We start from the raw sequence: 62556 nt of genomic DNA, 5'->3' as shown, positions 1-62556 counted from the left end.
TTCTTGTAAGCCTCCAGAATGTAAATTACACTAATTCTAAAACACTCTAAGCAAGAACGTAGCCAGGAAAAAATTTGGGGGGTTCCAGACAACTGATATTTTCCCATAGTGGACAGAGAGTAAGGCATCATTTTGTACCTCAAAAAATTCTTGACCTTCTTTCTTTGTTGAGAATTATCTTTCAGCAGTATATGTCAGTAATACTGAATTATTTAAATAATAATAATCGTTTACTAAAAACCCCTTGCTGGCTACGTCCTTGACTCCAAGCCTACAGCAGCTCCTGGACCCGGAGACCTCGACCTCTAGGTGACATAACTAGGACGGCTTTGGGGGAATGAATCTGATTGAATAGCACACCAAACTGTGAGTATGGAATAAATCTACATTTAAATAAATTATATAAGCCTAATTAAATGTAAAGCATTTACTTGCTGTATTTCAAACAAGTTGGTTTGCTGTTATTTTCAAAACATTACGTATATTTAATATTTTTTGGCCTTTTGGAAGGAAATCTATTCCCTCATTTCCCCCCCCCTTAGTTATGCCACTGGATCTACCAGTAAGTGGAAGCTTCTGGAACCTGTCAACTCGCTGCTTTTGGGAGCTCCGCACCCTGGAGGACTCTTACTCTAGGACGCATAATTGAAGGGTTGAGTGGAAGAAAGAGGTAAGTCACATTTTGCCACTTTTGAGAAAAATGGACCTAAAGTTTTTAAGTTATAAATTTTGTATTTTTTTATTTAATTCAGCTCTGAAAACGGCATTGGGAGGGAAAGATACATACATTTTTTGTGGCAACACCTGGTAAAAATTCAAATACTCCTTCCTACTAAATTTTCAACTTTTCTATCACTTACCCCCTTTTTCCACTTAAAAAGGGGGTACTTGGGAATGGAAGAAGGGGTTAGGTACTGTAAAATAATACTAAGATATATTATGTAAAAGACAGAACTTTATTTGAAATGTTACCTTATGGAATACCTTTAGATAAGATTGTTGCACAACAACAAACTCTTAACAGTGTAAATACTCTTATGAAAAGGTAACTTATCAGTCTTCTCGTGTTGGTAATAAAAACTGTAACTAAAATCTAGTTTTAAAATACAAAAAGGCTCAATATCATTACTATTTAAAAGCTTAAATGAACTTAAATGGAGAACACCCTTATCTCAATGATAAACTTTAAACTGTAACTAATAGGCTACTCTTATCAAAAGCTAATATCTAAGTCTTTCCTTTGGTATAAAACGGTAACTAAAATAATTAAAACCTAGTCTCATTCAAAAAGGCACAATACTATTATTGTTTAATGCTTGAAAGAAGTTAAAAAGAGAACAGTGTATTTTAAGTCGTCTTTCCTCAGCGATAAATATTACACAGTAAAAAATACTGTTGTTAAATACAACATCTAAGTATTTATGCCTTCTCTTGTAAGCTATTTTAAAAACAATAACTAAAGTCTACTTATAAAAAATTACAATCTTATTATTATTTTAAAGGCTTGAAATAGGTTAAGAGATATTACTCTATTTTATTAATTAATCAGTTTTTCTCATTGGTTCAATGTAAAACTCTTTGTCACTTTTCTTTACTCTGTTTCTTTCACTGGCCACTCTTTGTTTATCTGCCCCTCCTCATTTTCTTCTGATTCTTACTCCCGGTACCTGTTTTCTTGTTCTTCGATTACTCTCTGATAAAACCACTTATATTCTCCTTTAACATATTTAAGTTGTGTTTTCAAATTGTTGAGTTTCTCTTTGGTTACAGTCCCATACCGTTTTTCCTTACTTTCAATGTAAACAATCTTAAAAACATTTTCAGACAATGTTCGATGATCATTCCCCTTCTTATTATTAGCTTTTGTGCCTTTTCTTTCCTGCTTTATCAGGGACACCTTTTTAAATGGTGTGTTTTCATCATAGGTCTCTTTGTATAAGTAACAACCGAATTCGTCAACCCTTATCCACTTTATTCCGTCACGGAATCTGACACTCTCTTCCAGAAGATCCTTTTTACTTTGTTTTAGGCCCAGTTTGTCAGAAAATCCTTCAAAATCTCTAAAATGAGATGACATGTCTACAACAAAGTTTTTCTTGGCTGATTTAGATATGATTTCTCGGTACTGATTTGGCACATATACATTTTTGTGTTTTCTGAGTTCTTTTTCGATGCGACCAAAATCACGGTCTGAATCCAGATAGCTATGGCCAACTTCCGTAAATTTATGATCGATTATTTTGAAAATTTTTTTGGCCACCATGTACTGATAAAGTAGGATCAGTAAGAAGTTTTTATTTTGTCCTGTGCAAGAATCCGACCATATAATTAAGTGGTCACAATATATATAGTTGTATCTAGTTGTATATAAGGTTGTATCTAGTTCGAATAAGGTGAGCAAGGAGCTTGCCACTTCATTACTGCCCCGATTAGCAACATTTTCTGTCCAAGTGCAAAAGTGTCAGTTTTTTCTGTCTCTTTAGTAATAATATTTACTCCTGACATTTCAGCGTGACATTTCAGCTGAAATACTTCACTGCTTTACAAAAATTGGTGTTTACATTCTCATCTAACCTCAACCACAGATGATGACAAACCAACAATAATCATCTGTTCTTAGTGGATAAAGGAGGCAAGTACATATAGAGTACTGGATAAAAGGGGTAAGTGCGCATAGAGTAATGGAAAAAAGGGGCAAGTGTGCAAAGAGTAAGTGGATGAAGGGGGTAAGTGCAATTTTAAGTGGAAAAAGGGGGCATGTGAAGCACTTACCTCCTTCATCCACAAACTTTGAGTTAAGTTTCTGCACTTACCCCCTAAATTCAAAATAATATCTCAGCTGTTACTGCAGTTAGGACAATGGGACCCAGTGTACCAAATACAGGATCACTTACTCCCTTCATCCATACATCTAACTCAATTTCGAAAAAAATGTTACTTACCCCCTTCTTCCACTCAACCCTTCAATTATGAGCTACAACTATGTAATTATTCTTGTACTTACCTTGTTTTAAAGAAGGTCTCATTTTTCAAAACTGATACATGCTTGGGCCGCAGGGTTGTTTGGATTGTTTTAGAACTCTACTGGACAAGTGTTATAGGTGAGTGACAGGGTGAGTGAGATGTACAGGCGGGTTGGTAATTTTTATTTTTATACTATTAACTTTTTATTTGGTACCATATAGTGAGTGTATGATATTGAAGAGAGTATGAACAGTCAGGATGATGTACTTAAATGGATACATGCTAAGTAAAAGGTTAACAAGTATTGAACTAGCTACATTGCTGAGCGTAAGCATAGCCTATAACTCGTGGGCCGGAAAAATTTCATTTCTGTCTGTCTGAATTTTTTGTAAGATTTTATATAAATATTAGCAATGTTGAATTTGACGATGGTGCATGTCACTCCATGGGATTTAAATTAGTTGAAAAATATTAAATATTTTTACATTGGTCTTATAGGTAACCATTATGGCAATGAAGAATAAATTTGTAAACAAGCTGAGCAAAATCACATGAGATTTTAACATGTGAAATATTAACAAATAACATAGATTAATACAGTAAACAGTAAATAAAACCACTAGAGTGAAAGTCGGTGACATTTGATTTCAGCGTACTCTTGCATTGTAGAACACTTTCTACCTTACAGAACTTTTATTATGTGAACACCGCTATGAAACCTAACTTGATGTACAAAAATGTGAATGTTCATGTTGCAAGATATCTCGAGAAAGATTTTATCTGTGATCTTTGTGTTTTGCTTGAAACTTCATTTCTACCTAGACAAAAATGGGTTCTATGACGTCTCATGTCGAACCACTGGAATCTGCCAGAGGATGTAATTATTTTTCCGCTTGATGTCTGTCCGTCTATGTGACCACAGAAACATTTTGAAAATGAAATGAGCTAAAGATTGAAATTTTGCATACACCCTTTAGCGCAGCCTGTTATTAGGTAAACTAACGCATGTGTGGTGTACTACCTTGTGTAAGAAAAGAAATAATAGCATATTTTAATTTCTTATCATAATCATTTATTGCAAGGCTTGGATTCAATTTTATTATGTAGTGTTACTATAGGCTTGAAAGTTATTTTTATAATGAAGTTTTATTGGTGCTCATCGTTAACTTTGCTTGTGCACAGAAGTTTTATCCAATGCTTGTAAATAATTTCCATGCTTGTGTGTTTAATTATTCATCCTTTAACATAGGGAATCTCAACCTTTCATGCTCCAAGCCTCCCTTAGTACGCTGACATTTGGTCTCGCCTCCCCTTTTACCATCACCTCATGAGGTCAATAGGAGTAGTAAATTTAAATTTTTAGATTTATAGATTAGACTTCCACATTTTAAATTTAAATATTTGGTAGATTTTTTACAAAATGTCCAATATTACCTTAATTACATTTTTGAACATATACTTTTTCCTACACTTATCAATGAAATCACAGAACTAAAAAAATTAAAAAGTTATTTAATGACACTATTATTATCAGTCACTATGTAACTTAGTGAGAAGATTGGCACCGGTTTTTTTTTAACAATTATTTAAATATCTGGTTATAACTATGACCGAGCACATTACAGGACATTTTTAACATTAGCAAGTCCAGTCTTGCTCGATAATTTGGCTTTAGATAAGCCAATGTTGACAATCCAGAGGTACAAAGGCATGTGGATGGAAAACTGCATCAACAACTTTGTAGCTACACAAGCAACTTTCAGGTAAACAGAAAGATAACTGGACCCAAAGTCTTCAACAGTGTTTTGAAATTCAACCAATGCTTGAGAATCACATTTTATGTCGATTGCCTCCTTTTTCTGAATTTGGTCAGGCAGTAAATCCACATTGATCTCTTGTTAACTTGTATCTGGAAAGTATTATCCAATTTAAATTTTAAGTTATACCAAAAGCGTGATACAAGGTCTTTACATTTTTTTTATTAGTTGTAGTGGCAGATGTATCTTTTCAACACCTTTCTTGTTTTTCCTTTCAAAACTTTCAGTAGAGTAGGGTTTCAAACGTCAATGCCACATAGCATTATTACTCTAAACAACAATGCAAATAATACACTGAGGTAAATAACAACTGTTTTTTTTTTTCAATAAAAATGAATCCATATTTAGTGTAATCATAAATTAACAGTCTTATTTTGCAGTGATGTGGCCATTTTTAGTACTACTACAACATACAACTAATCTGTTCCTCTTTTTATGTTGACTGATCCAACAAACTGCAGTGCACTACTAACAAACCATGCAAGCGTCAAGAATCACACAATAAACAAACTGACACGTATGCATTGTGATAATTGTTTTGCAAGCAGCGTTTCCCAACACTTCCCTATTATTCTAATACATTACGCCTTCCCAAGGTGGTGCCCCCTAGGTTGAGAATGCATGCTTTAGCAGATAAACACAAATTGATTTAATGATTTATTTTCAATATTAAAAAAATAAATACAATGAAAATGTTATAAAAATTATGTGTCCTGGTCATTTATTCCTTTTTATCTTTCACCTTGTCCACCTCAATGCCATTAGCCAAAGTACAGTCTATTACCTGAGTGTAGATCCTGTGGCAGCACCATACCTATGTCTCTGGTCCAAATATAAGACTTTCTATATATATAGTTATATTATACGTTAAGCAACACAACAGTTTAAGTAATTAGACTACTATAAGAGAAAATCAAGGTTATTTAACGAGCAATAGAGATAATATTTCATTATCAGCTCATAGACTCATTTTTTTTAAGCTACTTATAAAAGAGTTACATTTACAAATAAATTACCAATGCTATAAAACAAAAGCAAAACTTTAATAGGTTTAAATGTAAATTGAAACAGTAGTTTAAAACCAATGCCTTTGTACTCAACTAAGAATATTTACAACTAGTTTAGTAACTTTATAGTATGGTTATTCCCTTCATTATTATGGTTATTCTATTATTGTTATTGTTGTATAGGCAATTGTTTTATACTAAAATGATGCTTTTCAATATACCAATTGTACAATAAAGTAAACTTGGATTGATTGATTTAAATATTTCTTTGTTAACTGTTGATTATTAGCTAATCATTAAATGCATTTGAAATTAATATTCTTTTACACACTCAAACTTGGATTAAAACTTGATACTTTTACACTATCGCTAAATATGGAAGAAAATATACGACTTTTGGTACGTTCTTTCTAAATTTAATTGATTATAGTAATTTCAGTACAAAATTATTTTATTTTGTTTGCACTAAAAAAAATCTTAATTTTTTATTAATCTTAAATTTTTTTAACACAGAATCAATTTACCTAAAATGATTCATTACAACAGAGATGGAGCTCACAGGTTCTGAAAATTTGCCAGGAGTATTTACAAAAAAGGTGAACAGTCTGGCATCTAAAATTAGCTGATTAGTCGGCAGCTGGTATGTGAATTATTTTCCAACAGTGCAGTCAAGCCTTGGATAACCAATCTTGTCTACTGAATCTATGTTGATATTTCTTTAACAAAACAATTGATAAAAAACATTACTGATATCTAAGAGTAACCCTCTGGGTTTTAACATTATGCAGTTTCACCAACAAAATTGTGAACAGAATTATTTTCAGTCAGCTGATAGTTAAATAGACTGTTAACTTTTACACAGTTTCATGTGTGACTTAAGACAAACACAAATTTTGGTGTATACACACACCACAATACTACAACTAATTATTACTAAAACCTTGAAAAAATAATGTGAAGATAGAAAAAAAACATTTAACTTTTATAGACTACCTTTCTATATTTTGTCAGTTTAAAAACTACTAGTGTTTTACAAAGTTTAGCTAAGTTGAAATGTCAGTTAAAATTATATGAGTTATTTAAACAAGTGTGGTTGGTTCATGTTGGTGAAACCTAAATATTTAGTGAAGCCTAATGATTAATTGGGTTTAACAGTTTTCAGTTGTCAGAACAAATTATTCTTACATGATAGATATTTCCAAAATTAGACCATCTGTATGTCCTTTATTACTGCTGAGTTTTTGTTATACACAATATTGTAAATAGATCTCTAGTAACAGTTGAAACCATTACATTTTAAGATTTGCCATTTTATTAAGAAACAATTATCTATAGCTAGTAAACAGCTTGTCAAAACCATTAAAGCGAATTTTTAAAAATCAATTAATAGTTTGATTCTTTCATTCAGAAAAACTTACAGAGAGACAAAAGCTGCTCTTCATTGACATAACAAAATAAATATTTCTGCTCAAACCTAATGTCCGTACTATCACAACGATCTGTCTGTTCTGTTTGTTACAAAAAGTTAATAAGGTCTTTGGCCTTTAAACGATGTTTCACTTGTTAAACGATAACCTGAAAACTGTGTAAGTCTTGTTTTAGTGACAACATCTAGTTCTAGTATGTATTGTAGATTATATATAAAGTGGTTTATAACTCCTTCATTATTCACTTATCTGAACTAAAGTTAACTCAGTATTCAATAAATGTAAAGTGTTTCACATACATTTTATCCAACTAAACAATCTTTATAATATTTAGTTTAAACTTTCTGACCTTGTTTACATGATTAGTGTCAGTCCTATTCCTGGAATGTACAAGAAAACTCTAAATCTTAGATGTGGCTTAGTAAACCATACATGGATAATCTTTCATCATGATTAAGAAATGAAAATAATTTAAGTTTAAAAAAATACTTGGTGAGTTAGTTCCAAAATCAAGTAAACAAAAGGACATGTGCTTTGGCTTTTCTGTTGTCAGTTCAAATAAATTCAAAGTTCATCAATCATTGCCCTCATTGATATAACTTAACTAATAGTCTATATTTACCCTTCAATGTACTTCTATTTCGCTATTTCAATATACCAGTTCTTGGGAAAGATTTGTTAACATAGTTTTCCATCAATTTGGAAAAACTAGTTTCATTAATTAATCAAACATTTTGGTACCTTCTTCAATCCTGTTAGCAGAATTTAGAAACACTTTAAAATTTCAAATGCTATGGGGGGGGGGGGGGTGGGGGGGGGGGGGGGTGGGGGGGGGGGGGGGTGGGGGGGGGGGGGGGTGGGGGGGGGGGGGGGTGGGGGGGGGGGGGGGTGGGGATTAGAAGAATAAGATAATTTATTTCCTTAAAACCTAAACTTAGTTTGTAAAAGATTGTTACTAATTTAATATTTTCAACAAATCAGACAAATTTGAGTCACGGCCTTACTTTAACGAACAAGCATCATAAATTATTATTACATCACCATCCTTGGAAGTTAAATGGCTAGCATCTCATATCCTAACAACCCAGCAAAATGGATACCACCTCGCTGGTGTGCTTTTCACTCTCAGACGTTGTATAACCTGTAAGTTGATATCATATGGAACTGCTTGTAGTCTGCAGCGGCGCACGTAATCGATTGTTGTTGGAATGTCAACTTGTGTCGTCTGCAATTGTGGTTTCCATAACATACAATTTAAAATTTAGTGGATATGGCATCTTAATAAGTTTGTGGGTGTGATTGCAAAATTAAATGAGTAAGAGACAATTAGTTCTAAATGTTATTTACCACTTATAATTTATTAAATAAAAAAGATTACCCTAATTATGTACTGATAATAGTTATTGCTGTCATATAATTTTATTGCTAATAAAATGATTTTAATAGTTAACAGACACATTAACAGACACAGGGTTTCACATTATTGTCTTGAAAACAATTAATATCACTTTGACATCGCTATAGTTTTACGTCTTTTCCGAGACCTACTAAGACCTAATGTAATACGGTATATACTGGTTGTGTGGTGCAAAAGAAAGTGTTAAATTTTATGATTGTTTGAAAAATTGTATTTTGGTTGATCCTTTGAGTGTATTTCTATTTCCTATTCAAACCAATATACTTTTGTATTATGCAGATATATTCATTAATGGCTGAATAAAAATTTACCATTGCCACATTATTTTTATTTTGAACCAATTTTAAAATTATAAGTTTTATGATTTAAATGGTTTTTAATTTATTTATAACTCCTGCAATGCATGAGAATAATCTGGGAATTGGGAGTGACCAATCTAAAAAATTCTTCAATCAGCTCATGGAGACAGTGTATAGATCTATTTGCTATTACACTTAGGAACGTAACACAGTGAAAATGTATTGAATTGTTATTCTGCAATGGTTAAACTGCAACAAAAATTATATTGATTTATTGAAATATCCATATTTATTCTTTTTTGCACATTGATTCTTGGCTGACTTGGGAAAATTACATTAAATAGTCATGAATAAGTGTTACATCAGGTTTTTTACTCTAACTAGAAAAATTAAATGGCTACAGTATGTAAATTTTGTGCTTTTTAGAATGGGCAGGGAATTGGTAACAGTAACTTTTGGTACCCTAATCCAATGTGATCTGGCACTGGAAAAGTACAGATCAGGCACAACCCTGGCCATCAGTGCGGGCTTTGGTGATCGTAAAGTGCGGTATCATAAAGGTTAACTTCAACTCTTTCTATTTATAATACTATGTATTTAACTACATATATCACTGATAATATGTAGTAGACAGGGAGAGAGTGGCTTTCATATAATACCAATGTACCTAATTTCAATTGTCTTTACATCACGTTGATTCTTCATTACCAACTTAAGTTTTAATGAGGAGTGGGGATATTCTCCAGTACGGTATGAGACTGACAAGAACAGAACTGTAGATTACGAAATGTTACAATTTTAAATTGTTGTCAGACTGACTAATAAATTATTTGAAGGTATTAAGCAACTGGATAATGAAATTGAATTGAAAAGTCTCTTACATCTTTTCTATTTAATATTTTAAACTTAAGATCAAATTTGCTGACAAAACTGCGGTGGAAAGTCCCTGCATAAAACCATATTATAGTTGTGCACTGTGTAAATCAGATAGGCCTGAACTGTAATAACTGTTATCCTCATTTCTGCTAGGATGAACATGCTGGACCACAGAAAGCTCTGATAGTAACACTGTACTTAGCTCAGTTACACAGACATGGAAGCACCATGTACAGCATGGACAGTTATGTTGATTGTGGTCGCGTCAGCATCTATATCAGGTATGGGTCAACCAAATATTCTATGAACTGAGTAGTTGGAAGTCTGTTACATCTATCTTAGCAGCATGCTGATAACTACTGTATAGCTTTTAACTGTACCAGACAAACGCAGATATGTTCTATGTATTTTCCTACAATAGTACTGTAGGTGGGTACAATTGGCACTAGTTATAGCACTTGTAATTGTGTAGTTGGACCAGTGGCCCATGAGGATGGGCAAAATAAGGTGTAAAAGGGGATTGGCCTCTTTTTCTTAAAAAAATAACAGAAAAAACTGACACACAACAACCACTAAAATTAAAATTTAACTATTCTGTAATGTTGCCTAAAAATATCTTTATTTACTATACAGATAACAATTGATTAATATCTGAGGGTAATACAGGACTGTGATGAAAACCAAAATTTATTTCTTCAGTTATTAAATACAATAACATAAAACTGGTTTCCCAAAAAAATAATTATATCCTATTGTCTGCAAGGACAATACAGCATGAATATAAATGTCTTCCCCTACTTTTTTAGCTACATATGAATCGGTATTTGTTAAAAGGGCATCAGTCATGAAAAGTAAACTTTCGGAAAACTTGATAAAACCGATTAAATATTATATGCAAATGTAAAATTCCTAAATAAATATGCCATTGCATTTTCTGCCTTATTTTTAACATCCCAATATAAAGATTTCAAATTTTTATCAAAATTTCAAATTTTTTATGAATTTTTAAAAATGTGTGACTTATGCCCTTTTAAAACAAATTTTCAATATGTCACATGAAAAAAAATAGTGTTAACACTCATAATTTATAAAAAAACATTTATTTTTAAAGATACAATGAGTACAGAATTATTGGTATAGGCCTCTGGTATAGGCCTAAGCCTAGGTATAGGCCTAAGCTTAAATTATGTTTACTTAAACAATTTTTTTTTAACTCTTATCATAGAAAAGAAAACTAAATTTGTGCCCTAATGTAGGTTTTTGTTGATACTTATCACTCATCTTCTTCTTGCATATTATTTTCCATTACAGGCCATTCTAAAATATCATTTATAAAAATTGTCTGTTCTCATGAGGTACATACTGAATGACTTTTCTTAAATCTTGGAGTTTTGATTTTTTTATAGGCACTTTACCCTCTGGGTAAGCAAGTTCGCTGGGGACCAGTAATCCCATGTGTTTGTTAAAGACATGAAAAAGGGTGTGGCATGGAGACCATTAATGGTGGTGTATGCCTTTATGTAGCCTTTTAAAGTAGATTCAAATACAAAATGAAACAGCTTACTGATCCCAAATTTGACTTTTTCTTTGCTTGGTTTCTTTTTTGTTTCCTCTGAAACTGGAGTATTTTTGTAATACTTTATCCACAAAGATTTGAAGTTAGAAATCTCTGAAGCTCTCACCTCCTTCACAATAAACTTTCCAGGTTTGGCACTTTTTATTATTACCTCAATGATTTCATACATTACTGAATATTCTGTCATGCTTATTAAGCATCCTTTTGATTAAGCCGAACTCTCTGTCACAAGGAAGTAAACTGTGACCTCTGACAGGATAAAAGTGCTGAATTTTTAAGAACCTTTTACTGTCAGTTAAAAATAAGAAAAACCTAGTCAATGTCTGGTTCTTATTTTGACCAGCGCAATTGTCCGAAAAAATACGGAGCTCTGTCACACTTTCCGGAACATGTTTAAGGTAGTCAACCAAAAAGGAGCAAACTTCGTTAGGCCCCTTGTGACCTTCTCCTTCATGATAGAGGTAGATGTTGCTGTTTCTACTTTTTAAGTCTGTTATACAAAAACACATTCACTGTAAGTTGGCGCAAATAAAAACAGTTCCTGCACAGGCACCTTTGGGAGGGAAATGTTTTGCATGTAATCAAATGCAATTGAAAGAATATTGTTTTCTTCCTTAGCATCTTCTGAGGCCTCATACTTTAGCGCAGAATAAAACTTTTGGCTTCGTCGCTTATGTACAAGAAGATCGGCCACCAGCACTCCGTTTTGCAGCTTCATTCAAGTGCAGAGATTTAATTTTTAGCTTAAGCTCTTCACGTGTGCAAACATGTGTCGACTTGAGGCCGACCAAATCTGAGATTAAAAATTATCTTTAAAAAACGTTGTAGTAAAAAACTATAACTCACCTTCTTTTCAGGGTAACTTCTCACAAAACAAGTTATACATTATTTTTAAATTTAATTCCGCATTCAGGTAAAATTTGGTTCCTCCCAAATAGTGGGATTCCTTCACAGGAAATGAACTAATATGTTCTCTAACCAAGCTTTTTATTTTCATCGGACACGGGAAAAAGGACACTCTGCCTTTCCTCTTTTATCTTCGGGAGTTTTGCAGGCCTTCTTGAGTTCTCTGATTCGCCGGACTCTTTTAGTTGTAACACCAAAAGCATTGACAAAAGCATTCAAACATACTATATGTCTTGAAGTTCCAATCAAAAGGTGATATTTGAAACTAGCACTGTTTATTCTTGGATTTTCATTTCTTGGTCTACGTATTGCCACTTCCTCCACATCAATAAGTCCATAATAGTAACATGTCTTGTTCATTTTTCGTACCGAGGTCATGAAACCTAGCAAAAATCTCAGTCACGTTGTCCTCTGGAAACTCTCCCAAGCAATTTCTCTTGCATCTGTAACAAAATGAGAGTTTTAGGCTAATGTAACCAATTATTTCAGTAATAGCCTACTTAGGGCTCAGACTTGTAACTTAATGTAGCTCTGAGGATTTTATTATATAAGTTATTTAAAAAGACACACACCAATTATATTGGTAAACAAAGTTTATAAGTTTATGTTGATAACCTCATTTAAATTATTACTTACCCAAAAGTAAATGAAGGCTTCTTAGCTGGAGTTTCATTTGCCTTTATGGTTCACATATTTCTCCCCTTTGATAATGGCTTTCCTTATTTGATTCCTTTTGTACTCACTAGGATCTGTAAACTTCCTTTTACAAGAAAAATCATGATTAACACTTTCCATATTTTCTATCATATTTTTCTACTCGTTTACTCTGTTGAATTAACCAAAGAATCTGAAAACTATAACCTTAAAAACCTGCTCACAATATTCAAGCTGCTAGACAGCTGTTTCCATGTTAACAGCTGTAGCTAAACAAAAGTACAGCCATACATTTTTTAGTTAAAAGGGCATGAGTCATAGACTGATGCCTTTTTAACAAATTACACAATATTCAACCTTGTGCTGTGGGCTTATTACTTGACTGACTGATGCCCTATTAACACAGAATGTAGATCTAGAAATAAAGAATCCAAAATCCACCAAAAAGTGGAATTGTGAAAAAAAGTGACTGATGCCCTTTTAACAAATACCGATTTCATATATAGAAATACACCACCAATCATTGTAGGATAGTAAATACTTCATTGTGCACAATTATATTCTACCATTATATTAATAATGAGATAATAGTCCATATGCATTTATAAATGACAAGTATTATACATTGTACACTCATTTTAAAAGTATAAAATGCAGTTAATGTAAAATAGGTCTCAAATACAGATGATAATGTTTTTTAAGAATGTTTTAATTATCTAAAATTAATAATAATATAGCAAAGTTGATTTGTAGTTCATAAAAAAAAAAAAAAACAAAATTGGGTGTTTTAAGTTCCTCTGAATTTTATATTTACTATTTAATTCCATAATATCCAATTACTTTTATTTGTTGCATATTTATTTATTCAGTGTGACTAATAATAATGTACTTTTTATACTAGCACTTAAATTTAATAATATTTATATCGATGAATACTACTTGTATGATTAACACAGTTTATAATAGTAGACAATATCACCTGTTACTATAGCACTGCTATAATATGTAACGTTTTGTGAAAAAAAACGATTTGAATTGAATCAGTGACCAGCACCACCAAACAGATGGAGCCAAGGCGAAGAAGCTTGACCTCTGGTGTTACAAGTGTGATACAATGGATGATGGTGATTGGTGCAGCAACATCTGGTATTGAACGTAATATTGCTATGATGTAGGAGAGTTCATCAGTGACCAGCACCACCAAACAGATGGAGCCAAGGTGAAGAAGCTTTACATCTGGTGTTATAAGTGTGATACAATGGATGATGGTGATTGGTGCAGCAACATCTGGTATTGAACGTAATATTGCTATGTTGTAGGAGAGTTCATCAGTGACCAGCACCACCATTGAACAGATGGAGTCAAGGTGAAGAAGCTTTTCATCTGGTGTTATAAGTGTGATACAATGGATGATGCAGCAAACATCTGGTATTGAACTTAATATTGCTATGTTGTAGGAGAGTTCATCAGTGACCAGCACCACCAAACAGATGGAGCCAAGGTGAAGAAGCTTTTCATCTGGTGTTATAAGTGTGATACAATGGATGATGGTGATTGGTGCAGCAACATCTGGTATTGAACGTAATATTGCTATGTTGTAGGAGAGTTCATCAGTGATTAGCATCCACCAAACAGATGGAGCCAAGGATGAAGAAGCTTTTCATCTGGTGTTATAAGTGTGATACAATGGATGATGGTGATTGGTGCAGCAACATCTGGTATTGAACGTAATATTGCTATGTTGTAGGAGAGTTCATCAGTGACCAGCACCACCAAACAGATGGAGCCAAGGGATGAAGAAGCTTTTCATCTGGTGTTATAAGTGTGATACAATGGATGATGGTGATCGGTGCAGCAACATCTGGTATTGAACGTAATATTGCTATGTTGTAGGAGAGTTCATCAGTGACCAGCACCACCAAACAGATGGAGCCAAGGTGAAGAAGCTTTTCATCTGGTGTTATAAGTGTGATACAATGGATGATGGTGATCGGTGCAGCAACATCTGGTATTGAACGTAATATTGCTATGTTGTAGGAGAGTTCATCAGTGACCAGCACCACCAAACAGATGGAGCCAAGGAGAAGAAGCTTTACATCTGGTGTTATAAGTGTGATACAATGGATGATGGTGATCGGTTGGAGTAACATCTGGTATTGAACGTTTAATATTGCTATGATGATGTAGGAGAGTTCATCAGTGACCAGCACCACCAAACAGATGGAGCCAAGGTGAAGAAGCTTTACATCTGGTGTTATAAGTGTGATACAATGGATGATGGTGATTGGTGCAGCAACATCTGGTATTGAACGTAATATTGCTATGTTGTAGGAGAGTTCATCAGTGACCAGCACCACCAAACAGATGGAGTCAAGGTGAAGAAGCTTTTCATCTGGTGTTATAAGTGTGATACAATGGATGATGGTGATTGGTGCAGCAACATCTGGTATTGAACTTAATATTGCTATGTTGTAGGAGAGTTCATCAGTGATTAGCATCACCAAACAGATGGAGCCAAGGAGAAGAAGCTTTACATCTGGTGTTATAAGTGTGATACAATGGATGATGGTGATCGTTGGAGTAACATCTGGTATTGAACGTAATATTGCTATGATGTAGGAGAGTTCATCAGTGACCAGCACCACCAAACAGATGGAGCCAAGATGAAGAAGCTTTTCATCTGGTGTTATAAGTGTGATACAATGGATGATGGTGATTGGTGCAGCAACATCTGGTATTGAACGTAATATTGATATGTTGTAGGAGAGTTCATCAGTGACCAGCACCACCAAACAGATGGAGTCAAGGTGAAGAAGCTTTTCATCTGGTGTTATAAGTGTGATACAATGGATGATGGTGATCGGTGCAGCAACATCTGGTATTGAACGTAATATTGCTATGTTGTAGGAGAGTTCATCAGTGACCAGCACCACCAAACAGATGGAGCCAAGGAGAAGAAGCTTTACATCTGGTGTTATAAGTGTGATACAATGGATGATGGTGATCGGTGGAGTAACATCTGGTATTGATTTAATATTGCTATGATGTAGGAGAGTTCATCAGTGACCAGCACCACCAAACAGATGGAGCCAAGGTGAAGAAGCTTTACATCTGGTGTTATAAGTGTGATACAATGGATGATGGTGATTGGTGCAGCAACATCTGGTATTGAACGTAATATTGCTATGATCTAGGAGAGTTCATCAGTGACCAGCACCACCAAACAGATGGAGCCAAGGTGAAGAAGCTTTACATCTGGTGTTATAAGTGTGATACAATGGATGAGGGTGATTGGTGCAGCAACATCTGGTATTGAACGTAATATTGCTATGTTGTAGGAGAGTTCATCAGTGACCAGCACCACCAAACAGATGGAGCCAAGGTGAAGAAGCTTGACCTCTGGTGTTACAAGTGTGATACAATGGATGATGGTGATCGGTGCAGTAACCTCTCGTCAGGTGATGAGTCCAAACTGGTCTACAAATGTCCTGAACATCGCACTATTTGTATGGTACATAATTTGCATTCTATTGTTACTTTTCATTGATTGAGATTGCAAAGAATTATTTGTAGTACTTGCAACATTGCTGTCAAATGTTATTTATGTATATGTTTAGTGATTCCAGTTTAATACTCAAGTATAATAGCTCTAGAAATTGTCTTTCTTAGCAGTTACATTTAGGATGGATATCATTTTGTCCTGTGAATCTGCTTAATTCAAATACAGATTCAAGAGAACTGCCTTATATCAGAACTAATTTGCTCTTATTCCTCATACATGATAACAGAATAGTAAATTAAGTAATTACTAAGGTTGCTTTCAGGAAGAGATAATGTAATTTATACCAGAATCAAAAAGATCCAGTTTTTCATTAAACATCAAAGCCTTAAGAGGATTCCTCAACCATACAAACAACTTTCTGCCTCAAGGTAGCATTGAATATGTTACAGGCTTCTGCAGAAATCTTATTAAATTAAAATCATGACAGCATTAGGGAGTCACACTTAAGGAATAAAATTTGTAACAGTAACAATATTGTGTGATTAGGTACGCATTTGAAAGTTTTGTTAAAAGAAGAGGAGTGGCTCAAATTAGAGATCTTTAAATTTACTCCATTCAACATAGTATCTCACTGAAGTTAGAAGATTTACCTTTTTTCAAACAGTACCATTGTTGGACAGAATAGTCAAACATTGGATTTCTTGACATCTTACCAAAACCGTCTTTAATTTGAGTTATGAGTTATCCTAATTACACTTGGCTAATTATCTTTTCAGTATGGGGCAGTTCAAGCATGGCAAATATACAGAGACCACTTGTTCTTCAGAAAAAGTGTATCCGAGTTCTGGCTGGCTTACAGCCCAGAGATACTTGTCGAAGAGCCTTTTTTGAGCTCAATATTATCACTGTAGTGTCTCTCTATATACTACAAGTGATAATGTATGTACATTGTACAACGTGGCGAGAGGCAGAGACCTGCATACATATGACACACGCTGGGCTGTCAACTTCTATTTACCAACACACAGAATGGCACTGTACTCGGAAAAGCCATCTTATATGGGAGCTAAGTTGTTCAACATCCTGCCTGAAGAAATTAAACTACAGGTAATTTCGCTTTCAAGAGGGAGCTGAAGAAGTGGTTGGTGAAGCACCCGTTTTACACCATTGATAAATTCACAAACTGGAGAACTTAATGGGATTTGGAGGCTTGACATCTTGCTGAATTTGATCTGTATTTTTTTTACTCAAACCCATAACATTTTGACGCCATTGTAATTCTCAAAGAATGTACAAAATAAAGATATATTGTCTATTGTCTTGTTGAGATGACCTTACCTCCAATTTGGGGGAAGGGGGGGTAATTTTAAAGTCTATAATAAAACATCCTAAGAGTATGTTATCACGGTACATATTTCCAAATCAGATTTTAAAGTTCTTGGAAAAGTTATGGTAGGGGGTGGAACTTTTGGGACACTCAGTATACTGGAGTAAATAAACTTGTACTATGCATAGGTACCTAATGTATTATTTATTAACAAAGTTTTTGTTGATACAGGTAAAAAGGTATTCGTACACAACAAGTACAGAGAACTCAACATCCGTGCAGCGTATGTGGTCACTGGAGCGCAACTGTACACATCGTTGTGAGCCGGGCTGCATCGTGATCGGAGAACGTACCAAACTCTACGCGTGCACTGCCTGCTGTGAGCGTTCCTTGTGCAATACAGGACGAGGCAGTGCCACGGCTCTCAGTCTCGACCATCTTGTGTCGGTCCTAACAGTGATAAGTGTGCTTCCCAAATGTTTGTAGCAATATTTGTTTGTCTCCCAATACTTTTAAACTCTACTATCTACATTTTAAACTCAAACTAGGTTTAAAAATCTTTGTTCTTAGACTTACGCAGCATGTCTCATAAATAACATCAAAACCTTGTGTTTGAACCGCATCAAAACACTGCTTACTCAATAACTTCTTGAATGCCTAAGCAATGTTTTGACATGATGAGAAACGGAAGACTTTGATGTTAGTTAGACTTAAAAATGTAAACTTGCCAAATAGATGCTAGATTAGCAAGTTTAAACATAACAAGTTAGCAGTAGATTTTACAAATCTTTTTTTAAATAATTTAAAACTAATCCTGGCAAAAATGTTTATTTAAAAATAAATTTTAATCAATATTAATAGAAATAGGCTCCAAATAAGTATAATTAACAATGTAAATGTTGAATTTAGCTCCAGTTCACCTTCCCCGTGCGTGTAAATGTAATTCAGTCTGTATTCAATGTTACATGTATAAATTATTACACCTAGTATTTTTGCCTATAACAGGTGATTAAAAACACATTTCCTATATACTGATTAATCCAAGTCCGTAAATACAGTGGATAATGAAGGGTTAAGGGAATTGTCAAGACCAGTGGGGTGTAGCCCAGAGGGATTTTTGTAATAGGAAGAGGCCTATGTGTTAACCAGGGACCCTAAGAATGTCTGTGTAAAATTTCAGTACAATCAGTCCGGTAGTTTTTACGTGATTGAGTAACACACAATACAAACACAAAGACAGACACCATTCGATTTTTATATAATAGTATAAATACAATATGTTTATCATATTAATTTAAATTAATATATGGTACATGGCAAATACTCGGTACGACTACCATGTATTGTAATGTGACTCTAGGCCTTGATTATGAATCTTTCTTCATAATCAAAGCTCTAAGTAAATAAAAACAAAAGTGCATCAGAAGTATAGATATGCTATATCACACTAAGAGCCAGCAATTGATAAGAATATGATAAGAAGTGATAGATGCAATCTAATCATTAAATTATCTAATTTAAATTTCCATAGATTACACTGCAGACTAATGTAACTTTAGTTTATTTCAAGGTATGCCTAACAGACACTATATTTTTTATTGGAAATGTCAGAGAAAAGAGATAAACTCGGTTGTATGTCTAATGGAATGTGTTAAGAAACATTAGAAGTAATACTGACTGTTATTGTAAGACTAGTAGATAAACTAAAACCCTCAATCTTAATTAATCAACATTAAAAAATGTTCTTGGAAATTATTATTAGTATTTAATGGAAATAACTAGATAAATAACTTACACATTAAATCAATATTTTAAACATGAATAGTTTCCAAAAGCTATCAAAAATGAATAAGTGTTAAAAGTAGTTCAACAAAAGCTGATAGACCTCTGGTGTGTTTCTGAGAGAAGATTGTACAGAAGCTGTTCATTATTTGGAATCAGGATGTTACGTTTGTATATTTATCAAATGAATAAGTGTTAAAAGTAGTTCAACAAAAGCTGATAGACCTCTGGTGTGTTTCTGAGAGAAGATTGTACAGAAGCTGTTCATTATTTGGAATCAGGATGTTACGTTTGTATATTTATCAAATGAATAAGTGTTAAAAGTAGTTCAACAAAAGCTGATACACTAAACCTGGTGTGTTTCTGAGAGAAGATTGTACAGAAGCTGTTCATTATTTAGAATCAGGATGTTATGTTTGTATATTTATCAAATTTCCGGATACATGATTCTTAAAAACTATACTGAAAGTAAAGTCAGTAGTATAATAAGTAATGCTAAATTTACGGAACCATTGAGGAAATGATGACTAAAGAAAGATTTATCAGTGAAAACCCCTACTTGTATTATTTATGATTGGACAGTTAAAAATACGTTATTTTAATTAAAATTAATTAAAAAATGTTATGGTTATGTTAATTAAAAATAGTTTAATACAAGCTAAAAAATTGGGAAAGTAACATTTTACAATGGTTTTGATGAAGAAGATGATTTAGAACTAATATTAAATCTGTAAAGAGGTAAATCTGTAGAAAAAGCTTAAGTAAATTTAAAACTTAAACTTATTTATATAATAGTTTGAACACGATAGTAACTTTGATAATGTGTGCATTAACTATAACAGTAAAGTTAGTATTTGTATTGAGAACATATGTATGTAATTTAAAATGTCCCATAATCAACAAAAGTAACTGATATTCTATGTTTTCTGAATTTTGATTTCAAAGAAATTATTTTCTTTTAAATAATTATGTGTAAAGTAAAAATAAAATTATAACTGAAGCGTTTTTAAAATAAGTATTATAGAAAGAGAGAAGATTAATTTTATTTGCTAACTACTGAGAATTTTGTTGATTACCTTTTAAGAATAATATATCTATAACTAATTTTGCCTTAAAAAGAATTACATAATAAAGAATAAAAATTATAATACAAAATCATTCGAAAATTAAATATTTTAGTTCCACTCTTAAAACTATTTTTGTACATTTGTTATTCATTTTCAGTTTGTAAGAAAATATAATCACAAGAAAGACACAACATGAGCTGTGAGGTGAATGAGGAAACTAAAGATATCTATCATAGAAGAAGTAGCAAGCGAATGAAGGTTTTTACCCTTATGACTCCCCCAGAGGAATCCCCTTCATTTTTAACTTTTACCCTTGCATTTCAATAATAGTCAACAAATTATTAATGCTATTCTGACAATATTTGTAGCTGCTATGCTACATCCTGCAGTTGGAGCAAATTTTTGTCACTGGCTAATGAAGATTGAACTTACGTAATAAAAAATTATGTTACATGATATTACAAAATTATATAATCTCTGTGGTGCATCCATTACTTCTTAAATTGCACATCTCTTTATCAGTTTTTTCACTATGGTCATAGCCAGAAGTTGTATTTTTGTATATATACCCGTAAAAGGAAAAGTTAATTTAAAAAAAGTATGTATAAATTGTACCTTAATAGATTATGAAAAGTTAAGATATATAGATATCATACTAAAACATAGATTATTAATAAACTAAGACATTTTGATACTGTTATAATATTGTATTTAAAATAATCTTTAACTTAAATTACATTAATAAACATATTTTTATATAAGTAAAAATATAAAATTTGTAATTTCAAAACCTTCTTGTTTCCCATTACTACTACATTGCTATATTTTGCTCATTAACATTCTTGCATATGTACGTTTACACTGGTACACATGTATGAGAACTTGTATGTTATTCTTGTCTGGATACAAATTTAAAGTTTGGGTAATGAAATCCCAATACATGTTGACTGACATCTGAGCATTTACTTCAAGTGAACTTCGCATGTAGATTCTACAAAATGAGGTGGTGTTTTTAACATTGGTTGTTATCATAGTTTTTATATCATTGTTAATTATGGATTGTGATGCAGTGGAGTTTTTTACTTGTTCACTTGTACACTGCTGTTAGTATAATAAAAAAAGAAAACAACGATGTTGGCAGATATTGTCTAAATCAGAAAAGCTTCAATTATCAACTCATACAAGTCAATTTTTAAACAAAATGTAGTTCACTCCAAAATGTATTTCTCAAGAGTTTTTGAGTGACCAAATGTTTCTGGATTTGTTAATTCAACAAGTATCTCACACAAGTACTCATACAACATGTGTACCAGTGTAAACACACCTTCGTAGATAGATGGTTGATTAGTTACAACAAACATGAAAAGTAGATAATCTTTTTTCAGGATAAGCCTGTTTATTTTCAAAATACAAGTACAGTAATCTTTTTAGGAGTATAAACCTTGCTCAATGCTGCTCTTTATTTTGATGCCTTCTTTAAAGTCAATAAAATTGAAATTAGTTTTCATAAATCTCCTCCTTATTTGAAAAAATCATTACATCCTTTCATATTAAATTTGTGGTAAGGGAGCTCATCTGAGTAAGAGGAGGGTAAGATATGGATTTTAGCTGGAAGCCAAAATTAGAGAAAAATGAATTGTTTTGCTTTTGTGATGGAAGGAGGCTTTTTGTGAGTTAACTGTAGACCTTTGTCTTGCAAATATCTCCCAGGAATAATATTTCTCTTGTCAAATAACTTTTTTGTAACTCACAGTAAAAGTTTACATAAACTTTATGTCTGAAGAAACGTTTAACTTTCATTTGCTTTTCTTGACTCACCCTCTTCTAGTGAACTCATTTGTTTCTATTGTGGCTTTATTTTAGACAAATAATAATGAACCCAATTTCCGTACACAAAAATGATAAAAGTCCTCTGAATTCCACTGAAACAGCTCAGAAACCTTTCTTAAAATATTCATGTTTTAGAACCAATTAAATATTTATAACATAATTTTAGTGGTATCAGTTTGTAATCGGTTTCGGTAAAATTTGAATAATGAATTTTTGTATCTTTTATATCTGTTTGTAATAACAAACTAGAAAATAACTGTCAAGGATTTGTTGGTAATTTAATATAATCTGTAAAGTAACTACTGAGATAATTGGCTATTCATAATTATTGGATATATCCAAGATTTAATTGTGTAAAGGAATTATCCATAATTATCATTAGACTAGCCACCAAGAGTCTGAAGTACTTCCTCATAAAATTGAATTCCCATAGACACAAATTTTAGGCAGTATTAAAATGTTAGAGAGAAATACAGTAATATCTCTGCATAGAAAAACTTGGTAGCCTCACATGCTGTATACTTAAAATTAAATCCCTTAGTATCTCAAACCAAACAGAGTATCAAGGAAGTTACTCTAGATCAAAAGCTGACACCTAGACAATACGATCAGAGTAGCAAAGTGCCTTATACAGCTTGCAGATACCAGATTGCATACAGTGCTCCTTTCTGGTGGCCAAAATTACATCAAATACTCACTAGAGTACAAAAAAACTTGCAACTGCTGGATCAAGTACCATGAAGGTCTTCATAGCACTCCCTCTGTGGCACTGGAACTGTTACTCAACTTGTCATCCTTCAATATATTTCTTACAACAGAAACAAAGCTGACAACATGCAGGTTGATTGTCATAAACTATTGGACTCACTTGTTAACCAGTATAGGACATTCTCTTATTGATGAAGAAAAATGTTGTACTGTGCTTGGGATATCAGAGAATTTGTTTAATTAACAAACTGACTCCAGAGATAGATGTGTCAAGAATAATGAGATGTCATCACATAACCATCAGTGTCCTGTACTTATAGCTCAATAAAGCATATTAAATCAAGATATATCACATTCTGCCAGATTCTAAATGTTAGGACCAGTGGGGCCCTTGTGTCGGGCAGAGATGCAATTGTCACCAGTGCTCAGCTGGGAATAGAGAGGCACTTTACAGTTAATCACACCTTTATCTTCTCAGATATCATAACCTTGCTTTAAGCAATTACATCCTGCCAAAACTTCAAACTTGTTTAGATATGTGTGTAAACACTACTTGACCTTGTGTAGTGTAGCCATTTACATGTGGCAATAACTTGTTCAGTGATAGGAACCGTAGTAAAAACATCCTGCCAAAGTTAAACACTACAAACTTTAGCAACTCTAGTCTGGCCTAGGTTCTGAAAACTCTTTACCAAAGGCATGTTTGTATTGCAATTCCTTCTTTTACTAAAAAATAATTAAGAAAACCCGTTGGATTAAATACAAGAGCAGCTCGCAATGGTGGCTTTTGCGTTTCAATCCTCCTCCTGCACCCTGTGTCCAATACTGCTGTCACTTTTACATGCATGAAAAATTACTCATCCATCTATATCAGGGAACAGGTGGTAGTCAGCAGCGATATGGCAACACCGCCTCACATGTCTGGTCTTCATTAAAAGAAGCTCTGAAGATCAACAAACGGTGACACGTCTAACACTTCTAATTTTATACAGATGTAGCAATGAAGGCTGTACATTTGAAATTCCACTCATGAATATTACTTACGCTGATCACAGTAGACATGCTGAAGGAGCTTCGACTTTCTTCTTTTTCAATTTGTTATACTGTGATAATATTGTTTTTTTTGTTAAGTTCCACAAGGCCAAGATCAAGTGGTCCAAGAAAAAGTAGGTCTAAAGCCTACGCAGATATAAAAAAACCTATTCCTCGTCTTTATTTGAGGTATGTCAACAAGTGAATCAGGTGCACTATCATCACAAACCCTATAACTAAATTTTTTATTTTTTACCATGACTTCAATGAGGTTTCAAGAAATCTAAACAACACATTAAATCACCGGCAATAAGATTCTTGTAAGCCTCCAGAATGTAAATTACACTAATTCTAAAACACTCTAAGCAAGAACGTAGCCAGGAAAAAATTTGGGGGGTTCCAGACAACTGATATTTTCCCATAGTGGACAGAGAGTAAGGCATCATTTTGTACCTCAAAAAATTCTTGACCTTCTTTCTTTGTTGAGAATTATCTTTCAGCAGTATATGTCAGTAATACTGAATTATTTAAATAATAATAATCGTTTACTAAAAACCCCTTGCTGGCTACGTCCTTGACTCCAAGCCTACAGCAGCTCCTGGACCCGGAGACCTCGACCTCTAGGTGACATAACTAGGACGGCTTTGGGGGAATGAATCTGATTGAATAGCACACCAAACTGTGAGTATGGAATAAATCTACATTTAAATAAATTATATAAGCCTAATTAAATGTAAAGCATTTACTTGCTGTATTTCAAACAAGTTGGTTTGCTGTTATTTTCAAAACATTACGTATATTTAATATTTTTTGGCCTTTTGGAAGGAAATCTATTCCCTCATTTCCCCCCCCCTTAGTTATGCCACTGGATCTACCAGTAAGTGGAAGCTTCTGGAACCTGTCAACTCGCTGCTTTTGGGAGCTCCGCACCCTGGAGGACTCTTACTCTAGGACGCATAATTGAAGGGTTGAGTGGAAGAAAGAGGTAAGTCACATTTTGCCACTTTTGAGAAAAATGGACCTAAAGTTTTTAAGTTATAAATTTTGTATTTTTTTATTTAATTCAGCTCTGAAAACGGCATTGGGAGGGAAAGATACATACATTTTTTGTGGCAACACCTGGTAAAAATTCAAATACTCCTTCCTACTAAATTTTCAACTTTTCTATCACTTACCCCCTTTTTCCACTTAAAAAGGGGGTACTTGGGAATGGAAGAAGGGGTTAGGTACTGTAAAATAATACTAAGATATATTATGTAAAAGACAGAACTTTATTTGAAATGTTACCTTATGGAATACCTTTAGATAAGATTGTTGCACAACAACAAACTCTTAACAGTGTAAATACTCTTATGAAAAGGTAACTTATCAGTCTTCTCGTGTTGGTAATAAAAACTGTAACTAAAATCTAGTTTTAAAATACAAAAAGGCTCAATATCATTACTATTTAAAAGCTTAAATGAACTTAAATGGAGAACACCCTTATCTCAATGATAAACTTTAAACTGTAACTAATAGGCTACTCTTATCAAAAGCTAATATCTAAGTCTTTCCTTTGGTATAAAACGGTAACTAAAATAATTAAAACCTAGTCTCATTCAAAAAGGCACAATACTATTATTGTTTAATGCTTGAAAGAAGTTAAAAAGAGAACAGTGTATTTTAAGTCGTCTTTCCTCAGCGATAAATATTACACAGTAAAAAATACTGTTGTTAAATACAACATCTAAGTATTTATGCCTTCTCTTGTAAGCTATTTTAAAAACAATAACTAAAGTCTACTTATAAAAAATTACAATCTTATTATTATTTTAAAGGCTTGAAATAGGTTAAGAGATATTACTCTATTTTATTAATTAATCAGTTTTTCTCATTGGTTCAATGTAAAACTCTTTGTCACTTTTCTTTACTCTGTTTCTTTCACTGGCCACTCTTTGTTTATCTGCCCCTCCTCATTTTCTTCTGATTCTTACTCCCGGTACCTGTTTTCTTGTTCTTCGATTACTCTCTGATAAAACCACTTATATTCTCCTTTAACATATTTAAGTTGTGTTTTCAAATTGTTGAGTTTCTCTTTGGTTACAGTCCCATACCGTTTTTCCTTACTTTCAATGTAAACAATCTTAAAAACATTTTCAGACAATGTTCGATGATCATTCCCCTTCTTATTATTAGCTTTTGTGCCTTTTCTTTCCTGCTTTATCAGGGACACCTTTTTAAATGGTGTGTTTTCATCATAGGTCTCTTTGTATAAGTAACAACCGAATTCGTCAACCCTTATCCACTTTATTCCGTCACGGAATCTGACACTCTCTTCCAGAAGATCCTTTTTACTTTGTTTTAGGCCCAGTTTGTCAGAAAATCCTTCAAAATCTCTAAAATGAGATGACATGTCTACAACAAAGTTTTTCTTGGCTGATTTAGATATGATTTCTCGGTACTGATTTGGCACATATACATTTTTGTGTTTTCTGAGTTCTTTTTCGATGCGACCAAAATCACGGTCTGAATCCAGATAGCTATGGCCAACTTCCGTAAATTTATGATCGATTATTTTGAAAATTTTTTTGGCCACCATGTACTGATAAAGTAGGATCAGTAAGAAGTTTTTATTTTGTCCTGTGCAAGAATCCGACCATATAATTAAGTGGTCACAATATATATAGTTGTATCTAGTTGTATATAAGGTTGTATCTAGTTCGAATAAGGTGAGCAAGGAGCTTGCCACTTCATTACTGCCCCGATTAGCAACATTTTCTGTCCAAGTGCAAAAGTGTCAGTTTTTTCTGTCTCTTTAGTAATAATATTTACTCCTGACATTTCAGCGTGACATTTCAGCTGAAATACTTCACTGCTTTACAAAAATTGGTGTTTACATTCTCATCTAACCTCAACCACAGATGATGACAAACCAACAATAATCATCTGTTCTTAGTGGATAAAGGAGGCAAGTACATATAGAGTACTGGATAAAAGGGGTAAGTGCGCATAGAGTAATGGAAAAAAGGGGCAAGTGTGCAAAGAGTAAGTGGATGAAGGGGGTAAGTGCAATTTTAAGTGGAAAAAGGGGGCATGTGAAGCACTTACCTCCTTCATCCACAAACTTTGAGTTAAGTTTCTGCACTTACCCCCTAAATTCAAAATAATATCTCAGCTGTTACTGCAGTTAGGACAATGGGACCCAGTGTACCAAATACAGGATCACTTACTCCCTTCATCCATACATCTAACTCAATTTCGAAAAAAATGTTACTTACCCCCTTCTTCCACTCAACCCTTCAATTATGAGCTACAACTATGTAATTATTCTTGTACTTACCTTGTTTTAAAGAAGGTCTCATTTTTCAAAACTGATACATGCTTGGGCCGCAGGGTTGTTTGGATTGTTTTAGAACTCTACTGGACAAGTGTTATAGGTGAGTGACAGGGTGAGTGAGATGTACAGGCGGGTTGGTAATTTTTATTTTTATACTATTAACTTTTTATTTGGTACCATATAGTGAGTGTATGATATTGAAGAGAGTATGAACAGTCAGGATGATGTACTTAAATGGATACATGCTAAGTAAAAGGTTAACAAGTATTGAACTAGCTACATTGCTGAGCGTAAGCATAGCCTATAACTCGTGGGCCGGAAAAATTTCATTTCTGTCTGTCTGAATTTTTTGTAAGATTTTATATAAATATTAGCAATGTTGAATTTGACGATGGTGCATGTCACTCCATGGGATTTAAATTAGTTGAAAAATATTAAATATTTTTACATTGGTCTTATAGGTAACCATTATGGCAATGAAGAATAAATTTGTAAACAAGCTGAGCAAAATCACATGAGATTTTAACATGTGAAATATTAACAAATAACATAGATTAATACAGTAAACAGTAAATAAAACCACTAGAGTGAAAGTCGGTGACATTTGATTTCAGCGTACTCTTGCATTGTAGAACACTTTCTACCTTACAGAACTTTTATTATGTGAACACCGCTATGAAACCTAACTTGATGTACAAAAATGTGAATGTTCATGTTGCAAGATATCTCGAGAAAGATTTTATCTGTGATCTTTGTGTTTTGCTTGAAACTTCATTTCTACCTAGACAAAAATGGGTTCTATGACGTCTCATGTCGAACCACTGGAATCTGCCAGAGGATGTAATTATTTTTCCGCTTGATGTCTGTCCGTCTATGTGACCACAGAACATTTTGAAAATGAAATGAGCTAAAGATTGAAATTTTGCATACACCCTTTAGCGCAGCCTGTTATTAGGTAAACTAACGCATGTGTGGTGTACTACCTTGTGTAAGAAAAGAAATAATAGCATATTTTAATTTCTTATCATAATCATTTATTGCAAGGCTTGGATTCAATTTTATTATGTAGTGTTACTATAGGCTTGAAAGTTATTTTTATAATGAAGTTTTATTGGTGCTCATCGTTAACTTTGCTTGTGCACAGAAGTTTTATCCAATGCTTGTAAATAATTTCCATGCTTGTGTGTTTAATTATTCATCCTTTAACATAGGGAATCTCAACCTTTCATGCTCCAAGCCTCCCTTAGTACGCTGACATTTGGTCTCGCCTCCCCTTTACCATCACCTCATGAGGTCAATAGGAGTAGTAAATTTAAATTTTTAGATTTATAGATTAGACTTCCACATTTTAAATTTAAATATTTGGTAGATTTTTTACAAAATGTCCAATATTACCTTAATTACATTTTTGAACATATACTTTTTCCTACACTTATCAATGAAATCACAGAACTAAAAAAATTAAAAAGTTATTTAATGACACTATTATTATCAGTCACTATGTAACTTAGTGAGAAGATTGGCACCGGTTTTTTTTTAACAATTATTTAAATATCTGGTTATAACTATGACCGAGCACATTACAGGACATTTTTAACATTAGCAAGTCCAGTCTTGCTCGATAATTTGGCTTTAGATAAGCCAATGTTGACAATCCAGAGGTACAAAGGCATGTGGATGGAAAACTGCATCAACAACTTTGTAGCTACACAAGCAACTTTCAGGTAAACAGAAAGATAACTGGACCCAAAGTCTTCAACAGTGTTTTGAAATTCAACCAATGCTTGAGAATCACATTTTATGTCGATTGCCTCCTTTTTCTGAATTTGGTCAGGCAGTAAATCCACATTGATCTCTTGTTAACTTGTATCTGGAAAGTATTATCCAATTTAAATTTTAAGTTATACCAAAAGCGTGATACAAGGTCTTTACATTTTTTTTATTAGTTGTAGTGGCAGATGTATCTTTTCAACACCTTTCTTGTTTTCCTTTCAAAACTTTCAGTAGAGTAGGGTTTCAAACGTCAATGCCACATAGCATTATTACTCTAAACAACAATGCAAATAATACACTGAGGTAAATAACAACTGTTTTTTTTTTTCAATAAAAATGAATCCATATTTAGTGTAATCATAAATTAACAGTCTTATTTTGCAGTGATGTGGCCATTTTTAGTACTACTACAACATACAACTAATCTGTTCCTCTTTTTATGTTGACTGATCCAACAAACTGCAGTGCACTACTAACAAACCATGCAAGCGTCAAGAATCACACAATAAACAAACTGACACGTATGCATTGTGATAATTGTTTGCAAGCAGCGTTTCCCAACACTTCCCTATTATTCTAATACATTACGCCTTCCCAAGGTGGTGCCCCCTAGGTTGAGAATGCATGCTTTAGCAGATAAACACAAATTGATTTAATGATTTATTTTCAATATTAAAAAAATAAATACAATGAAAATGTTATAAAAATTATGTGTCCTGGTCATTTATTCCTTTTTATCTTTCACCTTGTCCACCTCAATGCCATTAGCCAAAGTACAGTCTATTACCTGAGTGTAGATCCTGTGGCAGCACCATACCTATGTCTCTGGTCCAAATATAAGACTTTCTATATATATAGTTATATTATACGTTAAGCAACACAACAGTTTAAGTAATTAGACTACTATAAGAGAAAATCAAGGTTATTTAACGAGCAATAGAGATAATATTTCATTATCAGCTCATAGACTCATTTTTTTTAAGCTACTTATAAAAGAGTTACATTTACAAATAAATTACCAATGCTATAAAACAAAAGCAAAACTTTAATAGGTTTAAATGTAAATTGAAACAGTAGTTTAAACCAATGCCTTTGTACTCAACTAAGAATATTTACAACTAGTTTAGTAACTTTATAGTATGGTTATTCCCTTCATTATTATGGTTATTCTATTATTGTTATTGTTGTATAGGCAATTGTTTTATACTAAAATGATGCTTTTCAATATACCAATTGTACAATAAAGTAAACTTGGATTGATTGATTTAAATATTTCTTTGTTAACTGTTGATTATTAGCTAATCATTAAATGCATTTGAAATTAATATTCTTTTACACACTCAAACTTGGATTAAAACTTGATACTTTTACACTATCGCTAAATATGGAAGAAAATATACGACTTTTGGTACGTTCTTTCTAAATTTAATTGATTATAGTAATTTCAGTACAAAATTATTTTATTTTGTTTGCACTAAAAAAATCTTATTTTTATTAATCTTAAATTTTTTTAACAGAATCAATTTACCTAAAATGATTCATTACAACAGAGATGGAGCTCACAGGTTCTGAAAATTTGCCAGGAGTATTTACAAAAAGGTGAACAGTCTGGCATCTAAAATTAGCTGATTAGTCGGCAGCTGGTATGTGAATTATTTTCCAACAGTGCAGTCAAGCCTTGGATAACCAATCTTGTCTACTGAATCTATGTTGATATTTCTTTAACAAACAATTGATAAAAACATTACTGATATCTAAGAGTAACCCTCTGGGTTTTAACATTATGCAGTTTCACCAACAAAATTGTGAACAGAATTATTTTCAGTCAGCTGATAGTTAAATAGACTGTTAACTTTTACACAGTTTCATGTGTGACTTAAGACAAACACAAATTTTGGTGTATACACACACCACAATACTACAACTAATTATTACTAAAACCTTGAAAAAATAATGTGAAGATAGAAAAAAAACATTTAACTTTTATAGACTACCTTTCTATATTTTGTCAGTTTAAAACTACTAGTGTTTTACAAAGTTTAGCTAAGTTGAAATGTCAGTTAAAATTATATGAGTTATTTAAACAAGTGTGGTTGGTTCATGTTGGTGAAACCTAAATATTTAGTGAAGCCTAATGATTAATTGGGTTTAACAGTTTTCAGTTGTCAGAACAAATTATTCTTACATGATAGATATTTCCAAAATTAGACCATCTGTATGTCCTTTATTACTGCTGAGTTTTGTTATACACAATATTGTAAATAGATCTCTAGTAACAGTTGAAACCATTACATTTTAAGATTTGCCATTTTATTAAGAAACAATTATCTATAGCTAGTAAACAGCTTGTCAAAACCATTAAAGCGAATTTTTAAAAATCAATTAATAGTTTGATTCTTTCATTCAGAAAAACTTACAGAGAGACAAAAGCTGCTCTTCATTGACATAACAAAATAAATATTTCTGCTCAAACCTAATGTCCGTACTATCACAACGATCTGTCTGTTCTGTTTGTTACAAAAAGTTAATAAGGTCTTTGGCCTTTAAACGATGTTTCACTTGTTAAACGATAACCTGAAAACTGTGTAAGTCTTGTTTTAGTGACAACATCTAGTTCTAGTATGTATTGTAGATTATATATAAAGTGGTTTATAACTCCTTCATTATTCACTTATCTGAACTAAAGTTAACTCAGTATTCAATAAATGTAAAGTGTTTCACATACATTTTATCCAACTAAACAATCTTATAATATTTAAGTTAAACTTTCTGACCTTGTTTACATGATTAGTGTCAGTCTATTCCTGGAATGTACAAGAAAACTCTAAATCTTAGATGTGGGCTTAGTAAACCATACATGGATAATCTTTCATCATGATTAAGAAATGAAAATAATTTAAGTTTAAAAAAATACTTGGTGAGTTAGTTCCAAAATCAAGTAAACAAAAGGACATGTGCTTTGGCTTTTCTGTTGTCAGTTCAAATAAATTCAAAGTTCATCAATCATTGCCCTCATTGATATAACTTAACTAATAGTCTATATTTACCCTTCAATGTACTTCTATTTCGCTATTTCAATATACCAGTTCTTGGGAAAGATTTGTTAACATAGTTTTCCATCAATTTGGAAAAACTAGTTTCATTAATTAATCAAACATTTTGGTACCTTCTTCAATCCTGTTAGCAGAATTTAGAAACTACTTAAATTACACAAGTGCTAGTGATTCATCCTTTCACTAATTCAGCAGTCACTATAACACATTATTTAAATTAGTTTTTAGGGTAGCTCATGAAATAAAATAAATATAGTTATCAGCTCTCATCTATATTATGAAAACAATTTCTTGATATGTGTAGGGCTAAAACCATTATTTTATATACATATTTGATAATAATCAAAAGCTCTTACATTCTAGAATGCCTTTATTGGATTTGAAATACATCTAACAATAGGACTCTCCCACGTTAAATCTTCTGAAAGAATTATTGGTAGTTAAAAAAAAACTTTACTAAAACATACATTTTGTTCAAGCAGTTACTCTCAATCTATTAACCAAGTTAGTATTAACTGATTAGGTATAACATCGATATTTTCAGCTTGTTTCTTAAGCTATGTTGACACTGGCAAAAGTTTTGTTTCAGAGAGTAAAAATTGCTAGTCTAAACGGGCACAAGAGCTCTCACAACCAGTGTTGAACATTTGTTCCCAGAGCAGTGTTGAAAAATAAAATTCCATTTCCGAGATCACTGTTATTATGTGAACTAAATATGCAGCAACTTCTGAAGCTTAATTTTAAACCAAATACAATCTTATAAATGTTATTTTAATTGTTTAATTTACCTGTCTATATGTTTGTATGCTTGTGTTCTTCTCTGTATTAACAATCCTAATATTGCCCTAAATAATTCAAAGTATGATTTGTTTTAGTGTGTTTAGCTTTCTTTTATTAAATTTTAAAAACAAACCATAAAAAGTATTCAGATCATTATTTATTTAAATATATAAAAAATTGTCATGATGAAATTGTAACAGTATTTTCAACTAGCAGTATTATTGAAAATAACAATAACATTTGCTACAGCATACTGCAGAATTTATAACAAATCATGGTAGTCATTGTGAAGTAACGTGTTACTGCAGACAAAATATTACAGAGCTTCTCACATGGACATCAACATGAAATACAGATGGCCTGAGAACATTGGGGACAAAATGACTTTCACAAACTGAAGGTCAAACACACCTCATGGAGTAGTAGTGCTGGTATAGTATGAAACAACTGACTTGACTAGCTGAGGTTTCACCATGCTACCAAACTAGGGAACATGCAGATTGGTGGTTTAAGATTTCAACACTCATTTAGTTACATGAAAAATACAAATTAAACATCATAAACCAGTTAATTCTCATTGGTAAATAGTTAAAAAGCTTTGTTAATATATTATTGTATAAAGTTAATAAAAGCAAAACCATGTTTGTAATATTTGTAGCTTGGGGTAAAATTGCCAAACTGGATGTACAATATCTTAGTGTTTACATTTGGTTGTTTAATTTGTTTTAGAATATTTTTCTTGCCTTTTTCAACAGATCAGACTAATAAATGTAGTAAATAAAAGGGCAGACTCTAGGTTATTGAATTCCAGGAGAGACCATAGCCCTACCCCACTTCTCTATCTACTACCACAATTTTCACCCAATCATAAAGTAATTTATAATTTTACATTGTTAATTTACATCATTATAGATCCTATTAGAAACTTTTTAAGATTTACAATTTTGTAATCATACACGTCATCTTTTGTGTTGTGACTTATCTTGGAAGTTTTCTACTGACAACTCCATAAGATTATGGTTATTTCAAATTCGAGTTAGTGCTTTGGTTGAGATGTCTCTAAAATCTAAAACTGGTTTAAGGACTTTTTAGTGTAATTGAAAAAGATGGGCACTAACCACAGTTTCTTTAAATATCAAGCTCTCCCATAACAGATTATAAGTTTTTAAAAACAACATTTCTAAGGATAAATTTGATGTTTACAATGTTGTTTTAGATAACCTAAGAGATGCTGTAACATCACATTTGAAAAAAATATAAATTACAATAAAATTACGATAGCATTCATTTAAAATCCTATCTAGGTTCCAAAAACACCAATCAATGCTTCAACAAATGTTGAACTCATTTACGTAAAAGTAGTTATTTTCATTATTTTAAAAATTACATTATGGAAGATAAGGGATATCTTTTAGTTGACCTTCACTAAAATACTGAGTTTATGATACATCACCAAAAGTAGTATTAGAATAACTAGTAAACATCTCTGATACTTAAGACCTTTTGATTAAGTCAACAAATATTTTAAATTAAGTACTAAATTATTTAAAAATTTCGTAACAAATTAGAATCACATTTTTGAATATATTTTTTGGGGTGGTTAATATAAAAGTAAACATTTTCCCACAAATTGTTTCTTTATAATTTTTGTTTTTAAGATGTTCCAGATGTTAAGATGTTAATCCTTAGTGTGCTAAATAAGTATGATTGTGACTGGGGAGGATAGCATGATCCAGTTAATTCAATTATGATGTACCAAAGTTTAAAGTTGGACTCATTTAAAAAATGTGTCTTTTTTAAACAACAACAAATATAAAATATTGGTACTTAATGTTCAGCTTTGTAGTCACTTGCAATCAATATAAAAAAACAGACTAGACTCTTGAAATATTCAAGCAATAGTAGGGCCAGAGAAATAGCGTTATTTTGTAATAATATCTTTCTTGAGGTAACTGCACAAGTGATTGAAACAGCTTAATACCCGTTCTATAGTAATTGGACATTATGTACCAAAATACTGTAACAATTTAATGAGTCAACAACTAACTTCAATTATAAGGTTATTTAAACAAAAACATCTTTGAAACGATTGAAAGTTTATTTCCAAAATATGAGTTATTTGTTAACAAAATCTGGCACTACACAAATATACAATTGTGGACACATAACAATCCTCTAACTAGTTACAGCAATCATGTAGGTAACGAAAAACAGATATTTCACTTTAAATACAGGACATTTTAAGTCACATCAAACTTACAAAAAATAGCCTACAAAAGTCACTTTGTGTTAAAATTGAAAATATATCACACTATTTATACGCAACTAGGTACTAGAATTTAACAACTTATGTAAAAGTTAAATATAACCATGTTGACAACTATTCTTCCTTGCATAAATTTACAGTTTCAAAAACGTGCAAATTATAGCTTAAATCAGTCTTTAAATTAAATATAAGATTTATTAACTATTGTTATTTTAATTTTGATACAATAAAATAACTTGCATGAACATTATAAAAAATAAAATATGGTATTTATAATGAAGGGGCCTATGTTATATGTCTGTTAGCTCTAGATACTTTAGAAATCCCACTGAAATAGAAACTCATTACATACAGAATAAAGTAAACTTACAGCTAAGTCAAATCCCTGTTAGTTAATCACTACAAAAGAATAATTAGGCATTTGTAGAAAATGTGAATTCATAAGCCTAATTAGATAATAACACCTAAACTAATGTAAATCCAGATTTGTTAATAGACTACAGGAGTGAATAATTTCGCTACTGGGACAGTTTGATTTTTATTCCACAAATTCTCGTCTATTAATTATTTGCTATAAAAATATAGCTCTCTATGTGAATATTTAAATTGGCTACTGCCTGTCTATATACATCTATACAAGATTAGCTAAACAAAATTGAAATCTTAAAAACAAATTCAAAATTGGTTTTTAAATAAATGAATTTAGTAATTTAATTGAAGCTTAGGATTAAATTGTGTCTAATGGATTGTTAACATAAATATTTTCCTATAAATTTGATTCTTTAATATCTGTACAAACCGTGTCTTATATCTTATTTCCTTTGTTATATGAACTAAACAAATTACTGTGGCTAAAATTCTGTTCATACATTTTTAATAAATTTTATAAAACAATTCACAACATATTCTTTGGCAGAATGGCTAAATCTTATACACAGAAGCGTTGTTTACTGTCATTCTTTCAAATGTCAGTTTACGTTGACCGTCAGAGCTGTGCAGGCAAGTTACAAGATCTGCTGAAGTCTACTCTGATGTTTGTCATACAATTTGATGGGAAGTAATTTACATGCTAACAATCTTTCCCACTCCTTAGTCTATATGCTGCTGTAACGTGTGTCTAGGGATAGTTCATATATATACAATTCAGTTTATATAGGCTTAATTGACTAATCTTTGGATATATTTTATAATATTGAATTCAATGCAGTATATGTGTAAATTACAGAGTTGTATTAAATCTCTGAAAACCAAAAATTAGCTGTATTTGAGTTGAATCAAAAACTGACAATGATTAAATGCTTAAGAAATCAAAACTATTGTGTTAGCACTAGCATAGTTTATATTAATAATCATTAGGTGTTTATAATAACAATATCAGTATTAATATAAATAGTATGGTAGTAGGATCCTACAGACATTAAAATGCAAAGTAACTCATTGCAATATAAAACATAATAATGATTCATCTAAGCGAGATATCAGGAAATCATACAAGGTCAATATTAATGCCAATGGCTGTTGAAGATATAAGTGATTTATAAATAGATTACTTAGTATCTCAATAAGTTTCATCATGTCAATCCTTAGCTAGACATTGGTGCGGAATAATAATCTAATGCAAAAACCTCTGTAATTTCCTCATTCGAGAAACAAATTAATAATAAAATTGAAGAAAACTTTTTGGAGAGATTATTAATACAACAAAAATGAGGACAATTGCTAGGATCCACAGCATAAATCATTGAACAACTTTTTGAGAAAACTACCCCGGACATAAAGTCCACAAAGATGATCACTGCAATGTTTTACACACGTCTCTGACTGCAATGATACAGTACTCGATTACAATTGGAAAACTAAAATAGCCATACAAAAATGTTTGTTAAATATTCTCTGACACCCTTTATTATTGTAGCAAAGCAAATGGCTGGTTATCATACACTGAGCTTGAATCTTAGGTTATTAGAGACTATCTTTGAAATGATACAGTACTCGATTACAATTGGAAAACTAAAATAGCCATACAAAAATGTTTGTTAAATATTCTCTGACACCCTTTAATATTGTAGCAAAGCAAATGGCTGGTTATCATACACTGAGCTTGAATCTTAGGTTATTAGAGACTATCTTTGAAATAAATTTAATAATTAGTTTTAACGCCTTGTACCACTAATAGATTTTCCCTAATAAAGGATTTTTAACAAGTGTCTGTCTAAAAGTTAAATTAAAATTACAAAATGAAAAGTTAATTAAAATGACGACTGTGCACATTCAAAAATACATTATAACAAAAATGTATTTTTTTAAATAATATTTTACATTTTTTTAAACAGTTATAAAAAGTATGATTTTTTTCTTTTATAATTCAAACCTATTTAAGGGATTTAACAAAGTTTTTTAAATACAAAAAAACTTGTGAATGAATAATAAACTTACTAAAATGAGTGTAACTGGTAAAAGAATAGCACAACACACAATAACAGTACAACATAACTGACATGTTAATTGTACGCCACTTTTCACAGTACTGATTGACAACTAAGCACCGATCATTTAAATAATTAAACTCAATAATGCAAGGGTTTTGATTGCATTGATATATATACTTGATTAAGGTTCCACTGTATGTTAAAGCTAATAATTAACTAGTAATGTAATTGGTAGTATTCAAGTATATCACCACCAAAATTAAATTTTCAATGAAATGCAGTATTTTTAAATGCTAAATTAAATTAATGCCTAAGCAAATAATTCAGGTTTTTAACAACAATCAGTTCAAGATTATGTGATTTAATACAAGTTGGCATTTCAAGCCTCAGTGATGAATTATTTTCATATAACAAAGCTACAGTGTACCTGAAAGAATGTCTTAGCACATTTCAAATAGTTTAATATTTTCGATTAAAAAAATTACAAGTAAACAAAGGAACAAAAATCTATACAAAAGACTAAACAATAAAAGCTTTAAGGTAAAAACACTCATAAGCTAAAACTGATGTTTTAATCTTCTTTATCACTGTTGCTAGCAGCCACTTTTTCTTGGATCTTCCTGTGTTCATTCAACAATCTATCGTACTCCTTTTTGATCGATTCAGATTGTGAAATCATGGCTTCTTTGTCCTTCTTCTCGTGGCTCAGGTCACGCTCGAGAGCTTTGATTTTCTCTTTCAAGTCCGTTACCTCTTTGTCGTGAGCCTCATTTGAACTGTTTTGTGCAACTTCTCCGGACCCCTTCTGAGACAGAAGTGATCTCGCAGTGGTAGTGGCCGATTGTGCTTGTTTCATGGCCGCTTCACTCTGAGCGAGCAATACAGCTTGTTGGCTGATCAAAGACACCAATCGGCGGATGACGAGTGACAAAAATAGAGCGAATCCAGATATGTAAAAGTTCCTTTGAGCCCTGAACAGTCGCATGTTGACTTGCATTTCAGCGTCGAGATGAGCGTGTTTTTCAGCTTCTTCGGCACTCGAGTACTTCCTCATTTCACGGATCGCGTCACACAAGAACAGAACCAACACGAACAAAATGAACGCAAAATACCAAGATGCTTGATTTGTAACTGCTTGCAGAAACCTGGACTTGAAGAGTCTCTGCCACCTCACGGGAGAGGCAACTGGAAGCACAAGTAACAGGACTACAAATATCTCAGCGTACAAAAACCCAGCAATCAGTGTCCACTGCAAACTCATTTTGGCTCAAAGTTTATTTCACTTCACTGAGGAAATCCGGTAATCCAGTTACCTGAAAATAAACCATAGCCTGATTAAAATACCTTTACAATCATAAAAACTAGCTGTACTGGTTTCCACCTTGATTTAGTCCAATAAAAATAACATTTACTTAAAATAGTTAACTCTTATTTAAAGATTTTTGTTAATGTCTCATTTTAAAGTATGATTTATAAACATATGTATTTTAAGGTTTACTGATATTATTACCTTGTTTACCACAAAACACAAAGGAAAAACTTAAAACCTAGTATTTTAATAAACTACTCTAGTTATATCAAGTTTATTGCACAGAATTTCTACGTCTAACCATAGACAATAACATCAGTTGGAATTTGCATATTATATAGATAACAGGTAATCTACCAAATCAATTCTGGACAATATGCTATTAAAAGACTTGTCATACATGCAGTTTATCATATGGCTTTCTACACCCATTTTCAATCCTACACTGCATATGGAATTGCAATGTACGGACGAACTACACACTAAAACATAAATAAAACTCTTATTCTACAAAATAAAGCACTACGAATAATGTTCAAAATTAAGAAGGGTGAATCAATTAAAAATTATTTCACTGAACTAAATATTTTAACAGTGCATAGTCTTTATATTGTACAATGTATAATGTGTGTTAAGAGTGACCAACTTAACCCTTTTAGTGCCAGAGGGTTTTGGACGAAAACGCAAGGTTTTAGAAAATAATTTACATAAAATTTATTTTGTATTATAAAATGCTCATTTTTACTTCTTTTTAAAGGTAAATAAATTACATATCAGAAACTATTTAACATTAAAATTTTTATATAATTTTTAAAATTAAAAATTCACTTTAAACAGCAACATTGCCACAAAAACAAATTAAAAATCAAGTTTGAGGTGATATAACTATACAGAAAAAAACCTATTTTCAAAATTTAAATACTTTCATGACAAAGAGAATTTAAAAACAACCCATAATCATGTGTAATAACCTAATATTGTACAATAAACACAATTATAACAATTATTCAAGCGCTATGGATTTATTTGCTAAAAAGCACAGGGTTTTGGAAAATATTCAGTTTGTTTATTTTGCACCATAAAACACTTTTTTTTTTATTCTTTACAAAACTTCCATACTTTAATTTATAATTATAAACACTATTTATATTATAATTTCTATAATTATAAAAGCCATTTAAAACAATGCAAAATCATGTGTAATATAACAATAATTACTAAAACGAAACTCAAAACATAAACATAGCCTTATTCAGGTAATTTTCAAACAAACTCTACAACATTGTCTTCATGGACACCCTGATTGTCATCACTTTTTTTACTAATTTTAATATATAATATAACTTAGAAACATTTTAAATTAATAAAAACGCACAATTATGACTTAGAAAACGCTCCGCTACTCATCATGAGACCGCGATCGCGATCCAACTGAGAAAGAGTTCAATTCAATTCAATGTTTTATTGCATAAAAGACAATATAAAATGCATCGCAATCATCATGACATTTAAAAGCTAAAATTTTGCATTCATCATTACAGTGGCTCTCATTCAGACTTACAGGTGTTGATTCACCCAAATTCTCATTCATTACATAATTTTCACACTCTGATCACATGGTCAGCCAATTAGGTGGTGCCCCAATCGGTTGCTATGAACTCATCTGTACCATAAAAAGCTTTCAAGATCAGCGTGGTTTTCAGACGAGTTTTAAATGCCTTATGCATTGTGGCATTTTTTATTGAATTTGGTAATTTGTTGACAAACTGAACTCATGCCTGCGGTGGCATTCATAAGCCACCGTCCTGCGTCTTTTAGTACAGTAGTTATTCCTTACTCTAGTGTCATAAGAGTGTCCGTCACTACCTCTTATGACCTCGCATTTTGATTTGAAAAAAAGAGATGTTTCCAGAATATAGAGGAAGGGAAGAATTTAATACTGGTCTGCACGGCCCTCTGTTGAAATTTTGCAATTATTCTAACTGCTTTTTTCTGCAGGGTGAGTATTCTATGAAAATGTATGTTTGCACAACCTCCCCACAATATCACTCCATACGAGAGTAGTGGGTAGATTATTCCATAATACGCAGTCATCAGTACCTGAATTGGGCAGTATTTGGAAAGCTGCCTCAGAACATAAATGCCTGAAGACAGTTTTGAACAGGCATTGTTGATGTAAGAATTCCATGTCAGCCCTCTATCGAGATACATAGAAATTCCCAAGGAATTTAGTCGAGAGGACGTTTTTGACTACAGTTTCATCCAACATGACTGTTGGATTCCAATTTGGAGGCATACCTGTGTTGTATTTTAGTAGCATTACAGCATTAGTAGAAATAATAGTTTAAAAGGTTAGTTTAGTTAATATATTGGCCTTTGGTATGATATCAGCCAGTATGGGATAAGTTATACTGGTACTTAAAATGAAATAGAAATGGCCTCGTTCCGAGACTCCGGCACTCATCGCATAGGAACGTCTCGTCTCGAAGCGAGACTCTCGGCACTCAAGTGTGTTTTTAAATTGTCTTTTAGTGAGATCCCTGGAACTCAAGCGTGTTTTTACACTGTCTCGTAGCGAGATCTCTGGCATTCAAAGGGTTAAGTACAAAATTAATTGTGAAAACCATAAATATAATATTAGAAATAAAAATGAAATTATATGCATACCTAAACATTATTAAAAATGTTATACAAAACATTTCTTATGCTAGGGTAACATTAAAAAAACAATAAAAAGAGTGGATGACATTAAAATAAATTGAAATCATTGTTAAAAGATTACTCAATTCAAATGGCTTTTTATTCATTTGAAGAATTTTATTTGATGTAATGAATTAATTAGACTATGTTGTTATATTGAACTTTATTTGAATTTTTATATAAAAAATTAACAGTTTTCTTCATATTAGAAGAAATGATTAAGTTTGTTGCTGCGATTTTTTTCAGTTTAAATAGCAACTTATTTTCTTTGGAGTCTCACTTTCATATGGCATCAAGAAACTGTATGTTTAATGTACGTAAACATAATTAACTAAAAAAAGGAAACATTGATGCAACATACCTGTATTTGTAATATATACAGGTGTAGGCTTGTAGGCTATGTGTTTTATAAACTGTTATTTAAGCTAGTTAATAATTAATAACTAGCTGAAAGAAATTTTTGAAATATACACGAAGAACATCACAAGAAAGTAAACAGCTGTTGTGCAATAACTAATGGTGTCAGACACATAGTATGGTTTGGGCAGCTTTCTGCTAACCTAACAAAACATGGTAGGTATTAACAGCAAGTTTGGTTCTCCTCTTTTCAAATATATGAGTTTTATAGCAATTGTATAATATTTATACTCAGTAAATTTTTAAGTTCACTCACCCTGTTCAGTTTTTTTTTTTTTTTTTTAATTAAAAAACACAGATAACTAAATTTTGTAAAAGCCAAAAAAATGTGTTTACCTTGTATAAGCAACCAGTAATTGAATAGGCTAACAGTAATTCATACGGCCATCAGCGGGGTAACCTCACGCAACCAAACAGTTGATCACTAATGCTTGAGAGGTAAAAATATTACAAACTCACCAAACCATTTAACGTAACAGGGCAATGGTCAACAATGGTTGTACTGTAGAAGTGTAAATACAATTTAAATTCTCATTACAAAGTAAACTAAAACAACATGTCTTTCCTGTCCATTCTGACTTAATAATATTAAACTTACTTTCAAGTGTTCTCATGACACTTTTACATCCAATATGCGAAAAAACATCACTCACTGTCACCACAAACAAAATAAACAATGACTATTTCTGTAAATCATTATGCATCTAAATCTAATTAATCATGAAACATTTAGGTGCCTAAAGAACTCGCACAATAACTAACAATACCAAAATAAAAGAGGAAAAAAATATAAATAATATTCACCATGGAGGAAAAAACTGTGGCCGAAATGACAAAAAACAAAAAAAATACCAACCAAAAAACTCTTCAAATTATCTTTAAATGTAGTTGATAGACCTAATCGTTCTGCTCAAATTCTCGCATGAATGTAAACAACCCTGTAACCCCTTCCTCCTATACCTAGTCCTCCTTAGTTAGTTATTCTACTCCAACCCGAAACCCCGATTCCTCCCGCTCCCCAAGATTGATGGACTAATCAAGGGTAGTTGTAAACTTAACGGCTGACGTGGCAAAATACGAGTTTCACGTTATTAACCTATTCCTACTGTCCTCCTGGACAAAACAATATGAGGTTTCAATGGGTGGAAATGACAAATAACAAAGTTATAGAACATTAAAGGTGGAATTACTTTCTCACGCAGAGTAATTAAGCAACAGTTATCGCTGTATTCTACAGGCGTTACGTAGTCTTGTTATGAAGTGAACCTCCTATTGGTTGCTTTTGACGTCAGTCATTAAGCTGTATTTAGATATGTAAAATAACAATAATGTTGAAATCAGGGGAATTTTACCCAAATAAAAGAAGCTTTTCTTAATTGAGACGTATTCTAAGAATACAATTTAATATTAGCCTAATACAAGTGCCTCCCGCCATCAGCGTGGGCTACAGCAGCACCATTGGTGCTGTCGCACGCTGATGGTGACATACGAAAAACATCCCTCGAGACAGTACCTATCAGAAAAATTCAAATTTTAAATGGTTTGATCACGAATGCCTCCGGCCATTACTGCTTTATAGGAAATGCAACTTGAAAAAACATAAGTGTATTGCAAATTCACCTTACTGTAATTTCTTACTATCTTGCAAGAATAGTAGTTCCACTTTGAATGTTCTAAAATTCATTATTTGTCATTTAAAATACTAAAACCTTACTACTATTTTTTTCTGAACGACAATAGCAATAAATTAATAACACACATCTTGTTTCTGGTATGGTAAAAATAAATTTGAAAATAATGCATAAAAATGAATCAAACTATCAACTAACCAATAAATAGTGTAAAAAACAAACATAAGTTTAATAAGGAGAACTAACGTAACCATAACTTTGTATGTACTTACATACCACGTGGTAACCTCCGATCACAAAAATAGCGTATCTTAATTTTAAAATAATACACAATGAACGTATAATCTCACTCAGAAAAAACACAACCAATTAAATCAAATCATATTTTACTGCATTTTTACAATTTTACATTGCATTGCAAATGTCAGTAAATCATTTTGTAAATAGTTTTCACACATGCCAAAGTTAAAGCATTCACACATGCACCCAAACTACACTTCCACACATTCACTCAAGCACACTCTCACTGACTCCAGATCCTATGCCTCTCATAAATCCCAGCGGCTCATCATGAACTCATTGACAGAGTAGAACACTCTAGACACCAATAAGCGTTTTATACGAATTTTGAATTGGTTTTTATTGTTGGAGTTCCTTATACTTTACGGGAGCTTATTGATCTATCTGACACCAACTTGTTGTGGCAGATGCTGCGTAAGCGTCAGCCTGTCCTGTTGGGCTCAATAGTTGTCCCTGCCTCTTGTTTCATATCGGTGAATGTCCTCACCGCGGACCATAGTGTATTTTGATTTGCAATACATGATCACGTTGTATATGTAGAGGCAGGGCAATGTCAGAAATTCAAGCTCCCTAAAAGATTCCCTGCATGACTCTCTGTAATTTAACTTTCCAATTATTCTGACAGCATTTTTTTGGAGTCTAAAGACTCGCTCAAATTTGGTTTTGGCACAGCCTCCCCAAAGTCTCACTCCATGCGCAAAGTGTGGGTGAATTAGGCCATTTTTAGAACTTTAGGGGAACACAGATTTGCTAGGTGGCGCAAGGCGTATATGCCTGCTGAAATTTTAGCACACATATTGTCGACGTAGTCATCCCAGGTCAATCCTCTGTCAAGGAACAATCCTAGAAACTTTGTGGAGTATGTTTCCTCTAAAAGGACATCATCCACAAATACAGCTGGCCGTTCTGAAAGCTCATTCTGTCTAAGGCAGAAATGTAAAACATTCGATTTGGATTGGTTTGTTTCTAAGTTCATTTCAGCAAAGTACTGAATGCAGGAATTGAGTTATATGAACGTTGTGACTTCCAGTTCTTGCAATGTTTTGCTTTTAAAACAGAGAGTCGTGTCGTCAGCATATTGAACAAGTTTTCCATGCTGGGTCACAGAATTCAATCTACTGACATAAATCAGGAATAAAAGAGGCCCAAGAATAGATCCCTGAGGGACACCATGAGGTACTTTGATTTTGTTTGATAAGACGTTCGAAATCTCCACTGTCTGATCTCGCTCCTTTAGATAGGAGGCTAGCCATAACCGTGGAAGCCCCCGAACACCACATCTCTCCAACTGGTGCAACAGTGTCTCATGATGCACACAGTCAAATGCTTTGGACAGGTCAAGAAATACGCTAAGCACATGTTCTCCTCGCCTCTCCAATCCATCGACAACATTGTCCAAAAGGTTATTCACGGCATCGATTGTGGATCTATTTTTTCTGAATCCAAATTGCTCTTGATTCAGAACTAGCTTGTTTTCCAGAAAGCTTTCAAGTCTTTCAGAGAAAACCTTTTCAAAAATGTTGCTAAACACGGGCAGAAATTGAAATAGGACGATAGTTGCTTGCAATACAAGGATCGTCCTTTTTGAAAATTGGAATGACTTTGGCTGTCTTCAGAAGCAATGCAAAAGTTCCAGATTCAAATGAAAAATTTATCAATTTTGTGAGTGGTTCCAATATGTGCCTGAAGCAACGTTTTTAAGTAACCACACTGACATCCCGTTTCTGTCACATGTTTTTTCGAATTCAATCCCTGTATGACGCGTGCTACCTCCCCCTCACACACAGGAGCCAGGGCCATGGATGCAACCGGCTCCAGAACATGCCCTTCACAAGATTGTGTTCCTGCAAATGACGAGTTCATTGAAGCCACAGAAGTAAAGTACTTATTGAATTCATTTACCACTTATAATTGATCTTCAACTTTGATTGCAATTACATTGGAACCTTTGTTTTTGTCTTTACTTATATCTCGAGAAGAACTATTAATGATTTTCCAGGCTGTATTTGAAAAATTTTCACATTCATCAAAACTGTTAACGATCTGCAATTGAATAATACGAGTAGTCGGCACTGTCATATAGACTAAACAGATCGGTAGATGGTGTATAACTAAACTGTTCTGAGTAAAGAACACTCAGATAAGCTATCGGGACCCGATAACTCAGAAAACCATATATAACACAAAAGTTATAGAGGCACAGTACACAAGTATAGTCACAAATTTACATTTAAATTATTAAAAAGCAAGGTTATTTGTAATTTCTATCCCCTAAAATATACTATTGTTCAGGAGGATGAGCAGAATACATTAATAATGTGAAACTCGTGATTTGAAGGGGTCGGCCATTAACCCTACACCTACATAGATGGATACCTTATCAAGATATAATCTAAAATTAAAACACTTTATTAATATTTGTGCAATCATGGTTTGTATAAAGATATAATCTAAAATTAAAACACTTTATTAATATTTGTGCAATCATGGTTTGTATAAAGATATAATCTAAAATTAAAACACTTTATTAATATTTGTGCAATATATGGTTAGAAACCACATAAAATTCTTTCTGGAAATGAAAATGTGCTTTTGTAAGAAATTATTAAGTTATTTTAACCCTTTGAGTGCCGCAGCGTCTACATAGTAGATGTTGTGAAATGTGCATAAATTGCCGGCATCTACCCAGTAGACGATTTTTATTTAATTAATATCACATATAATTCATTTTTGTTTTGACAAATAACTTATTTCAACGGCAATCTACAAGTTTCGAACTATCAATTGTGATTGATTTTTATTGTTCACCGCCCCCTTGTAGTTATTTGTCATCAGAAAAAAACAGATGACGCAATAGTTGGTCAGCTGCTACTTGTTGCCATTAACTACACAGTTTCGTTCGTTGTGTGTTTTACATTGTGCTAGTTTCGTGTGTTTATGCTGAAAAACTGTTGTTATTACTATTCTGCAATTGTGTTCAGTAAAACTTGCAATGCATTTATAAACTTCTTTTTTTTTCCGTGTTTAGTGATGTATTTTTATTGTTGGATTGGTGATGAAGTAAAACGCAAGTTTCCAATCAAAATATTGATTTTAGGTGAAGTAAGGTTATAGAAGTAAGGTTAATATTGTAGGCCTGTGTATATTTTTATATACTTTTTATATAATTAGTATTTTACAGTCGTCTTACTTCATTGAGTGAAATAGGGTAGTTTATAATATTGTTTCTAAACTTTTGACAAACTTGAACAAATATTACTTTTTGTTGTATTTTGTATATATTGCAGTATCTGGTTAAATATTACTGTAACGCACCATATTATGCATGATATTTGTTTATTTTTTCATGCTTTCATATGGTATAGCTAAAAAAAAGGTTAACTTTGGGATTTTATACCGACCACACTAGTATGAAGAACACAAAAATAGAAATTTATAGAAACAAACATGATAGAACGAAAAAATAAACAACTCTTCAATTACAAAATTACAAACTTACAAGCATTTCCAGGTATTGTGATCGTTATTGTTGTCGCTGTTATCTTATCTTTCTCGAGAATCCTGATTACGGCAGACCGCGCGGCATCACGTGATTTGCACGGTACATAATTGCCTTTCCATTACAATTCAATTTATATTTCTGATTAGCCCCTCTAGAATTTGATATTTTACTGATAGGTACTATCTCGAGGGATGTTTTTCTTTCGTCGACATCAGCGCGGGCTTTGGCAGCACCGAAGGTGCTGCCAAAGCCCGCGCTGATGGCCGGAGGCACTCGCATTTTGGGTGGCGGAATGTGATCAAGAATAAAAACAAGTTTTTAGTGTTTTTTTAACCCTTTTTACTGCCGGCCATTTTTTTATTGTACCAGTCAAAATTGCAAGGAGGAAAATCACTGTTGTGCATTCATTTACAAAAAAATGCTGTATCTTTTTTATTTTTTCATTAGATTTGCATGAATTTTTATTTTATTTACTCGTATTTAAATGCTGTTTTTTTAAATAATAAAAAGACATTTTAATTTGAAACAAACACATTATTTACTTTTAAAAATGATATAAATAAAAAATAAATTAAAAAATAAAAAATTTGTGTTTGGCATCTGATAATTTATTTTTAAAATTATACTAAAATTATGAGCCATGATATCATTATAAACTAGAGCAATTGCTTAGAACATATACCAAATTTGAAGGTGCTACCTTGAAACATAAACTGTACTATGAGATTTTCCCAAAACTGGTAGGCCTCCTCTAGGCCTACCAGTGGAATTTGAAGGTAAACTTATCTGTGCCACATCCCCCTCATGATCTAATAACTCCTCATTATCTGATGGTAAGATACAGTCAGGATCGTCATCAGTGTCATCCACATCACTTTGATTGTCATCAATAGCCCTAACAATAATATCAGATTCGTTCTCGGCATCTGAATCTGACAAATTCTGAAGGGAAATCGTCACTTAGTTCGTCTTGCACTTACTTATTGTTCCCTCACTCACAGGAGAGTTAGATGTAACTCTTTTACTCTCATTTTATCCTTGATCAACAAAAGTAACACTTCAAAAAACTTTCGATAACATTGTAAACAACAACAATGAACGAAGATTTCAGTAACATAATCCGATCATCTGGTTTTGACAGCTGTCTAGGTAGTTCGTCAATTCTAGTCAAAGACGACAAAAATAGAAATCCAAAGTTCTTCAAATGGCTTCTTTAATTATCCTTTGCTCCTAAACAACCAAAATACCGAATATTTTGGCATTTGAACATAACAGTAGCCAGTAACGATAAAAAAAACAGACGTCCGACATATCGGACGTTGGCGTTTTCGGCAAAAATGCCGACGTCCGATATGTCGGACGTCGGCAGTAAAAGGGTTAATAAAGAGTTTAGTTTGGTAAATGTTTGTTTTTTGTTGAATTTTTGTGTTTGGAGGAAATGTAGAGGTAAAAAACACGGAAGTACAACAAAGCGATGCACCAGCATGGAACGGGCGGCGAAGACTCTGCAATCACGTTATCTACTAGACGCTCGACTTTGACCTCTGTCTGAGGATGGGGAGGGGTTTGCGATAAGACAATTCCTGTTTTAAATTGACGAAATATTGTTCTACGCTAATCTAGTAATCAGTAGAAACGAAATGTGAAATAACGATTCATGTCTGGGTGTGGTCGGTATAATCCCAAAGTACCAAAAAAAATATTGTATAAATAAAATTTTAGTTCAAACTTGAAATTTATTTTTTTCATTTTTTAGTTTTTTGTTATAACCTATATACTTTTTGTGTTAATAAAAATAAAATTATAATATTATATGGAAAAAATACCTTGTTTTATAACACACAAACCAAAAACAAATTATTCAAATCGGTTGAATAGTTTTTTCTAATATAGTTTTTTTCCCCACACGCTTGCTAAACAGAAGGAAATGCTCCGGCAATTTATGCGTATGACTTGGGAAAATATGCTGTGGCACTCAAAGGGTTAAACTGTTTCAGGTAACGTGGCTAAAGTAAACAATCTATTTCCTCTTTGAAAAATGATGTCATATGAGGCAATCATGCTGGATATCCAGCACTATCCCACTTTAGCCACAACTGCACTGTAACCTACATCTGGTGTATCCCACACCTACATTTAAAACTTTGATACAATGTATTCAATTTTAATTTAACCTAATCTATTGATGGCAGAAGTAAGAGATAAATAAGGTGTTTTTATAGTTTTCATAATGTTCAATAAGGAAAACCTCTATGTGGCCATTTGACACATATTATAAAAGATTTATTTGTATAGCCTAGTTAATGCAGTACTTATGTAGGCTAGATCTTATTAAATGCCTAAACACAAAAAACCTCCATGTGGCCATTCGAGATATATTGTGAAAGTTTTATTTGTAGGCTACAGTTAATAAAATACCTAGGCCTAATAAAGGTTAAGTCTTGTAAAGGCCCTGGTATTTCTTGTATGGAAATTAATACATTTTAGGTTAAAAAAAGTCATAGTCTTGACAGAAAGTCCCTGTCTTCCTATCCCAATGTAATTAGTACACTAATAGCAAATACATATACATTACACAAAAAAGTCACATGGGCTATTTGGATCAATTTTTAAAATGAGACAACTACATGATAAACTTATTTTAATTAAAAACTGTTCTATGCTTGAACAATCTTAAGGTTGCTTCAATACAGCTAGTTCTTAGAACAGGCTAGGGCTAAATCATTTTAATAATATATGCAATGCCCATTAATTTTATAATAGGTGTTCTACAAACCCTCGTTGTTTATTAAAAATATTCTAATACTTACCAAAACACAATATCAACCAACCACAAAAACGGAATGACTATCAATGATGAAATATGAAACTGAAACTTCCAGTGCTAACAACAGCAAGGAAAGAGTAGTGTGAGTCATGAAATTCTGCCCCTCTGCTTAAATTCCGATACGTCACTGTGAAGTAAACATTGACCGGTTGTAGACAAACGTCATCGGTGAATATTTTGTTTTTTGCTAATCGGTACAGAATGTCTATAAGAATGATACAGCACAATGTGTAACTATAATTTGAAACTAATGTAAATTATATTTGAAGAATTGTGTTGTGTCATGCCAAAAGCCCCTATATGATTTTTGTTGCATATTAAATTTTAAACTTTTCGCAATATATGTATAAAACATTTTAACAACTGTTTATTACACATATCTATGTTGTCAGCCTGTTGGCTCCTCTATCTGACACCAGTGTATTACAAGAGTGGTATTGCATTTTTTTTTTTTAATTCACACATAATACAGGCCAGTGAGTGGATAGGAAGTGATGACCTGTGGAAGTAGCAAAGTGTTGGTTTCCCCTTACTGATGGTAGTGTAGAAAAGAGTTGCGAACTTATATTTGAATGGATCCTTCAACAGTGATGATTTCAATTTCGTTCTGAAAATGAGTGTTTTTTAAGTACCGAGAGCATTTAAGCAGGATCCTAAACACTTAGTTTTGAAAATTTTTAAATTTACATTGCATTTGATTAGAACAGGAAACTCCGAATTGGGAAGGCATGTAACAATAGTGGACATAGTATTGGTTGTATAGATGAACTGTATTCTTATAGATAAAGACGATTTCTCGTTGTGTAGAGGAAACAATGTTGATAATTTTCCACATGCTACTTTTGTTATTTTTAAGACATGTGTAGTTCAATTTGTAGTAAAAAATGACGCTTACATAGTTTATTGCCTTGTATGGACATTCTATGATATTGCCTCCCTTAAGATTCCGATTCCTTTGGTCTACGAAAGGTAAAAATCTTCATCTCATTCTTGACTAGGCTTTTATGCCATTGTCAATCCTGTAAACCAAATTATATATGCTGCAAATTAAATATCGCGTAAGTCGAGTAAAGAAGAGTGTGGCCATCAAAAACGGCGGTTTTGACATTATTTTATGAACGCTTGTCAGAAGTGTTTATGTTGAATAAAAGAGGAGATAATATTACACCTTGTACGAGTAGTAACCCAGTTTATATTGGTGTAGTTGAAGATAAAAGTCAATAAAATTTTATTTATAATATCATGTCTTCAAGAAAACTCTTTACATTCTTGAGTAAATAACAAGGGATGCCGAGGTTTCTTAATTTAAATAACAAGTCATCGTGTCAAATACAATAAAAAGCTTGCTTACGTTTAAAAACAAGGCAGAGGTATGACGTTATTTTTCACATCCTCAAATAATGTCTCCAGATACTCTAAATAGTTGACGAATCATAGAGTGATAAGATCCTCTAAACCAAATTTATGTTAGGGGAGCTTTTTTATTAGGGTTTTTTTATCATCTTCACTAAACAATTTCAAAAGTGTCAGTGAGAATGCTGATTTTTCAATAACTGTTTACTTTAAACGAAGGCTTTGCAGCTTTATGAATCACAAAAAATTACCACTGCTTCCGAGTTGTAAATAAGTGTGAAATATTTAAGAGAGACACGAGGAAACCAAGTCTGGGTAAATGGCATTGTTCTATGTAAGGTATACCATCAAAATGTAGATTGAATAACATGTAGATTTAAGTAATAACTTAATACGTTTACCCTATAAGCCAATAACAATATCTCTGGGCCTTCATTTTTATAGTTCAAAGATAAATAATATGTAATTTAGAAAGAATTTCAGGTTGCAACTTCGAAGGAACGACTATATTCCATTCAAAATTACTCCTTTATGAAGATTAATATTGGTGCTCCATGCTTTCCCATATTCCAAGTCTCTTTTTGGTTGTGATAGAATTGGCTCTTCGTTTTTAAATTGTGTAATAACTTCATGGGTAATTATTTTCAATTAAATAGCCATGTATTTATATATTATTTGTACTCTGTTCTTTCATAAGAGTTCTTTCATTGATCTTTTCATACTTGCCAACCAAATTTAATATGGTCTAGAAAATTAGCATTCTCGTGATTATCTGACCACCTGTTTACAATTGTATAATTGAACCCAATTTCGAATGTTGCATAGCAGAGTGAATGTGAAGCTGTTGTTGACTGCAGAGCCTTGTTTGGATGAAAAATGGATTGTAATGGTTTGATATCCACAGTGTAAACTTCCTTCCAAACAAACACTGGTAAAACTTTTGAAAGAACCAGAAAATGGCCATAACTTCCTTGCCTAACTATGAATAGCCACAGCTGATAAGAGTAATCTTAATATAAATGCAATAGGATGTTCTGTTCTGTTTACTACTGATAGCAAAATGATCTGTGTAACTGCATCGTAGATACATATTGTCAATATCCAGAGCTTTGAAATCTGGACAGTTATAGGGTCCATTTGGTCCATATTTAATTTTAGGTTTAACATCCATTGTCACTGGAAATGTATGCTTGTTGTAAATGTTATTTAGAAGCCTTGTTGATTTGGGTGATAACCGAGGAAGAAGATATCCCCCTATTTCCCTGTTTAGATGCTTCTAAAGCGAGAGAAATTTAGCAAGCACACTCAAAGATACGTGATTTCTCCTGTGGCTGATTTGTCAATAACTGTTTACTTTAGGCGAAGGCTTTCCAGGTTTATGAATCACAAGAAATTACCACGAGTTGTAAAGTGTGAAATATTTAAGAAAGACGCGAGGAAACCAAGTCTGGGTAAATGGCATTGTTCTATGTAAAGTATACCATCAAAATGTAGATTGAATAACATTTAGATTTAAGTAATAAGTTAATCAGCCATGGTGTTATTACAATAATAGCTAATAAACAAATAATAAGAATTCATGAAACATAGGAAAACATATTTAATAGGCAGTCGCGGAAAGTGGCTTCCTATCAGTATATTGTTTGATGTGCACTCAGAAGAACTGTCTGTTCCATCAACACACCTCGGCAAATTTTTGAAAATTTAGAGAAGATATCTCTATTACGGCATGTATGATTTCAACTAGTGAACTCAGACGATCTGACAGACGGGGAGTTTTCTCTCATTACTTATTATATGTGGCAAGGAAATAAATCAGAATGAGAGTATATGATTCGCTTACCATTGCATTTAAGCATGTCATAATACAAAAGAGCAAACTGGAGATGAAAATTACCTTCAGGAATGCGTTGAAAATAATTTGGTCTGCTCGTGTATTGTCTCTACATCTTGGCGAACGTTGTCTTGAAAGTTGTATTGAACGTAATTTAGCTAATTGTGTTTGTTTTACTCCATAACAATTATTAGCTGGAAAAGAAAAAACAAATATTTACTACCCGTGAATCAAATAATAATAATATATACGCTTCGTCGTTGCTGATTAGAGATACCATTTTCATTGCCTAGTTGTTGATTGCTGATAGTTTCAGTAAAATATACTTTAAATGGCATGTTAGTTTACATAAGATGTTAAATAAAGGTTTGTTTACGTTTTGGTAAAGCTGTCATTCTACTTGGAAAGCATGTGAAGAACATAAAAATCCGTGATACGAAACGAAAGTTTTTCACACGCATAACATGCATCCGTAGCCAACCAAAAGAAGTAATTACTTCAAAAATTGAATTATACCTCGTCGCCAATTGGTTGTGTCCATTCACGATAATTATTAATAGGTACTGAATAAAGATATATAAAGAATACCTTTACACAAAACTGTAACTCTTTATTGTTAAATGTTTTAGAAAACACATCACCTTACAACAATCATATGATAAACATAACATACCTGTATGTTGCCTTAGAGTATTGTAAACTTATTTCAACAGATGACTCGAAACCTCTTGAGCTGAATATCACCAATACCAACTCTACATTGTCTCATATACATTCAAACCTCTCTTTTTTATTTTTAAACTTCCTAGATTCGAATTCTAACCAACATGTGACTTAAATGTTTGAACCAAAAATTGCAAACAGGACTCTAATTGACAATATCCTAAAAAATAAAGAATATTCGACAGTAAATTCTATTAATTTGACCTATTTATGGACTGTTCTGCTCTCTCATCCTTATTTAAATTAACTGTTTTCACGTATAACAAGGTTAGCTCAACAGCAGTGTTTATTTTCAACCTAAAACATTAAAATTATTATTTTTTGTATTAAATGAAAACCTTTATATTACTCAAATACAGTCGTAACAATTATCATCTAATAACAATTAGGCAGAGAGCTCAATTAAAACATGTTTTAATCGATCAGTTAACATTATTTAAATGTTTATAGATTTTTATGATTTTATTTTACCCACAGGGCCTTTGATGCTGCACACAGTGATACTCTTAAATTGTATACGTTATAGATCAATAGGAGTCAAAATTTATGTATTTCCACTATTATAATGATAGTATTTCTTATGTAAAAGTTCAATTCAGGGTTTTATTTGAACTGCTAAACTGGAAATATGGCAGATGTTTTTCTTGCGCAGCTGGAATAAACAGCTGATCAGCACACTGGCCAGATCCTGTCACGGATTTGTTTGGTTCAGTTTGTCGTCTGCTTCGTTTGCGGTAGTACAGTGTCATTTAAAGTGTAGTCCTATCTTATTGATTACATTCATCCGCGGAAGTTGTTCGGTTTCGAATTCTATCTAAACATTTGTTTTAAAGTAATTTTACGGAAATCTTAGTAAAAATTAGTTTTCAATGATATTGATAAATTAGTGCGTGTCACTGCAGGAGCTATGAATTCCGTTTTGCACTGTTACACCAAAGGAAGAGTTAGCAAAGGTAAAAATATTGTTAAGTAATATTGTTTTGTTAGTAATAAAACTTGATTATATTTTTATAGTCATAACTGTACGTATTTTCCAAATAGGGTATAAGCATATTCATACCCAAAAATACATTTGTTTGCTGTATTAATCATTTATGCTTTAATTAATAAAATTTAGGATAAGATTAATTCACATTTAAACACAAAAATCTAAAAATTGTCAACACATTTCTAGAAAGTTTAAGTCAAAAAAATTTTAAATAGAGACCCAATTATGAAAAATCAACATGAATAATAGGGGCTCTATAGATAAATTTATTTGTTGGAATGAAACAACAATAATTTTTTTATCAAATAGCCTACACGAATTAGCCTAATTTGTTGTAAGTAAAGTTTTAAATTATACACAAAACTTGAAAGATTTAATTAATAAAATGCTTAGTAAAAGGATAAAAAAATCATTTGTAATGTATTGAATATTTGAGTTATGTCACTGATTAGGCAGGTACTTATTTTATTGAGACATGGAAAGTCAGAAATTGAAGGATTGCAATTGCATACTTGATTTTGACCTACCATTAAATATTTAAATAAACACAATTACGTGAAAAACATATTAACGTAACATTGTTCCACTTCTCCACTTAGGACAGAGATTTTTGGAAGATTAATATTTTAACTTCCCAATGGTAGAGATGCACTGGTGATGTATTGAATTGATCTTAGAGATGATATTACACTGAACTTCATGTGCTCCACATAATAGCCTCTTGCTTTTCAATATTAGAGATATTTAAAATCAACTTTCTATCGTGGAGTTATGTGATCAAGTGAACAAGCCTATCAAATCTGTTTACATTTTACACGTATCTAGTTCAACCAAACTTCACCACGTCACCATGTGTACTCCCTCATAAAAATTATCATTAGATCATTAGCTACAAATAAACTATTTAGCTTGAAAACTGACAATCAGTCACAAACAGATTTGGAAGGCGTGAAACACTCACTTCTGTATTTTACATTTAAATAATCTCGATATATGGTTTGGTTTTTGGACATTATTGTTTAATTAGTTGTCAGGCTTTAATATTTCTTAATACAAGTTTATAAATCTCTGTTCAATGTTATATTTCAAAACATTTTCCTTAGCTTGACATGTACTAATGCGTGTTAATGGGATTTAGCAAATCTCTACTTTTACCCTTGTTTCTCTTTTTTTATCAGTGAGTTAACTTATTGGATTCTCTAATATTATGTCTTAATGCTTACTACCTCAATTAAATTAATAATATTTCAATAGCAATTTAAACTACTTATTCCCAAAAAGAATTCTTTTAATTAATCTTGCAGTTCATACACAAATCAGTTCTGATTTTCAATCTTTTTTGTACAGTAAAAATAAATAAATTGAATTGAATTTATTTCAGAAATAGTACATCACCAAGGTCCTGCTTAATATAATACCTGTCAGCAGAAACCTTTTATAACTCTAATGTAATGCATAATATTCATTTGTCTTTGGAGTCCTTTTTTTACTGTATAAATCATTAGTGATGAACACTGATTTATGATATAATGTTGAAGTTACTAATTAGGAGTTAAGTAAAACTTACTATTTAAGTAAATATTATACAAAATTTCCATAACACTATCATATATTTAAAAATTGTATCAATTAAGTTTTAAGATAAACCTGAAAATATTGTGACAAATAATTAAATCAGATAAATAAGTCAATGGTGTTGACCAGGACAAATATTATTCATTTCTATCCATCTATGAAATAATGGATAAAGTTTTTGGGTTGTGGGAAGAGGTATATAGACATTAAGTTCAGTTCAAACAAGTGTTGACGGATAAAATTCTATTGCAGTATCATTGCACAACAACCAACAGTTACCTTGTACAAATAAATAAATATATTATATATAAAATATTATCTTATATAAATATATATATTTCTATAAAATATTATATATAATAAATAGATTAGGCATATAAAATATATGTATATATATATATATATATATACATACAGGGTGAATATAAAGTCAGGACCCCCCCCTCTATTTTCTTCTATAGGGCAACCCAAAAAATTTCAAATGTAAACCCCTATCAAGTCACCCCTCATTTTAAAGAGCATGAAAAAACTTAAATAGTAGTGAAAACCAGAGATTGCTATCTCTTTCCTAATCCGAAATAATAGCCAGTATTACCAAAATAATTTTAATAACTCACCACGTCACGAAGATACGAAAGATACGAAAGTGACAATGTTCCAGCTGCATGATCAGCTGTTGGTGTCAGCTCTACTGTCTATTATAAATAATAATGCATCAGCTGACTCATACTGCTTATTGTGTTCTGACTATTTATTTACATTGAGGTTATGTATACTGATGATAGTCCAGTTGATTTTGATGTGAACATTTCTTAATTTTTTAAAACCAATTCTCAAAAAAAAAAAAAAAAAAAATCCTCCAAATAAATCACTGGATGAATTACTTTCTAAATCACTCTGTGCCATTTTTTTATTTCAAAAATTAAGAAATATTCACATCAAAATCAACTGGACTATCATCAGTATACATAACCTCAATGTAAATAAATAGTCAGAACACAATAAGCAGTATGAGTCAGCTGATGCATTATTATTTATAATAGACAGTAGAGCTGACACCAACAGCTGATCATGCAGCTGGAACATTGTCACTTTCGTATCTTTGTGACATGGTGAGTTATTAAAATTATTTTGGTAATACTGGCTATTATTTCGGATTAGGAAAGAGATAGCAATCTCTGGTTTTCACTACTATTTAAGTTTTTTCATGCTCTTTAAAATGAGGGGTCACTTGATAGGCGTTTTACATTTGAAATTTTTGGGTTGCCCCCAAAATTTCGCATTTTTGGGGGACAAAAAAAATTTTCAATGTCATAAAATGAAACTTCCTTTCCACATTGCACCACTACCCAAAGGATATCTCCTTATATTACCTATAGAAGAAAATAGAGGGGGGGTCCTGACTTTATATTCACCCTGTATATATATATATATATATATATATATATATATATATATATATATATATATATATATATATATAATTTTTTCAATAAACATTGAATCACAAAAAGTACTTGCTCCGCCGGGACTCGAACCCGGATCCCTCACTTGCTGGGTGGATGTGCTACCATTACACCACAGAGCCCTTACTTTTTATGTTTCAATTATATTGTATTTGGCTGTATCTGTCACATATGCGTTTAAATAACTAAACTAACATATGATCGGAAGACCAAATACCTGTCAAACGACTTTTGTTTACATTAATTAAATTTGTATAAATGGCAATAGCCTTGTACAATTTTTTCAATCAACATTGAATCACAAAAAGTACTTGCTCCGCCAGGACTCGAACCCGGATCTCTCATTTCCCCGGTGAATGTGCTACCATTACACCACAGAGCCCTTACTTTTTACGAATGAATTTATACCTATATATATATATATATCACGATACGGCCAAATACAAAATATATATATATATATATATATATATATATATATATATATATATGCCTAATCTATTTATTAATTATAATTTTATATTGAAGTAAAATTTTATATACAGTTTGTACCTTAGGAGCAGTAGGAACTAAGAGCCAAATTGCACTGTATATGCATACAATCAGGTTTTTCTTGAAATCGATTGAGGAGTTTTTCCTAAGAAAGAAAATGACCGTCAACAATGGTAATATTGGTAAAGGTCGAAATGGGAGGCTCTCAAAAGGGTTAAAAATATGAAATAGCTTAATAAGTTTTTTCTCAGTTCATATTTTTCTTAACTTGACACACTTAAAACCAACTGTAATACATGTAAATAAATGTTAAATAAGTCAGTGTCATCGAACTGTACATAGACCCTTCAAAAGTTTCAATTTCTAGTCTCTTTATTGAGTCGTCTGACAGTTTTATTTTTGTGTGTATGAAGCTATAAGAAATATAATCAGAGAAAAACATTGTCGTTGAATATTTTAAACCCTTTCAATACCCTCCTATTTTGACAACTAACAGTCTGATATATCGCTTACAATAGGCCCATCCTCGTAGCATAAAAGGCTGAACCCTGGGCATGACTCTGGACGTATCGAAACATTAACATCATCCCTCACTGTTGATGAAAAGCAACATTTATCGTTACTACGTATATTGGAACAACCACACATTGTATCTAAAATTGTTGTACATCATTCAACAACAGTGCCAGAATTTGAACCTTCATAGTTCATAATAATGTATTATGGTGATAAAGAGATACAGACATTTTATATTGTGAACTTCCTATGGAACAGGCAGTATTACAGGATATGTATAGAAGTTAAGAATATTTGACAGTATTATATATATGTATATTAACAATTGACATTAAAATGCTAGTTAAACATTAAACATACCAGAACATTAAATTTGACATGTTACTTAGCATGTATCCATTTAAATACATTACCCTGTTACTAATCTCAGCAATGTTACACATTCACCATATACTGCCAAGTTAGCCAGCTTGTAGTAATAATTTAGTAACGTAATTAGAGTAAAATGTAGCCTAGTATAACAAGTAACACAGTAGCCATTAATATTGTAACTTGCAGATACCGGTAGTGTAACCGTAGCCGTGGCACACAGGTCTGCAGCGAGAGGGTTTTTGTGTTTGTGAGTACCTTGAAATATTACAGGTGGTGGGCTGGTGCTGGTGGTCATGGGTGCTTTACTCAGCTATGTAAATACTTATTACATAAGAATGTTAATAATGTGGAGTTCATAATATAAAAGAATGTTAATATAAGTTTATCACATTTAACAACCTTTTTCGGAGCTTGATCCTGAAATATTTTTGTTGTGTAGTTTAATTTAGTGAATGTTTATTTATGTTAGTGGCTTATGTATGTGATGACAATGAGTGACACAATACACAGTAAGAAGAATTAAGTGGATAGGAGGACTGCAAGCGGCAAAGACAACTTACCATGCTGTTTTTGAATCCCATATAAGGTATGGTATATCAGTATGGGGAGGAACATCTGCCCATAATCTTAGCAAGATCTTACTCCTCCAAAAAAAGGCAATAAGGACACTGGCAGATCTGGGACCACTTGAAAGCTGCAGAGAAGCTTTTAAGACTTTAAAACTCATGACTGTCATAGCACTGTACATCTACTCTGTAGTTGTCCAGACAGTTGAAATGGAGTTACAAAGAGCTAAGGATACTCCACTCCCACAACACCCGGAGAGCAACTGACTACCTCCTTCCTGGACACCATACTACACGGTACAGCAGGAAACCATCCTACATGGGAAGAAAAATCTTCAATACCCTACCTCTCAACCTGAAAAATCTTGGAGGGAATGAGTTAAAGAAAAGCCTTCAAGACTGGCTCATGGAGAGACCCTTTTACACCATGACAGAATTTTTGACTCTGTAAACAGTACATTGTAAAGCAAGAGACCTGGATTTCAATTCATTGTAAATGTTGATACCATTACACTTCTTTATGCTGATGTAAAAAAGAACTTTTGACTATTGACTAATACTTTTCCCTAATAAGAACTTAATTTTAAGACGTTTTCATAAAACGTTTTAATTATTTAATGAACACCTTTAATTTTGTTTACTTTTGTTATGTGTTTTTTATTTTTCCCCCATACACAGTATAAGAGAAAGTATTGTAATGGTTAAATAAGAAAATCAGTAGATGTAACACAAAAATCAATTTTGGGACACTCTCTCTTTTTATGCATAAGCTACATGCATTGAGAAATATAAAACAATCCAACCTATACAGCAAATGTTTATTAATGAGATTGGAAAAGTTAGTAAGTCTTTAGGAAAAATATTTTCATTTATAAATAAAAAAACATAACAATTAAAAGTAGCCAAAAAATACATGCAATATTCCAAAAATTAAATTTTGGCACATTAATAAAGCTTATCACTCCGGGGCTGGAGGCTGGCAAAATTTCTTGTATGTCTGTCTGTCTGCTTGATGGTGTTTCAAGAACAAATTGAGCTATCAACTTAAAATTTTCATGAAGCTTAGTTCAGTAATTGTATATATAATTCTTATCACCCACAACATTTTGCATATCGAGATATCTTTTTCATGAAGCATGTAGCATGTTCATTTAGATTGTCAAATGACAAATTGAAGACATGAAGAAAGAAAAATAACTACAAGTTATGTTTAGGCTACCCTTAAACACCTAAGAACACCTGCCCTACCAACAGTCAACCTCCGTAGTAGACTAGATGTACCGAATGTTCCACTCCTGGACATCCATAGGCTTGTCCTAATTTAAGTGGCATATTGGTTTTTGCTGTAGGTTCCGCAGAAAGGTATAGACCAGCCAGAAGTGAACTCTGGTTCAAACGTTAGTGAAGCCTGTTACACGACATATGGTATGGCGTACACATATCTTGTTTATAATAAGAAAAGAAGAGGAACACGCTTATTTGTGGTTAACTAACGCTGAACATAAGTTAGCTTGAGTACGTAATTTAATGGCTACAAGAATGTACACTCTCATGTTTGGAAAAGTGTGAAGTTTTATCAATTTATTTTATAGTTATTTTTATATTTAATTAAATATCGCATTATGTGCAATGCATATAGAGTTAACTACTTCTATTCTCTTTACTTGTTACCACAGTTGTTTAACAAGTAAAACCAAAGCTATATTTATTAACAAATCGTGCTGACAATTGTAGGAAAGTTTCGTTGCGATTGCTGCATAAACAGAGTTCATCCATTACTAAGAAGAATAAGAAGGAAAGCTCGTAAGAGGATTTATGTCTCATTTCAGGGCAGCTGTAGATCACCTGAGGCACAACCTATCAGAACAAAACCTTTAAAATTTAGTTGAAGTTGTTCTCTGACAGATGAACTATGGTTGGAAGAGCATAGTCAAGCAGAGAAATTAAAGGTCCTGTCAAAGAAATGGTACAAATTATCAGATTTAAACCATTGCTTGCGTAAAGAGAAATTCCTCAAATGTTTGGCTTGTTCTTTTCATGTTATAACTAATGATGTACACATCATCTGAGAACAAACTGTTTTACTTTAATGTATGCCAACGACACATCACTTAGTCTTTTTGGATGTTCTGCAGAATAAGTAATTACTTACTCATACAGCGTAAAATATGGCTTCT

General features: G+C 32.3%; 2 protein-coding genes across 4 annotated transcripts; one reads left to right on the top strand and one right to left on the bottom strand.

Moving 5' to 3' along the window:
* The first annotated feature begins 8399 nt into the window (after positions 1–8399).
* Positions 8400–21394, top strand: LOC124359044. Its single transcript, XM_046811440.1, has 4 exons — positions 8400–8530; positions 9961–10088; positions 16282–16454; positions 18004–21394. Exons 2-4 carry the CDS (start codon positions 10025–10027, stop codon positions 18256–18258), a joined length of 492 nt encoding a protein of 163 aa, XP_046667396.1. The 5' UTR covers positions 8400–8530; positions 9961–10024; the 3' UTR covers positions 18259–21394.
* Positions 21395–35192: 13798 nt separating this feature from the next.
* LOC124359043 (B-cell receptor-associated protein 31) lies at positions 35193–53768 on the bottom strand. Of its 3 annotated transcripts, none has more exons than XM_046811439.1 (2): positions 53745–53768; positions 35193–39121 (listed from the first exon to the last, which is right to left on the bottom strand). In XM_046811439.1, exon 2 carries the CDS (start codon positions 39067–39069, stop codon positions 38380–38382), a length of 690 nt encoding a protein of 229 aa, XP_046667395.1. In that variant the 5' UTR covers positions 39070–39121; positions 53745–53768; the 3' UTR covers positions 35193–38379. The 3 variants fall into 3 exon arrangements, with proteins under 3 accessions (XP_046667395.1, XP_046667393.1, XP_046667394.1); XM_046811437.1 differs by lacking the exon at positions 53745–53768 and adding an exon at positions 50478–50632; XM_046811438.1 differs by lacking the exon at positions 53745–53768 and adding an exon at positions 42179–42203.
* Between the last annotated feature and the right edge of the window lie 8788 nt (positions 53769–62556).

The sequence above is a fragment of the Homalodisca vitripennis genome, chromosome 4 (assembly GCF_021130785.1).
Source record: "Homalodisca vitripennis isolate AUS2020 chromosome 4, UT_GWSS_2.1, whole genome shotgun sequence".
Taxonomy (NCBI): domain Eukaryota; kingdom Metazoa; phylum Arthropoda; class Insecta; order Hemiptera; family Cicadellidae; genus Homalodisca; species Homalodisca vitripennis.
This window is presented reverse-complemented; position numbering and strand designations above follow the sequence as displayed.

Coding starts and splice junctions, on each gene's coding strand:
- LOC124359044 (XM_046811440.1), top strand. CDS start 10,025: ATGGAAGCACCATGTACAGCATGGACAGTTATGTTGATTGTGGTCGCG. Junction 10,089..16,281: donor CGCGTCAGCATCTATATCAG/GTATGGGTCAAC, acceptor GCTATGTTGTAG/GAGAGTTCATCAGTGACCAG. Junction 16,455..18,003: donor AACATCGCACTATTTGTATG/GTACATAATTTG, acceptor TTGTTGATACAG/GTAAAAAGGTATTCGTACAC.
- LOC124359043 (XM_046811439.1), bottom strand. CDS start 39,069: ATGAGTTTGCAGTGGACACTGATTGCTGGGTTTTTGTACGCTGAGATA.